This window comes from Brachyhypopomus gauderio, unplaced genomic scaffold (genome assembly GCF_052324685.1).
Source record: "Brachyhypopomus gauderio isolate BG-103 unplaced genomic scaffold, BGAUD_0.2 sc175, whole genome shotgun sequence".
Classification (NCBI taxonomy): Eukaryota; Metazoa; Chordata; class Actinopteri; order Gymnotiformes; family Hypopomidae; genus Brachyhypopomus; species Brachyhypopomus gauderio.
In genome coordinates this window covers 198,883-270,451 of record NW_027506996.1, presented here as the reverse complement: position 1 = coordinate 270,451, position 71,569 = coordinate 198,883, and the positions used below count along the sequence as shown (strand labels likewise).

Genomic DNA, 71,569 nt, shown 5'->3' with positions numbered 1-71,569 from the left:
AAAGTGTTTATCCTATAAAAGTGTTTGTTTACCTCAATGTGCTGGTGATGCACATGAAGTCACAGTGACACAAAGAGAGAGGTTGTGCAGGTGAGCAGTTTGGCCTTGGTGATGATCACTGGATTCTTTTTCACCTCTCTATCTTCCAGGCTAGCACAGGTGTCACTTTTAGCTTCCGACCACATTCTCAGAGATTTTCCACGGTACTGAACATCTTGTATTTAATAATGCTTTGCACTGTAGCCACTGGAACTTGAAAACATTTAGATATGGTCTAATAGCCCTTTTCCTGACTTGTGAACCACAACGCACAGCCACAGGTCCTTAGTTCCTTTGTCTTAACCATGACTGTCCACAGACCAACTGTAGAGAGCTGTTTTTTCACCTGTTGATTAAAATAGCTGTTCCCAATGAATCAGGGTAATTAGGATGCTTTAAAACAGCTTAGACTATTTGAAATGGTATTGAACTTTGGATTTTCCCATAGACTGTGAGGCAAAGATGCCTCACAGAAGTTGCAACTTGAAAATGAGCTGATGTGAGCACTGACCACTGAGACGGTCAGGCCGTGGGAAGAGGTTGCTTCACAGGTCAACATGCAAGGGGAGGCAACAAGCGTGAAGATTGAGGCCACTCATACGTGCAGCAAGTGTCATGGTAAGTCAAAAGGAGAAAATAAGACACTAGAAGGTTTCAGAAAGCACGGTGCAAAAATGATGAAATTGTCAAGCTACAAAGTTGATGTGCAATACTTGCAACAAGATTGGGCTGTGTAGTAGGGTGTGCAGGAAGAGGACCATCATACATTCTTGGGGTTGTAAGTAAAGCAGACGTAGGATCAGACCAATGGGACATCAAGTTGTTGGGCTCCAATCTGGTTGCAATCAAAATAGGCAAATGGGCCCATATGAATACCATCCGCAAGGAGTTTTACCATCTTACCATCAGTTTTCAAGGTCAAAGCAACTTTGGCTCCATGGTTACTCAATCACCCAGCCATAAATTAGGATGAACCTAAACACCATAAGCTTATCACCACCTTCAAAGGCAGGGTTCAACATCCCTACCAGGAACAAGAGGGGGTCATAAATTTCATTGGTGCCCTCAGACTTCTTACAACCCTAAGGCAGAATAATTCTACATCCTAAAAACTCTTCATTTCAAAAGTGCCACAGGTTTTAAATCACCACCAAGTAAACAAACTTCCCAGAAGTGCTTGGAGGACTCTTTGCTTGTCCTCATTGGACAATATTTAGTCAAGTTATTGAATTATGAAATAAAAAGATATTTTTGCTATAGCTTGACAGTGCCATCCAGCATCATGGAATGAGAAGTACTAGCCTTTTAAGTCTCATATGCAGCATATAAACCTCGCCAATAACCAACAGTAGTGTAAAATACAATATGGTATCTGTTCTTCAAATGGGGTAACAAGTTCAAGTAATGTCCACTCAGCTAATGTGACCCTTGCTGTTTGTTCTCCAACTGTACATCTTTTGATTTATTTCATTTGCATTCACGTTATTCTTTTGTTTTCTTACTTAAGCAGTTAAAAAGTTTAAAAGATTAGATGGTGAATCAAATAAAGGTCAATAAATCTAATGTGTCAAGACAAAGGAGAGAACTTCCAGGAGACCTCCAGGATCTATAAATATTATATAAACCAACTGAAAATTATTTTTAATTCAGAAATGTTGGCATGTACAGTAAACATACTCAATACTTGGTCTGAGCTCCTTTTGCACAAATTACTGCAGCAAGGCGGCATGGCATGGAGGCGATGAGCCTGTGGCACTGCTGAGGTGTTATGGAAGCCCAGGTTGCTTTGACAGCAGCCTTCAGCTCTTCTACATTTTTGGGTCTGGTGTCTCTCATCTTCCTCTTGACAATACACCATAGATTCTCTATGGGGTTTAGGTCAGGCGAGTTTGCTGGCCAATCAAGCACAGTGATACTGTGGTTATTAAAGCTGGTATTGGAACTTTTGGCAGGGTGGACAGGTGCCAAGTCCTGCTGGAAAATGAAATCTCCATCTCCAAAAAGCATGTCAGCAGAGGGAAACATGAAGTGCTCTAAAATTTCCTGGTAGATGGCTGCACTAACATTGGTCTTGATATAACACACAGTTGACCAACACCAGCATCTCACTAGATCTCAAGATTATGTGCCTTTCCACTCTTCCTCCAGACTCTGGGACATTGATTTGCAAATGCAATGCAAATATTCATCTGAAAACAACACCTTGGACCACTGTCTGGACCACTTGGGTCCAGAACAGTCCAGTCCAGTAAGACTTGTTAGTAAGATATGGCTTCAACTACCTCCAAACAGAATTTCACCACTAAGACACACTTTGGAGACAAGAACCAAAAGCCACAGGGGCCACAGTTCCAGACTAAGGCCTTCAGAGCTGTAAGCGAGTTGCTTGAAGCAACTGAAGACTCTGGTTTGTCCTCTGACATTCACTGCTATTTATGTACTATTCATGGGTTCTTAAATTTATCAAAGGAATGAAAGGTTCAGAGCTACTGTGTAAAAATATTATTGAGCAAACCTATGAACAAAAATCACTTTCTACTGAAGAGGATATTATACATGTTCATCCAGAAGAGCAAGACAAATTTATCTCAGCTAATCCATGCAACAATGGGTCAAAAGTGGCTGGAGTAGCAAGTCTCTCCTTGGTGCCAAAGACAAACCATATCATGGAATTCTCCATCGGTGAGAATGGCAATATATGTGAGAGTCAAATTTCAGCTGCTCACTTGCAAAGTCAAAGATATTTGTAGAGGACTCTCTTAAGCCTGTGGTTGTGAAAAGGCATGGTGGATTCCGTTTTTTCACTCGGATGACACCTACAATCTGTGTTCACTGGAAGGTAGGGATAATGTTTTACACTAATCATTTGATGTCATGCACTGTTCCATAAATCAGTGAAACATTTGGTTATTTTATAGCTTGTTCTCATTTTTGTCAGTTTGTTTTGTTTAATGTTTCCTCTTCAAGAAATCAAATGCAAGGAGCGCTGCTGGTCTGGTACCTGATGGCCAGAAGTCTTGCTCCTCCTCTGCACATCTTCAAGAATGTAAGTCAGAATGCTCTGAGAGGGGCACATAGTTATACCAGTATTCTAACATTTAATTAGCATGAAGTTTACTGTAGTTCTAATAAATATTATATTTTACAGCTTCACACCTTGAACCAACGGCTTCTACATCGTCAAGAAAAAGACGTCGCAACCTTTTGTTCCAGATGTGCTCAGCAATTTCCAAAGCCCTGCCAAGGCCTTTCAAATGCATGGGTAGAGCATCCTAAGAACTGCTTTATCAAGTCCTTTATGTGTTTATTTATTGACCACTGTTACCAGGTATTGTTAAAATATTTCAGGAGTCCTGTGTTTGTTACGGTAATCAAGTCCTTGAGTAATTTGTGGATAGTAAAATAAATAAAGTACAGCTTGCACAGTGATCCTTTATTCGTGGTGGTGACACAAGACTACTCCTTATTTTAAGTCTGGGCTTAAACTCTGGTAATGGCCAATTTAGGATTCTCACAGATTATGAGGAGAGTCAGATTAATTCATAGGGAAACTTCCAGCAAGGCAGTAACAAAGGCTTGTGTGGGGGTTGCCAGACAACATGCTACAAGTGGAAAAATCAAAAGCTCTGTTGTCTTAAAGGTCAAAAATGACCCACCACCACATTTAACTGAAGAGAGCACATTTAACCACTTAATTATCTTTTTTTAACACTAAATTTGATGACTTTTCCTATAGTGCATCCAAGATTGGATAAAGTGCTGTGACAGAAATCACATTAACGTTAATTGTTTGTAAACTGAACGGTTCAAGATCTGAATTCACAAAAATATGAACACTCATTCAGGACAACACTGCACACACATAATTTAGGCCCAACATCCACATTGAAGGGACTGCTCGGCCTAGATGTGGAACAATAAAAATGGACTGCTACTAGCTGGGCGCCCAATGGAGAATGGGTTCTTCCTAATCTCTCCCTGGAGTTTTTCCTTGCCATGGTCATTTTTTACGGGGTATATACAGAATATCAAGACAACATGAGGGTTAAGAAAAAACAAACAACAAATATAAAACAAATATAAAAACAAATATAAAATGTTGTACACATGAAAAGCTTGTATTAATATACAGAATCCACTGCCATTTTGTTATGAACCACTCATTTTATAGATGGCTGCAGACTTGGCAAAGACTAGAGTAAACTAATTGAAGACAGGAACATGACACAGATGAAACATGACAAACGAGGGGCTGAACAGACATGGAACAGGTAAACAATACAAGGAAGGGGAACACTAAGGGTGAGAAGTGTCCCACCCCGCGGAGTGCTCTGACCCAAATGGGCAGCCAGGAGAGGAAACTGGTTGGGGCAAGGGAACAGGATTGAGGAGTAGAGCAAACGTGGGGGGTCTGGTTGAGACATAGGAATGAGCCTGGGGGAGACAGAGCGGATAACGGAGGAAGACAGATGGAAGTCAAGAAGAGAGGGGTCTGGGAGTAGGGGAAGAGGTTAACACAATGGTAAGAATCCTCAAGATGCCAGAAACAAAATGGATAAATGGATAAAACCTAATAGTACAGATAGATCATGGACTGATTTAGAACAAGCACTATGTAAAGATATACAAATATCCAATTTACCATTTATCAGCCAAACAATTAAACATCACCCATGTTTTTATAATACAACTGTGGCCACAACTCTGACAGCCTGGTGGAATTTTCACAAACTAACAAACTCAGCACTAACACCAACCATCCACTCACCCATCTGAAATAACCCGGACTTTACAATTAATAAAAAAACATTAAATTATCTATCATGGGCTAATAAGGGAATCACACACCTAAAACATCTGTATAACAATACCACACTGATGTCACTACCACAAATAACCCAGAATTACGGAATCGAAAGAACTCAGTTCTTACAATATCACCAGTTAAGATCACTCATCAGTTCAAAAATCAATCCAACTACTCTAGCCCTCTCTACACCAATCTCAGAACTTCTTAACATTAATACAGCAAATAAAACATTATCCAAAATATATAAAATTATATCTCAATTAAATCTTAACATGAGCCTACCGTATAAGCAATGGGAAGAAGATTTATCATCAACTTTTAATACCAACTTTTGGATACAGATATGTAATAATAACTATAGCATTATCACAAATACTAATTTACAACTAATCCAGTATAAAGTTATCCACCGAGTACACTATACCACATACAAAATGTATAAAATGGGATTCACAAACTCACCAAACTGTACACACTGTAATCAGAACACTGTTGATAATTATATCCATGCTATGTGGCACTGCACTCCAGTTAACCTGTTTTGAAATGAAGTCACTACTCATCTATCTCAAGCACTAAATACCCAAATTCATCCAACACCTTCATTATGCCTACTAGGGGACATATCAACCATTAGCACAACACCACAAAACAATAGAACAATCCTAATGTCGCTAGTCATTGCCAAAAAAGTCATCCTCATGAATTGGAAAACAAAAAATAACATAAACATCAATCACTGGAAAAATCTTCTAATATATTATATCCCCCCAGATACACATTTAGAGCCTACCATAAATACAGATACAGACTTAATCTAGACACAACTAACTCAAATATTACATCACAACATAAGCAAATTCAACTGTAGCAAACAAATCACAAGTTCATGATTAAAGTACATTTCTATCTTTTTATAAGCAATATGGTATATTATATATTATTGTATTATATTATGTTATATTATAATATACTATATTGCACTATATTATACCATATACATATTATATATCTGTATAACCCCCTCTTCCTTTTGTTTCTGTCCCCCTTTACACCCCCCCTTTTCTTCTCCCTTTATACCCCCCCTCCCCCCCATTTAAAATGTGCTAAATTTATATATGTTTTTATGATTGAATAAACAATAAATAATAAAGTATCAATAGTCCTCCGAAGAGGGGGGTGGTGGTGGGAAAAAAAAAAAGATGCCAGAAACATGCACAGGGACCAGATGGACAGTTGCATGGCTGGACGGGTGCAGACCCCAGCTCCCTGGTGGCCGGTTGGTGGCTGGGGATCGACTCCGGGGGGACTGCTCATGCCGGCCACTTTCTGGGCTGGGGGGTCGGGGCTGCCGGCCTGGGATGTTTGTGTGTTTGCCCTGGCTGGCGGTGGTGGGGGGTGCTTGGGTGGCGCTGCCTCTGGACTCTGGGGTGCAGGGACGGGGGTGCGGAGGGAGCAGGTGCTGGCCCTAAGGGGGGTGGCTGGTCTCCCCTGCGGGGTTAGGTGGCGAGACCCAGGGCCTGGTGCCTGGGGCCACCCGACCCCGTGCTGGGGTCCTGCCCGTGCTGGGGGACCTGCACTGCTACGGGCGCACCGCTGGGTGGGGTGGGTCGGTCGACCTTGTGTCGGGGCGTCGGGTCTGGGCTTTTGGGCTCTGAGATGCCTGGGTGGTGGGGGTGGGGCGGTGGCTATTGGGGGGATCTGGGGCAGGCCGGGGGGCGCTGGGTTCCGGACTCAGACCAACACATCTTCACCCTGTTGATGCCTGTTGTCGTTGGATAACTGTGCAATTGGTATGGTTGTGGGTGCTTACATGGGTGTGTTGGGTATATAGGACAAACGTGTGTGGGTGTATATGTGTGTGGAGATGTATATATGGGATGAATGTGTGTGGGTGTATGCGTGTGTGAGAGAGAATATGTGTTTTGGCTGCTCTCTGCGGTGGGGGTGGTGGGGGTCTGGGCTTGGATGCGGTGGCAGAGTGTGGTGTCCCCCTGGTCTCCCCGGGTCGACAACTCTCTGCCTCGGGCGGGGGGGCAGTGAAGCTCGGTGCCTAATGAGCCAGCTAGCAAGCTGGCTCTCCTCTTCCAGAGGACCATTTCCTCTGGACCCAAGCATTCCCACCATACACCCACCCACCCACACACACACACACACACACACACACACACAGTCCTTGTACATTTAGGATCCTGGGGCGCAGGCATGTTATCCAGAGGTTGACGAGGTGGGCCATGCATATACACCAACACCTACACACAACACAGCACTGGGGGTGGAGGGGTGGGAAGGCCTTCCTTCACCTGTTTCCTGCCCCCTGCTGGAGCGGGGGTGGGTCACTAGCGCGGAGCTGGGCTGGTGGCGTCCTGGGACTGCTACCGGTCCTTGCTGGTCCAGCCATTCACCCCCGCCGCGGAGGGTGTGTTGGTTTGGATGAGTGTGTGTCTTTGTCCTTGTCTCTTTTTGTACAGGTAGATGAAGGAGTACATGTTGGGGGGGAATATATGGGTGTGTGTGAATATATTGGGGTGAGGGTACATTTGGGGGTGTGTATATGTGCGCAGGAGTGTATATGGGTGTGGTCGAATGTGTGGAGGATTTTATGTTGGGGTGAATGTGCATGTGCGTGTAGGTGTATATGTGTGAGGGTCTACGTGTGCGGGTGATGATAGGGGGTATATAAGGGGTTGTGTGGGTGTATAGGGGCGAATGTATATATGAGTTTGAGTGTATGAGTGAGGACGGCTGGTTCTGGGTCGGGGGCTGGTCGTGCCCCGTCCACTCCCAGCTGCTCCCCTGTGGTTACTGCTCCGCCCCAGAGGGGCTTAGTGCTCCGGCGTTGAGAAACTTCACTGAATGTGAAAGTAGAGGCGCTCCTGAATGAGGTAGAGGTGCGGAAAAAATGTTTGTTTGACACGTTGTGGCATTACGGCAAAGCGCAAAAGGTCTGAGTGGGATAGCGTGTGTGAAGCTTTAAATGTTGTGGGGTCAGAATAATGCACACTGGCAGAATTATATAATGCACCTAAAAATATCAGTGATGCGCTCACTAGCATCAGCGACTCAATAAAATAATTGGTTAAAATTTGCGCTGCGCATTAATTTGTCCTGGCTCTGGGTTCGCTGGGTGCACAGCATACCTGTGCGCAACATTGTGCAGGACCCCACATGCCTTCACAATACGACACACCTTCTCTGGCTGATACACGAGCATCACCCGATGAACAAAAGAACAAAAAGGCATTGTTCTGTGTTTTTACACTGAAAACTGCATTTTTACACTGATAACTACTAAATAAAAACTCAAGACCCTTAAAAATATATACAATCCTGTTATAAAACAAGAAATTCTTGTAATTTAAATTTACAGACTTTGACTGTATATTTAAAGGAGTTTTATTTTAAAAAGTCATTTTCCTGTATTTTACAGGTATATTCTCTTATTATGAAAAAGACAGAAAAATACTGTATCGATTTACAGTAAATATCTGTTAAAATATTAGCTCTAATATTAAGCGTCAGGACTGTTTTAAAAGCCTTAATATAAATACTTCACTGACAGCCTGGTGGGAATTCCTTAAATTAACTCGGTCCCCACTCATCCCATGCAAACTAACACCCATTTGGAACAATCCAGACATCTGTCAGAACAAGAAAGTACTACATTTTTCATCATGGCATGACAGGGGAATAAAAAATTTAGAACATGTTATTAAAGATGGAAACTTTGTCACATTCCAGGAACTTGTATCAGAATATGGAATAAACAACAGTAGATTTCTGGAATATCAACAATTAAAATCCATCATTCAACAGAGATTCAACCGCAATCAACTGAATTTAGAAATATCAGCATGGATAACTGAATTTTTAAATCTATATACTCCTAAATTATTATCAAAACTGTATAAATTATTGTTAAAATTTGATGACTCAATCTCCCTTCCGATAGCCAAATGGGAACGAGATCTATTTATTAATCCAGATCAACATTTCTGGACCGACATATGTACAAATATCTTCAAAATAAGTAAAAGCCCCAACTTACAACTTATACAATACAAAGTCCTTCATAGAACACACTATACAGGACAAAGGATGTTCCAAATGGGCCTAGCACAATCAAACATATGTACCCACTGTACAGGCAATATAATTGATAACTATATGCATGCTATATGGGATTGTAGGCCTGTTAAGGAATTCTGGCAGAAGGTATGTGTAGAATTGTCCACGGGGCTTAAAAGCTGCATCCCAACTTCCCCCAGACTGTGCATCTTAGGAGACGTCAGTGAATTAGATACAGAGGCAGACATATCACACATAGTTCTCACTGCCCTATGCATCGCCAAGAAAACCATTCTTATCAATTGGAAAACGAAAAAGCGCCTGCATATTACTCATTACAAAAATGTATTACTTGATCACATCTGTCTGGAGAGAATGTCTGCTTCCTCTAAAGACCAGTTGGAGGAATTTAATTCTCTTTGGTTCCCACTGATCAGTTCCATTAGCTAGTTGGGGTGGTTGGCGGGGGCTTCAGCTCCCGGAGGGCCGGTTGGTGGCTGGGGGTCGACCCCGGGGAGACTGCTCGTGCCGGCCACTTTCGGGGCGGGGGGGCCGGGGCTGCCGACCTGGGATGACATGTGCTTGCCCTGTCGGGCGGTGGTGGGGGGGGGCTTGGGTGGCGCTCCCTCTGGGCTCTGGGGTGTGGGGCCGGGGCGTGGGGGGAGCAGATGCTGGCCCTTGGCGGGGTGGCTGGCCTCCCCTGTGGGGCCTGGTGGCGGGACCTGGGGCCTGGTGCCTGGGGCCCCCCGACCCCGAGCTGGGGCCCTGCCCGTGCGGGGGGACCTGCGCCGCTGCGGTTGCGCCGCTGGGTGGGGTGGGTCGGTCGGCCTGGGTCGGGGCGTTGGGTCTGGGCCTTGGGGCTCCGAGGTGCCTGGGTGGTGGGAGTGGGGTGGTGGATGATGGGGATGTCTGGGGTGGGCCGGGAGGTAGGGTTCCGGACTCCGACCAGCATGTCCTCAATACTGTTGATGTCTGTCATCGTTTGATCACTGTGCGATTGGTATGGTTGTGGGTGCATACACAGGGGTGTGGTGTATATGGGACAAGCGTGTGTGGGTGTATATGTATGTGTAGATATATATGTATATATGTATGTATGTGTATGTATATATTTATATATATGGATGGATGTATGTATGTATATGTGTATATATGTATATATTTATGGGTTAAATGTGTGTGAATGCATACGTGTATGAAGGAAATGTGTGTCTAGGTGTATGTGGATGTGCGGACCGGCTGCTCTCTGTGGTGGGGGTGGTGTGGATCCGGGCTTGGATGTGGTGGTGGGGCAGAGGTGGGGACTCGAGTCACATGACTTGGACTCGAGTCAGACTCGAGTCATTAATATTAAGACTTTTGACTTGACTTGAAAAAATATTCAGAGACTTAGACTTGACTTGGACTTTTACACCAATAACTTGGGACTTGAATTGGACTTGAACCTGTTTACTTGCAAAGACTTGATTTTTTTTTTTACCCCAAATCTTTTAAAATGCATATTAATATTTATAAAGTGCGCCCCATTAATTTCATTTCCGTCCTTCTGACGCAGACCAGCGTTACACCAGATTCTGTGACCGTCGAGTTTTGTGACCACAGGGGGCGCTATTTCACAGTTTCTGTTCAGAGGCACAAATGCTTTACGAATGCTACGTAAACTACGCTGATGCACTTTCTTTACTCGTTTTGTTGGTGTCCACGAGCCAGAATATGACAGATGTTTATATTTACATTTATCGTCTCTTAATTACTTAAATGTACTTAAACAAGATTTACCATCCCCTCACCATTGCAGCCAACAAAGAAATCATGAATGGGATGTACAGGTGAGCCTTTTTAACTGGGGTCATCAATTCTGACGGCAGCCATCAGAATATGTGACCCCACTGAATCTCCAGGTAACAATAGTAGGCTACACCGTGACCCCACAATAACAGAAAACAATGAAAAAATAACCCTAACATTTTATTTAGTCTATCTTTAAACATTTTATCCAAATGTTTAGAATAATCATTCGTAATGACAGCATCTTGCTTACGATGAAGCTTGCTATTTTCGTGTAAAATGATGTAACGAAACATTCTTGTTTAAGTACATTTATGTAATTAAGAGAAGATAAAATGTAAATGATCTGTCATCTTTTGGCTGGCGGACACCAACAAAACGAGTAAACGCATCAGCGTAGCATTCGTAAAGCGTTGGTGCCTGTAAAAAAAAAAAAAGACTCGAAAGGACTTGAAATTCCAAGTTTCAGACTTGGGACTTGACTTGACGGTTGCCTGTCTTGACTCGAGACTTGACTTGAGTTGATTGTCTTTGCTTGAGACTTGACTCGGGACTTGAGGATAAAGACTTGGACTTACTTGAGACTTGCAAAACACTGACTTGGTCCCACCTCTGTGGTGGGGAGGGTTGCCGCCCTGGTCTCCCCCGGTCGACCGCTCCCTGCCTTGAGCTGGGGGGGCAGTGAAGTTCGGTGCTCAATGAGCCAGCTAGCAAGCTGGCTCTCCTCTTCCAGAGGACCCTTTCCTCTGGACCTAAGCATTCCCACCCACCCACCCCCCCCACACACACACACACACACACACACATCCTTGTTCATTTAGGATTCTGGGGACAGGCATGTACCCAGAGGTTGACGAGGTGGGCCTGCTGCCATGGTTCACCCGTCTCCTCACCACTGTCTGTCCCTCAGTTTTTACTGCACTTTAGACATTGAGGGCCTTTGAGGGGACGGTGTGGACATGCACTCACGTTTGTCCTAGCACCTGTCTCCTCAATTTTAACTGCACCATAGTATCACACACTACTACACATGCATATACACCAACACCTACACACAACATTGGGGGTGGAGGGGTGGGAAGGCCTTCCTTCACCCGCTTCCTGCTCCCTGCCGGGGCGGGGGGGGGGGGGGGTCGCTGGCACGGGACTGGGCTGGTGGCTTCCTAGGACCACTACCGGTCCTTGCTGGTCCAGCCATTTGCCCCTGCCGCAGAGGGTGTGCTAGTCTGGATAAGTGTGTGTCTTTGTCCTTGTTTTCTTCTTGTTTCTGAATAGGTGGATGAATGAGTACGTGTTGGAGGGAGGGGATATATGGCCAGGTTTGGAGGTGTGAGGGTGAATTTGAGTGTATGTATATGTGTATGGGGGTGGGTGTGTGCATGGTAGGGGTGTATAGGGGCGAATGTAATGTGAATTTGAGTGTATGGGTGAGGACAGCTGGTTCTGGGTCGGGGCTGGTCGTGCCCGGTTCACTCCCGGATGCTCCCCTGAGATTACTGCACCACTCCAGAGGGGGGGCGCCTTGGGGCTCCGGAGTCCGGCTTGGCCCCCCGGCGTAGGGGCGGTTGGCCCGCTCCCCTGGGCGGTGGTGGTATGGGGCGGCCGGGTGGTGGGTGGCTTTCCGGGCGCGTGGCGCTGTGGCTTTGCCGCTGGCCCCTGGGGGGGGGGGGGGGGGGGCTTCCTGGGGGGGAGGCGCTCTGTTCCCTCTGGTTCCCCTGGACCTGCGCTCCTTGACTGGTGGGGCGCTGTCCAGGGTCTCTCTCTCCCGCCTGCGGGGGCGGGCATGTGAGGGTTTCTGGGAAGTGCGGCTCTGGTACTCCACCGCTCCGTGGGGGGCCGTGGGCGGGTGGGGTTCCCGGGTCTCTCTCTGCCCGCCTCTGGCCTCTGGGGGAATGTTGTCGCAGCTACCCACCCTTGCTGGTAAGTACATTCCATACATCTATCCTATGTTGCACTTTTAGGTTGCACATAAACACACACTCACACACACCCATGCATCGCACTCATCTGTACTATATGTATTTGGTTTACTTTCTGTTCTTCTTTGCAGTGGTCATTTGAGCTGGTTGCGTGTTTTATTTATTTTTATTATTATTATTTTTTTTTTTTTTTCCTCTTTTCTTTTTCTTCTTCTTTCTTTTCCTACCTCTTTGTCTTTTCCCTTTTTATTATTTCTCTCCCCCTCTTTTCTTGGTCCACCTAACCCCAATAATTATTACTTTGCATATTGTTATCACTATATATTGTTATCACTATACTATATATTATACAGAATTGTTATAATTGCCATTTAAATCTGTACATAAAAACAAAGTTGTCCTCCAAAGATGGGGGGGGGGTAGAGGTGGGCCAAATAAATAAATAAATAAATAAATAAATAAATAAATAAATCTGTTAAAAAAATGTTTTTTTTTCCATCTCATTGACGGGTTCAACTATTAAAGTGTGAGAGTGTGCTTATGTGTGCGCGCGTGTGTGTGTGTGTCTCAGTCATACAACTTCCTAAAGCATTGATGTTATGTGTCCTGCTAAAGGACTTCTCTTTAAACAGAATTATGAAGAGAAGAAATATATTCTCAACAGAAACATGTCAGAACTGTTCCAAAGAGCAACAGTGATTTACTTATTTGTTATTTTTTTCTATCTTGTGTAAATGTTTGAAAAAAATTAAAATGGTATATATAATTGGGATGGGTTCAAGGGTTTATATCAAAATGTTTGTCCTAAAAAAATAATAAAATGCATATATGAAAGTATAAAATGTTTTTGTTTATTCCAAAATGAATCCCACTGATCATAACTTGTCACTGAAGAGTGTAGGAAGGTTACAAAAACTGGACCTCGACTCCAAGTATGCAATGTAATCGGTTTCTTTTCACAGAATAAAAGTTACTAAACTACTCTTGTATCGCTTAGCGGCTACCGAGACGTGTGAGGTGTTGGGCCTGACATCCTCACACCGTCCACTAGGGGCGCTACTGCCGAGATGGACGGTCGTGCCAGCGGGACAGAACGTATGAAATCACCTGCAGCCATAGCAGCCAGAGAACGCTGCGTAAACAGCAACCAAAGCGTCTTGTTTTGATTTTAAAGTTAGCTAGCGCTACCTTTAACGATCGTGGATCGACCAAGTTTAATACATACTATATCAAAACCAACTGTTTTTCTGTATATATCTGTAATTACCTTTCTTTTTTAAATATCTGTGTTTAAATTGTATTTAGTTTACCTGTTAGTTAAGTTAGTTAGTTAAGTGTTTTGGAGGGTTTAAGCAGCCTACAGCCTAACGGGACACAGACCGATCACGGTGTCGTTCCCTGCCTGTCACTCACCTAACCTCTTAGATACTTGACCATTTAGGCTTGATTATAAAGCTAGATTATAAGGTTTAGTGAGATGGCGAGCTGCTGTAGCTGGCTGAAAAGGTGGCGTAAGCCTGCAAGGTAAGTCAGTGTATTTTGATTATAAACTGTCCATAAATCTGCACGACCACGTAATTGCAGTGTAGAGGAGCTTAAATCTGTTTTTCTTAATAGTTTTTCTGTTTTTTTTTTATCTGTTTTTCTAAGTACTATGTATTTAGACAAAGTATTGTATAGCATATACAATGGCGTACGAATAGTTGACAGTCTTGCTGGGGCCCGGGACAAGAAAGTTTCATGAAAGAAGAAAGCCCCCCCCCCCCGTCATTTGAATTTCCTCCGTAGCAGACAATCCTTGTGTTAGGTCATATAGTATATAACACGGTCAAAAAAAAGTCGGGGGGGGGGGGGGGGGGGGGGGGGGGGTTTGTATATCGCGATCGATTGCCAGTGGAGGGCGACATATATATTATATATATATATATATATATATATATATATATATATATATATATATATATATATATATATATATGGATCGGAGGTAAATAAACTAGATTTTTTTTTTCTCGCCGTGTGAAATCGGAAGTGTGGCGTGTGAGCGTGTGAAGACGGTCAAATGCGTGTGTCACACGCTCAATGCGTGAGACTTGAGAGCCCTGGCTATTGAAAAAACACTCCGTCACGGTTCTTACGTTCGCAGGTATCTGCCAAAATTGGACCGCGGACAAATTTAGTTGAGTACGCCTGTTCTACTGTTTCCTGGTGTAAGTTGTTTTACGGTGAGAGTGAATTGGGCCAAATATTAGTTAATCCCAGTTGCAGCTATACACTAAGATGTGGAAGACCCAGAGTCCTTCCCTTGATTGAGTATACAGCTCAAACCACAACCCCAACGTAAAGAGTACTCTAAAGTCGGTGATAAAGCTTGCTGCCTACTGCTAATTTAGTGTCACCGAATGCTAAACACTAACACTGCCCTCCAACAACCTGGCCACTAATCCTTCAGGACTAAAGTGCAAATCCCCAGCTAATCCCAACACACTGTGGCAGTCCTGGGCCAGAACATTTCACGGGGCTGTGCCCACACGCAGCCTGAGTCATTGAGCGTTGTGCTTGTGTGTGCTCACAGGAAGGTGACGTTGTTGATGGTGGGCCTGGACAACGCTGGCAAGACTGCAACCGTGCGGGGCATTCAGGGAGGTGAGGCTACACTGAGTGTGTGTGAGTGTGTGTGTGGTATGCCATTCATCCATCACCTTAAACTCCTAATGGCAAGGTGCAGATGCCATAGTGTTTTATACCCACCCTTTCATACAGCATATCGTGATTAATATACTGGTTTGTCATTTGTAACTGCAATTTCTTGCTTTTATTTACTTATTATTCTCTTCTTTTTCAAAGTCTATCTTTTCTTCTAAATATATAAAAGGTCTTCTAAATATTGTAATGTGTTTTAAGGCGTGGCTCTAAAGTACAGTAGTTTGCTTTTGTTTCCCAACATTTTAGCATTCAACATATCTCACAGTAACGAGCACGTACCACCCCTGCAGGTCTCATTGTCTTGTGTTGGCCCAGTAGACAGAAGCAGCTAAATATTCTTCAATGCAATGCCCTGTTAGATATAGAGCCTTGAGCAGGGTGTGATGTAGACGGACGCTAATGAGATGAGCAGTAAAGCTCTGGGTAAAGGCTGAAACTCTCCAGTCTCGCTCTCGGAGTCGGTACAAGTTCAGCTCGCTCCAAGGTTAAAGCTACTGCGGGTCGCTAAGCGCACCGTAGTCTCACAGTAACGCATGTCTCTCCCTCAGAGAACCCAGTCAATGTGGCCCCCACGGTGGGCTTCTCCAAGGTGGACCTGAAACGAGGCAAGTTCCAGGTGACCATCTTCGACCTCGGCGGCGGGAAGCGCATCCGCGGCATCTGGGAGAACTATTACTCAGAGTCGCACGGCGTGGTGTTCGTGGTGGACTCCAGCGACATCCAGCGGATCCATGAGACCAGAGCCACCATGGCCGAGGTCCTCGGACACCCTCGAATCGCCGGCAAGCCCGTCCTAGTGTGAGTGGCACGTCTCTCGTTACGTCTCACACGCGTCTCGTTTCCTGCACCTCCTCGCAGCCTTCAGAGCACCCCTGCACACCATAGTTCCTACAACGTCACTGTGAGCAGCACAGACCTTAGATCTTCCACATGACATCTCCTGTCATAGATGGTTCTCCAACGTGATATTTTGGTAACAGACATCACGAGACACAACATCGCAGACGGCAGACACCATGAGGATGTAGTGGTTGTCCGGTGTTGTTTGTGTTTTGTCCGTGTTAGGCACATACATGCACACACACACACCCCTCTTCAGTGCTCTGAAGTGCAGACCTTGAGTCATGTGTTTGTGAGAGCTTTCACTTGGCGTACACACACAGCTCACTCTATACCCCCCCCCCCCCCCCCCCCCCCCCCAGACTGGCCAATAAGCAGGACCAGGAAGGAGCATTGCCTGAAGCCGACATCATTGAGAGCCTATCACTGGAGAAGCTGGTCAATGAGCAAAAATGTCGCTGTCAGCTTGTGAGTATTTATTCAGTGAGCATCTTCACAGTGGGGAGAAACTTGGTAGCCTACAAGGTTTTCCTTGGGGGGGGTACAATCCAGCTGTACCTTTGAGAAAACAAGCCAACGAGACGAGGCTGAACTTGTGCTGACCTCACCAGGAGCCGTGCTCGGCGGTGTTGGGCTACGGCCGGACGGTGGACAAGTCCATCAGGAGAGGCCTGAAATGGCTCCTGAGCAACATCGCCGAGGACTACGAGGCGATCTCTGAGCGTGTGCAGAGGGACACGGCCAAGCAGCGGGCCTGGGAGGAGCAAGACAGGAAGGAGCGAGCGGAACGAGTGCGGATAATACGGGAAGAGAGGTCAGGAAACCGTGTGTGTGAGAGAGACAGTACTGTGTTGGTTCTGGTGAAATATATATTTTGAAGGGTTTACTCTTCCTGTAGGGACAGAAAAGAGCGTGAGGAGGCGGAGCAGGAAGAGAGGCGAGTGGAGGAGAAGAAGGAGGAGGAGGAGGGTGCCAACATGCCCAGCCCCATCCAGCCAATAAACAGTGTTGTTCATGAGGCAGGTTTCCCTCCCAGCCAATGAGGTGTTTAATGTGCCTCAATGTTCCTGACTGTCCTCTTAATTAGACCGCTGTTCAAACTTCAGTTAATTTAGTAAATTATTTCAGGAGGACAATAAGGAGATGGGAAAGGGAGAGAACGCCCTGCAGGGCGGCGCTCTGGATTGCAGAAGCAAACCAGAGGAGGAGGATGTTGAGAGCACCAAATCAGGTCAGAATGTTTCATATGATCCAAATAAAATGTATTAAGTTGTTTTAAAGTGATTACTTATCTCCTTTATCTTGGTAGTACCAGTATCCTAGGCCCACGCTCTAGCCCCCTAGGCCCACGCTCTAGTCCCCTAGACCCACGCTCTAGTCCCCTAGGCCCACGCTCTAGTCCCCTAGGCCCACACTCTAGGCCCACACTCTAGTCCCCTAGGCCCACACTCTAGTCCCCTAGGCCCACGCTCTAGTCCCCTTAGGCCCACGCTCTAGTCCCCTTAGGCCCACGCTCTAGTCCCCTAGGCCCACGCTCTAGTCCCCCTTAGGCCCACGCTCTAGTCCCCTAGGCCCACACTCTAGTCCCCTAGGCCCACACTCTAGGCCCACGCTCTAGTCCCCTAGGCGCACGCTCTAGTCCCCTAGGCCCACGCTCTAGCCCCCTAGGCCCACGCTCTAGTCCCCTAGACCCACACTCTAGTCCCCTAGGCCCACGCTCTAGTCCCCTAGGCCCACGCTCTAGTCCCCTAGGCCCACACTCTAGGCCCACACTCTAGTCCCCTAGGCCCACGCTCTAGTCCCCTAGGCCCACGCTCTAGTCCCCTTAGGCCCACGCTCTAGTCCCCTTAGGCCCACCCTCTAGTCCCCTTAGGCCCACCCTCTAGTCCCCTTAGGCCCACGCTCTAGTCCCCTAGGCCCACGCTCTAGTCCCCTAGGCCCACCCTCTAGTCCCCTAGGCCCACGCTCTAGTCCCCTAGGCCCACCCTCTAGTCCCCTAGGCCCACCCTCTAGTCCCCTAGGCCCACCCTCTAGTCCCCTAGGCCCACACTCTAGGCCCACGCTCTAGTCCCCTAGGCCCACGCTCTAGTCCCCTAGGCGCACGCTCTAGTCCCCTAGGCCCACGCTCTAGTCCCCTAAGTCCACGCTCTAGTCCCCTAGGTCCACGCTCTTTTCTGATCTGCAATGCATCCCTCAGCATTTTCCCCTCTTAACACACCTGACTCACCTCAGCAAACACTTGATTAGCTGATGAAATTAATCACTAATGTTAAAACATGTCGCGCACTAAGTTATACAGAGCTGCGGGCTTCTACCAGTAGAACTTGATAGCCTTGCTTTAGATATTAACCTGAATTAACACTTAAAATGATGGCTTTAATAAAAACTACAATTGCTATTTAATTAGGGTCATCAAACAGTCAGCAGAACTGAGACACCCTGGGAAACAGATCGTTGGCAACCTAATCTAGGCTGCTAAAAGGCTTTATCTCCTCCTCAGGGCCAGCAGACCAGGTCAAAAAGAAGAGGAGGAAACTGCGTCTGAGGTGGAGAAACAACAGGGTTGAACCTCTGATGGTTTAGGTCTCCACCTAGAGCCCCACTCCACCACCTCCACCAGGTGAAAGTTCTAGCCAAACTTCAGCAGCACTGAAACACGTGAAAGTCACTGGACTTCACTGTTTTTTTGTTTTACACAATGTATAATTTATTTTTTGTAGCATTTATAATTCCAATTGTGCTTGTAGAAAACAATATGCTACCTTATAACTACGGTGAAACCGACATGGAAGTCTACTCCAAAGAATCCCTAATCTGACCTCGGTTTTTCCATAACCTGCCTTTTGTGTTTTGGTGGAGTTTTTACAAATGCGTCATTTTACTTCTGTTTGTAGTTGGATGGGCAACTCCCAAAGTTTCTAGACTTCCTAAACTTGAGCCGCTTGGAGATACACGGCACTCTGGTAACTTCACTGTTCAACCCCCCCCCCCCCCCCCCCCCCCAAATTGCGTCCTCTTGCATGAGCCACTAACACCTTTTTTTCCCCCCTCCCAGTTTTATGTTGTGACCAGGTCTCCTTGCACTCGCCCCGTCACTAACGACCCCCTCGCCATCTCTCCCATTACCTGCTGTGTGTCCGTCCCCAGAGCACATTTGCGCCTCATTAAGCGTCTGTTTCGTGCCGCACTTTTCGTCCCTGTCTTCGCGCTATCCGCTCTTATTTTGAAATCGCGCACCACAATCTCAAAACAATGCCGGGGATTGCCTTTATGGCAACAACAAACAGGTAGCAGACACCCAAATGCATTCGCCACCCCCCCCCAGCAAGGCGTACGAATAGTTGTGTTTATAAATGTCGTCTGTACATTTCTGTACTATATGAGGTGTGTTTTCGCTTCTCTGAAACCACCTCATCAACTTCTTCAAGGTTCTCTTTACTTCTGTCCCTTAACACACGGCAAGACTATCTTGTATAAGTATGAGGCACACCGGTTTATCTCTGGAGATAAACCAAGCTCTATTTGTTGTCATGGGACCACTAGTGATGAATTTACTGTGGTCTGTGTTGCCTATTATCTTTTCTGTCCTCATTGTGAATTTGGTTGTGTTTGTAGATGTAAGAAAATGGTTCAAGCCTCAGAGATTTTACCGTCCACCGTAGCTCCAATGTCCTCACCATTGCTCTAAAGCGCTTCGCTCACTTCAACGGAGACAAAATTGCAAAGGTTTGGCCACCGTACTTAATTCTGCCGCACTGTTGTACACTTTCCTTAGTCGTTTCACGTGATCTATGCCGTTGCACAACTGTTCTCTGTCCCCCTGTGCAGGACATGAGGTACCCAGAGTATCTGGACATGCGTCCGTTCATGTCACAGTCCCACGGAGAGCCACAGCTCTACGGCCTGTACGCTGTGCTGGTCCACTCCGGGATTAGCTGCCACGCCGGACACTACTACTGCTATGTGAAGGTTTGATGTGCTGCGCGGTTTCAGCATTCTCTACGTTTTTGCACTAGAGTTTCTACTCTAGCTAATGGATGGAATAATGTTTTTATTTCAGTCTGGTAATGAGCAGTGGTATGAGATGAACGATGGATCAGTATCTGTAAATGACATACGATCAGTGCTGAACCAACAAGCATACTTACTGTTCTACATCCGGTAAGTTCAACCTAATGTTTAAACCAGCTCCAGATTTTTGAATAGTGGAATATTTAGAAAGGCATTTTATACACTTTTATTGACTGTAACTCTGTGACCCATGGTCCCGGTCATTGCTCCCCTCGCCCGGTCAGCACGGCCAAGGTGAACGGGCCTCAGTACACCTCCACCTCCTTCATCGGTCCACAGCTTCCTCCTCACATGGCGAAGGTATCACCACACCACTGCACCATGCCAGGAAATCTGACTGGGAACTGGTTGTTATTGTTCACTAGTATAATTGAGAGGGCTGTGTTTTGTTTGTTTACACTGTTAAACTCTTACTTTCTGTTCATGATATTCAGATTTCCCATAACTGACCGCTGTTCACTTTGCAGAATAACTCTCCCGTGAAGGAGGACCACGGTGGCTCAAAGCCTGGCAGCAGCAACAGCAGCAGCGTCTCGAAGACGGGCCCTGGATTGTCTCTCTCTTTCTCCGCATCTCAACCCGTGCGGCCCACGGCCATCCCGGAAGCACCAAACAGGCCTAAGCTGACCTTCCTCATCGGCCAGGGAAAGACAGTGCGGCCGAGCCAGAGCCAGCCCAGCCCCTGCAGTTCTTCGGCTGCCGCATCCCACCTGCGCCCGCTGCCCTCGTCCTCTTCCTCCAGCGCACCACAGTCTACAGTGGGGAGAACAAGTGTATTTGATACACTGCTGATTTTTCAGGTTTTCCCACTTGCAAAGCATGTAGAAGACTGTAATTTTGATCATAGGTACTCTTCAACTGTGAGTGATGGAATCTAAAACAAAAATTCAGAAAAATACATTGTATGATTTTTAAATAATTAATTTCCATTTTATTGTGTGAAATAAGTATTTGATACACCAGAAAAAGAAACTTAATATTTGGTACAGAAACCTTTGTTTGCAATTACAGAGATGAGACGTTTCCTGTAGTTCTTGACAAGGTTTGCACACACTGCAGCAGGGATTTTGGCCCACTCTTCCATACAGATCTCCTCCAGAGCCTTCAGGTTTCGTGGCTGTCGCTGGGCCACACGGACTTTAAGCTCCCTCCAAAGATTTTCTCACGATACCTGGCCCCATCCATCCTTCCCACAATACGGTGCAGTCATCCTGTCCCCTTTGCAGAAAAGCATCCCCAAAGAATGACGTTTCCACCGCCATGCTTCACAGTTGGGATGGTGTTCTTGGGGTTGTACTCATCATTCTTTTTCCTCCAAACTTGACGAGTGGAGTTTAAACCAATAGGTTCTATTTGTCTCATCAGACCACATGACCTTCTCCCAATCCTCCTCTGGATCATTCAGATGGTCATGTGCAAACTTCAGACGGGCTTTGACATGCGTTGGCTTGAGGAAGGGCACATTGCGTGCACTGCAGGATTTTAATCCTTGACGGCGTAGAGTGTTACTGATTGTTTTCTTTGAGACTGTGGTCCCAGCTCTATTCAGGTCATTGACCAGGTCCTGCTGTGTAGTTCTGGGCTCATTCCTCACCTTCCTCAAGATCATTGATGCTCCACGAGGTGAGATCTTGCATGGCGCCCCAGACCGAGGGAGATTTTCCGTTATTTTGCATTTCTTCCATTTTCTAATAATTGCACCAACAGTTGTTGCCTTCTCACCAAGCTGCTTGCCTGTTGTCCTGTAGCCCATCCCAGCCTTGTGCAGGTCTACAATTTTATCCCTGTCCTTACACAGCTCTCTGGTCTTGGGCATTGTGGAGATGTTGGAGTCTGACTGATTGAGTGTGTGGACAGGTGTCTTATACAGGTAACAAGTTCAAACAGGTGCAGTTAATACAGGTAATGAGTGGAGAACAGGAGGGCTTCTTAAAGAAGAAGTAACATGTCTGTGAGAGCCAAAATTCTTACTGGTTGATAGGTTATCAAATACTTATTTCACACAATAAAATGGAAATTAATTATTTAAAAATCATACAATGTATTTTTCTGGATTTTTGTTTTGCAGTCGTTTCTCTCTCTCTCTCTACTATTTTTCAAGGTCTCTTCTCCTGCGCCCTTTCTGGCCTTTCTCAAGTTTTCCCCAAGCTGTTTCTTCTCTATATATTTTTTAGTTTTTGTTCTTTTGTTTTCAGCCAGCTCCCTTCCCTGGCTTACATTTATTTTGTTCGCTTGTGCTCCCTTTTTATCACGACACATCGAGTGGTTTCCTCCGTGTGTTTTTTGTTTTCGTTTTCTGAGTTTTTACTCAGTTTTCTTTTTCCGCGTTTCCCGCTTAGTGGCAGAGGTCTCAGTTTGTCGTGTTTTCTTTTGGGTTTTGCCCCTGGGTTCATCTCCTACAAAAACCCAGCGAGTCCCCTGTTCCCTGGGGGTTCGCGTTACAGAACAACTCAGCCTCAACTATGGACCCGGCAAACCCTCTAGATATTGGCGAGTTGAGATCAGCTCTCGCTATGCAAGGACAGGCTATCGGTAGGCACGAACAGGCGTTACAACAGATCCTAGCTCAGCTGCAAAACATCTCTACCGCTGTCCAGGGAGCTAGTCAATCTAACGCTTCCCCTAGCGCTCTCGCTCTCGCCGCATCACCCGAGTCAGCCAACATTGCTCGTTGCAAGCCTGTACTGCTCGCTCCTGCGCGGTACAACGGTGATCCCGATGATTGCAGGGGGTTTTTGCTCCAATACTCCCTTATATTCGAGCAACAACCTTCACGTTTTCCTTTTGAACGGTCCAAAGTCGCATACGTAATGGCTCTGCTCTCAGGAAAGGCATTACAGTGGGCCACCCCCGTGTGGGAGAAACAGCCTGCGCGACATTTGACTGCTTCTCACAGGTTATGTGGCAGGCGTTTTACCACCCCGCATCCGGCGGCCTAACAGGTTCAAAATTATTGCGTATGCGCCAGGGCAATTTAACGGTTGCTGAGTACTCCCTACAATTCCATACCCTGGCGGCAGAAAGCGATTGGGGATCAGAGGCTTTAGGGGCCATATATACAGAGGGGTTGAGCGAGGTAATCAAAGACGAGTTGTCCCTCAGGGACCCTCCTGCTGACCTCGACAGCATGATCGAACTCACCATCAGAATCGACAATCGCCTACGCAACTGTAGACAACACCGGCGATCACAGGGTAAACATGTCCCATCCACCGACCCCCCCCCCCCCTTTGCGCAAAACAGCGACCGAGACCGAGGAGAAAAGCGAACAGCCCATGGAGTTGGGACACACGCGTCTCTCAAGAGTGGAGAGGCAAGATCGCTTACGCGGGGGTAGGTGCCTTTATTGTGGGGACCCCGAACACAAAATCGCTAACTGCCCCGAACTGCAGGGAAAAGAGCAGACCCATTGGTGAATAGGGTACACCCGATGGGTCATGACAGCTATTCCCCTGCTTCAGGTCTAACTCCCCAGGTGGTCATCTCATGGAGGGGGTCCAGTGAACATAGGCTGCTGGCGTTAGTCGACTCGGGTGCCGCGGGTAATTTCATCGACGCCTCTCTTGTGTCGTCTCTCGCTATTCCCCTGGTCCCCTTGGACAAACCGCTCTCGGTATCTGCAGTCGATGGTTGTGTGCTTACCTCTGGACAAATCACCCACCAAAATGTTCCTCTGTTTGTTGAAATAGGTACTCACCATGAAACCATCACCCCCTACGTTATAGCAGCACCCAGTCTCCGACTTATTTTGGGCTCCCCTTGGCTCCAATGCCATAACCCAGACATAGATTGGCTTAATCTTACCATCAGTCGTTGGGGTGGGGTGTGTGAGAAGTCGTGCTTGACTCCTCTCCGGACACCCCAAGGGGAAGGCCAGGGAGAGATCAAGGGACTTGATAAGGTCCCTGTCGCATATGACCTAAAAGAAGTATTTAGTAAACGTAAAGCCGGCTTCTTACCCATTCCCAGAGCTCACGACATCTCCATCGATCTCCTCCCCGGTACTTCTCCTCCTAGGGGGTGGTTGTTTTCACCAGCTTTGCCCGAACGCAAAGCTATGGAGTAATACATCCAGGAATCCCTTGCTGTTGGGATTATTCGGCCGTCCACGTCTCCAGCCGTGGCTGGATTTTTCTTTGTGGGGAAAAAGGACGGGGGGCTCAGGACCTGCATTGACTACAGGGGTTTGAACAAAATCACAGTTAAGGACCGTCATCTCCTTCCTATCATGTCATCCACTTTTGAAGCATTACAGCAGGCATCGGTTTGCACCAAGTTTAGACCTGAGGAGTGCTTACAACCTGTTACGGGTGAGAGAAGGAGATGAGTGGAAAACCGCTTTCATCACACCCTCACCCCTTCTAGAGAATCACCTGTACGTCAAGCTAGAGAAATCAGTTTTCCATGCTGAAGAGGTGTCATTTCTAGGGTTCGTGGTTTCGAAAAACCAGCTGGCCATGGATCCAGCTAAAACTCGCGCTGTAGCCCATTGGCCCACTCCCACGTCGGTACGCCTTGTTCAACGCTTCCTTGGTTTCGCCAACTTTTACAGACGCTTTATCAAGGGCTACAGTTCCTTAGCTGCCCCTCTCTTTGCTCTCACCAGTAAGAAAACATGGGAGTAGGGGCCATCCTGTCCCAACGGGTGGGCGAGCCGCCGCGATTGCACCCGTGCGCTTACTTCTGCGGGGGTAAAACGATGCGAGAAGTAAGCGCACGGGTGCAATCGCGGTGGCTCGCCCACCCGTTGGGACAGGATGGCCCCTACTCCCATGTCGGACGCGTCGGTTTCTACGATGAAGGGTAACTCAGGGTCGGGCACTCGCAAAACCGGAGCCCCTATGAAGCATTTCTTAAGGTCCTCAAACGCCTTTTGAGCCTCAGGGGTCCATACGAACCTCTCCGTTTTCTTACTGGTGAGAGCGAAAAGAGGGGCAGCTAAGGAACTGTAGCCCTTGATAAAGCGTCTGTAAAAGTTGGCGAAACCAAGGAAGCGTTGAACAAGGCGTGGGAGTGGGCCAATGGGCTACAGCGCGAGTTTTAGCTGTATTCATGGCCAGCTAGTTTTTCGAAACCATGAACCCTAGAAATGAAACCCCTTCAGCATGGAAAACTGATTTCTCTAGCTTGACATACAGGTGATTCTCTAGAAGGAGTGAGGGCGTGATGAAAGCGGTTTTCCACTCATCTCCTTCTCTCACCCGTAACAGGTTGTAAGCACTCCGCAGGTCTAACTTGGTGAAAACCGACGCCTGCTGTAATGCTTCAAAAGTGGATGACATGAGAGGAAGGAGATGACGGTCCTTAACTGTGATTTTGTTCAAACCCCTGTAGTCAATGCAGGGCCTGAGCCCCCCCGTCCTTTTTCCCCACAAAGAAAAATCCAGCCCCGGCTGGAGACGTGGACGGCCGAATAATCCCAACAGCAAGGGATTCCTGGATGTATTACTCCATAGCTTTGCGTTCGGGCAAAGCTAATGAAAACAACCACCCCCTAGGAGGAGAAGTGTTATGCTGGAGATCGATGGAGATGTCGTGAGCTGTGTGAATGGGTAAGAAGCCGGCTTTACGTTTACTAAATACTTCTTTTAGGTCATGAGCGGAGGTACAACGTGGGGGACAAGGAGTTATTAGCCGTCAAGCTGGCACTTGAGGAATTGCGCCACTGGCTCGAGGGGGCCTGCCATCCCTTCCTAGTATGGTCAGATCATAAAAACCTGTCCTACCTCCAGCAGGCCAAACGGCTCAACCCCAGACAGGCTAGGTGGGCCTTGTTTTTTAGCCGCTTTGAGTTTACGCTGTCCTACCGCCCGGGGTCACAAAACACGAAGCCCGACGCCCTGTCCAGGCAGTGGGAGCCGGATCCCGAGACCGACCCCCCCGGGACCGTGCTCTCCCCTGAGGTGGTGGTCGCTCCCATTGAGTGGGACATTGAAAAACTGGTCCTTAAGGAGCTCCCTAAGGAGCCTGGTCCTGGTGGGGAACCACCTGGGTGTCTTTACGTGCCTACCGCGGTGCAGCGCAAGGTCCTTACCTGGGGTCATACGGCACGTTTCACGGCCCACCCTGGGGCATGTAGGACTTTGGAGTTTATCAGACAGAGGTTCTGGTGGCCTCAGATGGATCAGGCGGTCGGGTCCTTCGTGGCCACCTGTGAGACTTGTAATCGGGGCAAGGCACCGCACAGTAAACCTAGAGGATTGCTCCATCCTCCATCTCGTGTTACACGTGTCTCTCCTTCGGCCATTTCTGTGCGGCGGCCCGCAGGCTGCCGCCCCGCGTGTCGTTAGCGGGTTCCCCACCTACACCGTCCGCCGTTTGTTGGACGTGCGCCGTGTCCGGGGTCGCGAGCAGTTCCTCGTCGATTGGAAGGAGTACGGCCCCGAGGAGCGCTCCTGGGTTCCCCGGTCCCGTATCCTGAGTCCAGCCCTGATTTCTGGCTTCTACCGCGACAGGGCCATCGCTCTGGGCCCACGGGGTCTCAGGCCTAGGAGGGGGGGCTCTGTCAGGGCTGGGTCCAGGACCATCCCTCCTGTTGCCATTGGAGGGAACCCACGAGCTAATACTCGTGGTAATGTCAGGGCTGGGTCCAGGACCATCCCTCCTGTCGCCACTGGAGGGAACCCACAAGCTAATACTCATGGGAGACGCAATCAGTGGTGAGGACCTGCAGCTGTGCCTTCCCCTATTTAATGGGCACGGTTGCAGTGCCTCACTGCTGAGTTGTTTGTTGCCTCTCGCTCTTGCAGCCAGCCTTATACCCGGTTATTGAGCAGTCGTTTCTCTCTCGCTCGCTCTACTATTTTTCGAGGTCTCTTCTCCTGCGCCCTTTCTGGCCTTTCTCAAGTTTTCCCCAAGCTGTTTCTTCTCTATATATTTTTTAGTTTTTGTTATTTTGTGTTCAGCCAGCTCCCTTCCCTGGCTTGTATTTGTTTTGTTCATTTGTGCTCCCTTTTTGATCACGACACGTTGAGTGGATTTCCTCCATGTGCTTTTGTTTTCAGCCAGCTCCCTTCCCTGGCTTGTATTTGTTTTGTTCGTTTGTGCTCCCTTTTTATCACGACACATCGAGTGGTTTCAATCCGTGTATCATTTGTTCATTTGATATTCAATTGACAATTATAATCGGAAAATCAAAAAAACTATTCATTATTCCCATACTGATTTTGTGAATGTAGAAAAAAAATAAAAATGTAATGAAAGCATTCCTTTTGTAAATGGTTTCTATTTCAAGTTGTTCCAATTGTACGTGATTTGTACATGATTGAATTCGTCAGCATTTCTAACGTAAGGAAACATATTCTTAGATTTGAAAACTAAAAACACAGAAATGCTGTTCTAGAACACAAATTAATCGGAAGAAGTAATACCCGCACACAACATGATATATTGAGCAGTGGGCATATAGGTGAAATGCATTTAAAGGGGCAGTTTCAGAGGCTTATTGAAAGCCTTATTGATGGTGGGCCAGAGAAATAACAAATGCATCATGAAGAACAGGTCACTCCCTAAGAGAGGAACGTGATTTTAGCCTGATCCAACATCATTTAATACCTCAAATCTAATTCGAAACACGGCATATTGAGTAGGTAAGTATGTATGAGTAGGTAAATATGTATGAGAAACCTGACTTTGGCCTGGCCCAGCATCATTTTATGCCTCAAATCTAACTGGAAACACAGCATATTGAGTAGTTAAGCGCACAGGTGAAATGGATCACACATTCAAGTTCAGAGGCCTGCTGTATGCCTGTAAGGTCTTGGGCCAGGCAAAACTCAATTGGATCATACATAACTAGTTCATATATGTATGAGGAGCCTGACTTTGGCCTGGCCCAGCATCATTTTATGCCTCAAATCTAACTGGAAACACGGCATATTGAGTAAAGCGCACAGGTGAAATGATTCAGAGGGGCAAATTCAGCGGCTTGCTGCATGCCTATAAGGCATTGAGCCAGAAAAGCAACACATGCATCATACATAACACATGGGCCGTTTTCACAACAAAGTGGAAATACGTCACCGCCGGGTAAAACAAGTTCCGGTACTCGCAGAAGATAGTTGTCAATTCACCTCGGCATGGAGCGTGTATTTACTTCATCACTGTCGTCGCTGCCGAGACTGAATTTTAAATACGTTTCCAGTATCGTTGGAGAACATTCAACAACGAACGGTTCCAAGTTAAATAAAGGCTACAAATTGTTTGTAGAATAATTTATTCACTTATACCAGGGTAAGCTAACACCAGCTAGCACTAGCGAGGTAACTATTATTTAACGTATAGCTGGTTCCATTAGTCATCATACGGAGTGGTAAAACAGTCCATATTATTATTATATATATTATAATATTACAAATGATACTGACAGCTTTAGTTAACAATATCTAGCTAGGAGCAAGCCAAGGGACGTCAGCTATTGATTGTTTGGTTTACATCAGTATCAATAAAGTTCATGACACACACCAAGTTATTACGTGTTATTGTTTATTCAGTGTCCAATATAGTCGACAGCAAAGTGATGGTCAGAGCTGGATGCTAGCGGATCACAACTAGTTTCAGTGGAACAGTTGCTGTCCGCATTTGAAAGAGCAAACTCTCGACTAGTAGATGTTCGTGGTGTACTCCGAGCCGAGAGCTTGCTCTTTTCTAGCTAGATGCTATCGGATCACGGCTAGATGCTAGCGAACCGGGGCTAGAAGCTAGCGAACCGGGGCTAGATGCTAGCGAACCGGGGCTAGAAGCTAGTGAACCGGGGCCAGAAGCTAGCGAACCGGGGCTAGATGCTAGCGAACCGGAGCCAAATGCTAGCGAACCGGGGCTAGATGCTAGCGAACCGGAGCCAGATGCTAGCGAACCGGGGCTAGATGCTAGCGGGTCACAGCTAGATGCTAGCGGACGTACGTGTACTCCCAGCCGAGAGCTTGATCTTTCAAACGCGGACAGCAACTGTTCCACTGAAACCGGCTGGGAACAGTAACAGTACCGGGGACAGTAACAGTACTGGGAACAGTAACAGTACCGGGGACAGTAACAGTACTGGGAACAGTACAGGGAACAGCACCAACTTTTAGCCGCGAGCTTCCTGCTATGTAGTCTGCAGCAGTGAAATGTGAACTGGTTCAAGTCCTTGAGCCCTCATATGTTTTGCCAACCAGAAAGGTTTGTGTGGAAATGATCTAAAGTAGTAGTTGATAAATCCAATTTATGTCATCTTTCATTTAAATGTATTTTTGATTTGAATGATTTTCAGACCATCAAAAAAATGGTGGCCAAAAAGTACACGCACAAACGAGCCCCAGCCTGGACCGTCTTCACAACAGCTGTGGTCATCAGGCATGTTATTCAGCATTATTTGTTTGTTGTTTGGACATCATGTACTTAAATGCCAAATTGTTGTTTTTAGATAACCTTTGGCTGAAATAAGCAGACAAACCAAAAGTGCCACTGCTGATGCCATCCAGGAGGTGCAGAAATACCTGGCAGAGGGCAATATTGCCAGGTCTCCAGAATCCTTTGATATACTAGCAAAACCAAAAGACTATTTATCCAAATCTCTTCCGGCTGTCCTTACAATATCTTTGCACTCCAGCCTCATCTGTTCCGTGTGAGCAAGTATTTTCTACAGCTGGAGAAGTTGTTTCAAAAAAGCGTAACAGACTAAAATTCAAAACGTTGGAAAAACTTATTTTTTTGAATAAAAATTTGTGAAAAAAAGTCCACAAGCATCCTTATTTCAAACACATTCACTTTTTCATGTTCACATTATTTATTGACTGTATCTAAGAATATCAAAGATTTTTTTATGTAACAATATATGAAATACTATAATACACAATAAAATACAATGACTTAAAACATTTTGTATAGACTAGGTCATCAAATCAGTCAACTAGGTTGCCTGTAGTGATTTTTAAGGTCCAGTAGGTGGCAGTATTCAGTGACACAGTATCGACACAGTATCAATACAGTTTCCCTATGGGTCGAAATGCTTCATGACGCCTCATTTACCCATCACTAGCTCTTAATAGATAAATCTAGATCTTTTAATGAAAATTTCTCAATAAATGTGTCAAACAAAACTAAGAGGTCTACGGTGTCTGCTTTCTGTTAAGGATGCTACGTGTAGCTCAAAACCATCTGCACATAGACAGGATTAGGAACCTTTCAAATGCAAAGTCACAAATGCATGTATGAACATAAATATTTATTAGATTAAACTTGTCTATAATAGTGCATAATCAGTCAGTGCATCTGTTAAGTTGCTATTCTCAGTATCAACAGTTTAACCCCAGAGAAGTTAATGTTCTCTAGGAGGCTATGCAAAACCAAAATGTATTTGTTTTGAAACTAGTTCTATTAGCTTTGCAAAGTTGTCTGAGAATATTGGTCTGGTTTGTCAAAGGACACCACTCTGAAGGAAAGAGACAGTTACTGAATAAGCCAGGAAACGTTAACTATACAGCTTAAATTACAAGGGAATATTCCATAACATTCCAAAGGTAATATTCTATAGCTTCTGATGCATATTTAGCTCTTTTCTTTAACTAGCTAGCAAACCATCAACATAATTTATAATATTAAAGCCATCTCAGCATCACTCCTGGACACTTTTATATCACACAGTTGTTGTGACCTCTGAAAAGCCAAGTAAAAGTGTTTATCCTATAAAAGTGTTTGTTTACCTTAATGTGCTGGTGATGCACATGAAGTCACAGTGACACAAAGAGAGAGGTTGTGCAGGTGAGCAGTTTGGCCTTGGTGATGATCACTGGATTCTTTTTCACCTCTCTATCTTCCAGGCTAGCACAGGTGTCACTTTTAGCTTCCGACCACATTCTCAGAGATTTTCCACAGTACTGAACATCTTGTATTTAATAATGCTTTGCACTGTAGCCACTGGAACTTGAAAACATTTAAATATGGTCTAATAGCCCTTTTCCTGACTTGTGAACCACAACGCACAGCCACAGGTCCTTAGTTCCTTTGTCTTAACCATGACTGTCCACAGACCAACTGTAGAGAGCTGTTTTTTCACCTGTTGATTAAAATAGCTGTTCCCAATGAATCAGGGTAATTAGGATGCTTTAGAACAGCTTAGACTATTTGAAATGGTATTGAACTTTGGATTTTCCCATAGACTGTGAGGCAAAGATGCCTCACAGAAGTTGCAACTTGAAAATGAGCTGATGTGAGCACTGACCACTGAGACGGTCAGGCCGTGGGAAGAGGTTGCTTCACAGGTCAACAAGAAAGGGGAGGCAACATGCGTGAAGATTGAGGCCACTCATACGTGCAGCAAGTGTCATGGTAAGTCAAAAGGAGAAAATAAGACACTGGAAGGTTTCAGAAAGCACGGTGCAAAAATGATGAAATTGTCAAGCTACAAAGTTGATGTGCAATACTTGCAACAAGATTGGGCTGTGGAGTAGGGTGTGCAGGAAGAGGACCATCATACATTGTTGGGGTTGTAAGTAAAGCAGACGTAGGATCAGACCAATGGGACATCAAGTTGTTGGGCTCCAATCTGGTTGCAATCAAAATAGGCAAATGGGCCCATATGAATACCATCCGCAAGGAGTTTTACCATCTTACCATCAGTTTTCAAGGTCAAAGCAACTTTGGCTCCATGGTTACTCAATCACCCAGCCATAAATTAGGATGAACCTAAACACCATAAGCTTATCAGCACCTTCAAAGGCAGGGTTCAGCATCCCTACCAGGAACAAGAGGGGGTCATAAATTTCATTGGTGCCCTCGGACTTCTTACAACCCTAAGGCAGAATAATCTACATCCTAAAAACTCTTCATTTCAAAAGTGCCACAGGTTTTAAATCACCACCAAGTAAACAAACTTCCCAGAAGTGCTTGGAGGACTCTTTGTTTGTCCTCATTGGACAATATTTAGTCAAGTTATTGAATTATGAAATAAAATGATATTTTTGCTATAGCTTGACAGTGCCATCCAGCATCATGGAATGAGAAGTACTAGCCTTTTAAGTCTCATATGCAGCATATAAACCTCGCCAATAACCAACAGTAGTGTAAAATACAATATGGTATCTGTTCTTCAAATGGGGTAACAAGTTCAAGTAATGTCCACTCAGCTAATGTGACCCTTGCTGTTTGTTCTCCAACTGTACATCTTTTGATTTATTTCATTTGCATTCACGTTATTCTTTTGTTTTCTTACTTAAACAGTTAAAAAGTTTAAAAGATTAGATGGTGGATCAAATAAAGGTCAATAAATCTAATGTGTCAAGACAAAGGAGAGAACTTCCAGGAGACTCTCCACTCCAGGATCTATAAATTAGAATATTATATAAACCAACTGAAACTTATTTTTAATTCAGAAATGTTGGCATGTACAGTAAACATACTCAATACTTGGTCTGAGCTCCTTTTGCACAAATTACTGCAGCAAGGCGGCATGGCATGGAGGCGATGAGCCTGTGGCACTGCTTAGGTGTTATGGAAGCCCAGGTTGCTTTGACAGCAGCCTTCAGCTCTTCTACATTTTTGGGTCTGGTGTCTCTCATCTTCCTCTTGACAATACACCATAGACTCTCTATGGGGTTTAGGTCAGGCGAGTTTGCTGGCCAATCAAGCACAGTGATACTGTGGTTATTAAAGCTGGTATTGGTACTTGGTATTGGTATTGGCAGGGTGGACAGGTGCCAAGTCCTGCTGGAAAATGAAATCTCCATCTCCAAAAAGCATGTCAGCAGAGGGAAACATGAAGTGCTCTAAAATTTCCTGGTAGATGGCTGCACTAACATTGGTCTTGATATAACACAGTTGACCAACACCAGCATCTCACTAGATCTCAAGATTATGTGCCTTTCCACTCTTCCTCCAGACTCTGGGACATTGATTTTCAGATGCAATGCAAATATTCATCTGAAAACAACACCTTGGACCACTGTCTGGACCACTTGGGTCCAGAACAGTCCAGTCCAGTAAGACTTGTTAGTAAGATATGGCTTCAACTACCTCCAAACAGAATTTCACCACTAAGACACACTTTGGAGACAAGAACCAAAAGCCACAGGGGCCACAGTTCCAGACTAAGGCCTTCAGAGCTGTAAGCGAGTTGCTTGAAGCAACTGAAGACTCTGGTTTGTCCTCTGACATTCACTGCTATTTATGTACTATTCATGGGTTCTTAAATTTATCAAAGGAATGAAAGGTTCAGAGCTACTGTGTAAAAATATTACTGAGCAAACCTATGAACAAAAATCACTTTCTACTGAAGAGGATATGTCACGGTGGGGAGGCCGGGTCGCCACCAGAGGGCGCAGGCCACAGCTCGCACTGCCTCACCACACACGCCCCCGAGCACCAGACCACTCCCTCGGTCCCAGTCACCACATTACTAACACCTGTCAATAATTATGTTGTGCACCTTTTATACCCCGCAGGTCGTTCGGTCCAGTGCTGCACATTGCCCCATCAGAGCTCTACGCTGGACCTCTCTGGCTTCTCTTGTAGCTTGTACCTTGTTTCGGCTATTGAAGCTTTTCTGTTTGCATACTGAACAGCATGGATAATAAAGACCATTCTGTACAACCCTCGCCTTCGGCCGCCTCTGTTCCCGCGTCACAGGATATTATACATGTTCATCCAGAAGAGCAAGACAAATTTATCTCAGCTAATCCATGCAACAATGGGTCAAAAGTGGCTGGAGTAGCAAGTCTCTCCTTGGTGCCAAAGACAAACCATATCATGGAATTCTCCATCGGTGAGAATGGCAATATATGTGAGAGTCAAATTTCAGCTGCTCACTTGCAAAGTCAAAGATATTTGTAGAGGACTCTCTTAAGCCTGTGGTTGTGAAAAGGCATGGTGGATTCCGTTTTTTCACTCGGATGACACCTACAATCTGTGTTCACTGGAAGGTAAGGATAATGTTTTACACTAATCATTTGATGTCATGCACTGTTCCATAAATCAGTGAAACATTTGGTTATTTTATAGCTTGTTCTCATTTTTGTCAGTTTGTTTTGTTTAATGTTTCCTCTTCAAGAAATCAAATGCAAGGAGCGCTGCTGGTCTGGTACCTGATGGCCAGAAGTCTTGCTCCTCCTCTGCACATCTTCAAGAATGTAAGTCAGAATGCTCTGAGAGGGGCACATAGTTATACCAGTATTCTAACATTTAATTAGCATGAAGTTTACTGTAGTTCTAATAAATATTATATTTTACAGCTTCACACCTTGAACCAACGGCTTCTACATCTTCAAGAAAAAGACGTCGCAACCTTTTGTTCCAGATGTGCTCAGCAATTTCCAAAGCCCTGCCAAGGCCTTTCAAATGCATGGGTAGAGCATCCTAAGAACTGCTTTATCAAGTCCTTTATGTGTTTATTTATTGACCACTGTTACCAGGTATTGTTAAAATATTTCAGGAGTCCTGTGTTTGTTACGGTAATCAAGTCCTTGAGTAATTTGTGGATAGTAAAATAAATAAAGTACAGCTTGCACAGTGATCCTTTATTCGTGGTGGTGACACAAGATTACTCCTTATTTTAAGTCTGGGCTTAAACTCTGGTAATGGCCAATTTAGGATTCTCACAGATTATGAGGAGAGTCAGATTAATTCATAGGGAAACTTCCAGCAAGGCAGTAACAAAGGCTTGTGTGGGGGTTGCCAGACAACATGATACAAGTGGAAAAATCAAAAGCTCTGTTGTCTTAAAGGTCAAAAATGACCCACCACCACATTTAACTGAAGAGAGCACATTTAACCACTTAATTATCTTTTTTTAACACTAAATTTGATGACTTTTCCTATAGTGTATCCAAGATTAGATAAAGTGCTCACATTTACGTTAATTGTAAACTGAATGGTTCAAGTTCTGAATTCACAAAAATATGAACACTCATTCAGGACAACACTGCACACACATAATTTAGGCCCAACATCCACATTGAAGGGACTGCTCGGCCTAGATGTGGAACAATAAAAATGGACTGCTACTAGCTGGGCGCCCAATGGAGAATGGGTTCTTCCTAATCTCTCCCTGGAGTTTTTCCTTGCTGGTCATTTTTTACAGGGTATATACAGAATATCAAGACAACATGAGGGTTAAGAAAAAACCCTCAACAAGCATAAAATTTTGTACACATGAAAAGCTTGTATTAATATACAGAATCCACTGCCATTTTGTTATGAACCACTCATTTTAAAGATGGCTGCAGACTTGGCAAAGACTAGAGTAAACTAATTGAAGACAGGAACACAACACAGATGAAACATGACAAACGAGGGGCTGAACAGGCATGGAACAGGTAAACAATACAAGGAAGGGGAACACTGAGGGTGAGAAGTGTCCCACCCCGCGGAGTGCTCTGACCCAAATGGGCAGCCAGGAGAGGAAACTGGTTGGGGCAAGGGAACAGGATTGAGGAGTAGAGCAAACGTGGGGGGTCTGGTTGAGACATAGGAATGAGCCTGGGGGAGACAGAGCGGATAACGGAGGAAGACAGATGGAAGTCAAGAAGAGAGGGGTCTGGGAGTAGGGGAAGAGGTTAACACAATGGTAACAGAAACAAAATGGATAAATGGATAAAACCTAATAGTACAGATAGATCATGGACTGATTTAGAACAAGCACTATGTAAAGATATACAAATATACAATTTACCATTTATCAGCCAAACAATTAAACATCACCCATGTTTTTATAATACAACTGTGGCCACAACTCTGACAGCCTGGTGGAATTTTCACAAACTAACAAACTCAGCACTAACACCAACCATCCACTCACCCATCTGGAATAACCCGGACTTTACAATTAATAAAAAAACATTAAATTATCTATCATGGGCTAATAAGGGAATCACACACCTAAAACATCTGTATAACAATACCACACTGATGTCACTACCACAAATAACCCAGAATTACGGAATCGAAAGAACTCAGTTCTTACAATATCACCAGTTAAGATCACTCATCAGTTCAAAAATCAATCCAACTACTCTAGCCCTCTCTACACCAATCTCAGAACTTCTTAACATTAATACAGCAAATAAAACATTATCCAAAATATATAAAATTATATCTCAATTAAATCTTAACATGAGCCTACCGTATAAGCAATGGGAAGAAGATTTATCATCAACTTTTAATACCAACTTTTGGATACAGATATGTAATAATAACTATAGCATTATCACAAATACTAATTTACAACTAATCCAGTATAAAGTTATCCACCGAGTACACTATACCACATACAAAATGTATAAAATGGGATTCACAAACTCACCAAACTGTACACACTGTAATCAGAACACTGTTGATAATTATATCCATGCTATGTGGCACTGCACTCCAGTTAACCTGTTTTGGAATGAAGTCACTACTCATCTATCTCAAGCACTAAATACCCAAATTCATCCAACACCTTCATTATGCCTACTAGGGGACATATCAACCATTAGCACAACACCACAAAACAATAGAACAATCCTAATGTCGCTAGTCATTGCCAAAAAAGTCATCCTCATGAATTGGAAAACAAAAAATAACATAAACATCAATCACTGGAAAAATCTTCTAATATATTATATCCCCCCAGATACACACTTAGAGCCTACCATAAATACAGATACAGACTTAATCTAGACACAACTAACTCAAATATTACATCACAACATAAGCAAATTCAACTGTAGCAAACAAATCACAAGTTCATGATTAAAGTACATTTCTATCTTTTTATAAGCAATATGGTATATTATATATTATTGTATTATATTATGTTATATTATAATATACTATATTGCACTATATTATACCATATACATATTATATATCTGTATAACCCCCTCTTCCTTTTGTTTCTGTCCCCCTTTACACCCCCCCTTTTCTTCTCCCTTTATACCCCCCCTCCCCCCCATTTAAAATGTGCTAAATTTATATATGTTTTTATGATTGAATAAACAATAAACAATAAAGTATCAATAGTCCTCCGAAGAGGGGGGTGGTGGTGGGAAAAAAAAAAAGATGCCAGAAACATGCACAGGGACCAGATGGACAGTTGCATGGCTGGACGGGGGCAGACCCCAGCTCCCTGGTGGCCGGTTGGTGGCTGGGGGTCGACTCCGGGGGGACTGCTCATGCCGGCCACTTTCTGGGCTGGGGGGTCGGGGCTGCCGGCCTGGGATGTTTGTGTGTTTGCCCTGGCTGGCGGTGGTGGGGGGTGCTTGGGTGGCGCTGCCTCTGGACTCTGGGGTGCAGGGACGGGGGTGCGGAGGGAGCAGGTGCTGGCCCTAAGGGGGGTGGCTGGTCTCCCCTGCGGGGTTAGGTGGCGAGACCCAGGGCCTGGTGCCTGGGGCCACCCGACCCCGTGCTGGGGTCCTGCCCGTGCTGGGGGACCTGCACTGCTACGGGCGCACCGCTGGGTGGGGTGGGTCGGTCGACCTTGTGTCGGGGTGTCGGGTCTGGGCTTTTGGGCTCTGAGATGCCTGGGTGGTGGGGGTGGGGCGGTGGCTATTGGGGGGATCTGGGGCAGGCCGGGGGGCGCTGGGTTCCGGACTCAGACCAGCACATCTTCACCCTGTTGATGCCTGTTGTCGTTGGATAACTGTGCAATTGGTATGGTTGTGGGTGCTTACATGGGTGTGTTGGGTATATAGGACAAACGTGTGTGGGTGTATATGTGTGTGGAGATGTATATATGGGATGAATGTGTGTGGGTGTATGCGTGTGTGAGAGAGAATATGTGTTTTGGCTGCTCTCTGCGGTGGGGGTGGTGGGGGTCTGGGCTTGGATGCGGTGGCAGAGTGTGGTGTCCCCCTGGTCTCCCCGGGTCGACAACTCTCTGCCTCGGGCGGGGGGGCAGTGAAGCTAGGGAGTTTTTCCTTGCCACTGTCGCCTTTGGCTTGCTCACTGGGGGCTAGGACTCGGCACTTGTAAAGCTGCTTTGTGACAACAACTGTTGTAAAAAGCGCTATATAAATAAAATTTGATTGATTGATTGATTGATTGAAGCTCGGTGCCTAATGAGCCAGCTAGCAAGCTGGCTCTCCTCTTCCAGAGGACCATTTCCTCTGGACCCAAGCATTCCCACCATACACCCACCCACCCACCCACACACACACACACACACACACACACAGTCCTTGTACATTTAGGATCCTGGGGCGCAGGCATGTTATCCAGAGGTTGACGAGGTGGGCCATGCATATACACCAACACCTACACACAACACAGCACTGGGGGTGGAGGGGTGGGAAGGCCTTCCTTCACCTGTTTCCTGCCCCCTGCTGGAGCGGGGGTGGGTCACTAGCGCGGAGCTGGGCTGGTTGGGGGGGAATATATGGGTGTGTGTGAATATATTGGGCTGAGGGTACATTTGGGGGTGTGTATATGTGCGCAGGAGTGTATATGGGTGTGGTCGAATGTGTGGAGGATTTTATGTTGGGGTGAATGTGCATGTGCGTGTAGGTGTATATGTGTGAGGGTCTACGTGTGCGGGTGATGATAGGGGGTATATAAGGGGTTGTGTGGGTGTATAGGGGCGAATGTATATATGAGTTTGAGTGTATGAGTGAGGACGGCTGGTTCTGGGTCGGGGGCTGGTCGTGCCCGGTCCACTCCCGGCTGCTCCCCTGTGGTTACTGCTCCACCCCAGAGGGGCTTAGTGCTCCGGCGTTGAGAAACTTCACTGAATGTGAAAGTAGAGACGCTCCTGAATGAGGTAGAGGTGCGGAAAAAATGTTTGTTTGACACGTTGTGGCATTACGGCAAAGTGCAAAAGGTCTGAGTGGGATAGCGTGTGTGAAGCTTTAAATGTTGTGGGGTCAGAATAATGCACACTGGCAGAATAATATAATGCACCTAAAAATATCAGTGATGCGCTCACTAGCATCAGTGACTCAATAAAATAATTGGTTAAAATTTGCGCTGCGCATTAATTTGTCCTGGCTCTGGGTTCGCTGGGTGCTCCACCACCTCTAACAATGGCACAGCATACCTGTGCGCAACATTGTGCAGGACCCCACATGCCCTCACAATACGACACACCTTCTCTGGCTGATACACGAGCATCCCCCGATGAACAAAAGAACAAAAAGGCATTGTTCTGTGTTTTTACACTGAAAACTGCATTTTTACACTGATAACTACTAAATTAAAACTCAAGACCCTTAAAAAAATATACAATCCTGTTATAAAACAAGAAATTCTTGTAATTTAAATTTACAGACTTTGACTGTATATTTAAAGGAGTTTTATTTAAAAAAGTCATTTTCCTGTATTTTACAGGTATATTCTCTTATTATGAAAAAGACAGAAAAATACTGTATTTATTTACAGTAAATATCTGTAAGTTGTCGAGCGGGGGGGGGGGGGGGGGGGGCGAACGTAAGTTGGGGGGGGGGGGGGTGTGGCGAACGTAAGTTGTTGGTTCTCCGCCAGTTGAGTATGATGAGGCTCAACTGATGAGGCTCAGGGATTCCGTGTCATACAGCGCCGTACTCAGGGTCCTAGTGCCTGTAGAATTAATGGCCCGATTAACGTAATTTAAAAATCAGGACATTTCCACGGTTTTAAAAAATATCCCGGGACGCCCGGGACAGGACGTGAAATACGGACATGTCCCGGGAAATACGGACGTTTGGTCACCCTACACAACCCCATCTTAAAGAGTACTCCAAAGTCGGTGATAAAGCTTGCTGCCTACTGCTAATTTATGTCACCGAATGCTAAACACTAACACTGCCCTCCAACAACCTGGCCACTAATCCTTCAGGACTAAAGTGCAAATCCCCAGCTAATCCCAACACACTGTGGCAGTCCTGGGCCAGAACATTTCACGGGGCTGTGCCCACACGCAGCCTGAGTCATTGAGCGTTGTGCTTGTGTGTGCTCACAGGAAGGTGACGTTGTTGATGGTGGGCCTGGACAACGCTGGCAAGACTGCAACCGTGCGGGGCATTCAGGGAGGTGAGGCTACACTGAGTGTGTGTGAGTGTGTGTGTGGTATGCCATTCATCCATCACCTTAAACTCCTAATGCCAAGGTGCAGATGCCATAGTGTTTTATACCCACCCTTTCATACAGCATATCGTGATTAATATACTGGTTTGTCATTTGTAACTGCAATTTCTTGCTTTTATTTACTTATTATTCTCTTCTTTTTCAAAGTCTATCTTTTCTTCTAAATATATAAAAGGTCTTCTAAATATTGTAATGTGTTTTAAGGCGTGGCTCTAAAGTACAGTAGTTTGCTTTTGTTTCCCAACATTTTAGCATTCAACATATCTCACAGTAACGAGCACGTACCACCCCTGCAGGTCTCATTGTCTTGTGTTGGCCCAGTAGACAGAAGCAGCTAAATATTCTTCAATGCAATGCCCTGTTAGATATAGAGCCTTGAGCAGGGTGTGATGTAGACGGACGCTAATGAGATGAGCAGTAAAGCTCTGGGTAAAGGCTGAAACTCTCCAGTCTCGCTCTCGGAGTCGGTACAAGTTCAGCTCGCTCCAAGGTTAAAGCTACTGCGGGTCGCTAAGCGCACCGTAGTCTCACAGTAACGCATGTCTCTCCCTCAGAGAACCCAGTCAATGGGGCCCCCACGGTGGGCTTCTCCAAGGTGGACCTGAAACGAGGCAAGTTCCAGGTGACCATCTTCGACCTCGGCGGCGGGAAGCGCATCCGCGGCATCTGGGAGAACTATTACTCAGAGTCGCACGGCGTGGTGTTCGTGGTGGACTCCAGCGACATCCAGCGGATCCATGAGACCAGAGCCACCATGGCCGAGGTCCTCGGACACCCTCGAATCGCCGGCAAGCCCGTCCTAGTGTGAGTGGCACGTCTCTCGTTACGTCTCACACGCGTCTCGTTTCCTGCACCTCCTCGCAGCATTCAGAGCACCCCTGCACTTCAACACCATAGTTCCTACAACGTCACTGTGAGCAGCACAGACCTTAGATCTTCCACATGACATCTCCTGTCATAGATGGTTCTCCAACGTGATATTTTGGTAACAGACATCACGAGACACAACATCGCAGACGGCAGACACCATGAAGATGTATTGGTTGTCCGGTGTTGTTTGTGTTTTGTCCGTGTTAGGCACATACACGCACACACACACACACCCCTCTTCAGTGCTCTGAAGTGCAGACCTTGAGTCATGTGTTTGTGAGAGCTTTCACTTGGCGTACACACACAGCTCACTCTATACCCCCCCCCCCCCCCCCCCCCCCCCCAGACTGGCCAATAAGCAGGACCAGGAAGGAGCATTGCCTGAAGCCGACATCATTGAGAGCCTATCACTGGAGAAGCTGGTCAATGAGCAAAAATGTCGCTGTCAGCTTGTGAGTATTTATTCAGTGAGCATCTTCACAGTGGGGAGAAACTTGGTAGCCTACAAGGTTTTCCTTGGGGGGGGGGGGTACAATCCAGCTGTACCTTTGAGAAAACAAGCCAACGAGACGAGGCTGAACTTGTGCTGACCTCACCAGGAGCCGTGCTCGGCGGTGTTGGGCTACGGCCGGACGGTGGACAAGTCCATCAGGAGAGGCCTGAAATGGCTCCTGAGCAACATCGCCGAGGACTACGAGGCGATCTCTGAGCGTGTGCAGAGGGACACGGCCAAGCAGCGGGCCTGGGAGGAGCAAGACAGGAAGGAGCGAGCGGAACGAGTGCGGATAATACGGGAAGAGAGGTCAGGAAACCGTGTGTGTGAGAGAGACAGTACTGTTTTGGTTCTGGTGAAATATATATTTTGAAGGGTTTACTCTTCCTGTAGGGACAGAAAAGAGCGTGAGGAGGCGGAGCAGGAAGAGAGGCGAGTGGAGGAGAAGAAGGAGGAGGAGGAGGGTGCCAACATGCCCAGCCCCATCCAGCCAATAAACAGTGTTGTTCATGAGGCAGGTTTCCCTCCCAGCCAATGAGGTGTTTAATGTGCCTCAATGTTCCTGACTGTCCTCTTAATTAGACCGCTGTTCAAACTTCAGTTAATTTAGTAAATTATTTCAGGAGGACAATAAGGAGATGGGAAAGGGAGAGGACGCCCTGCAGGGCGGCGCTCTGGATTGCAGAAGCAAACCAGAGGAGGAGGATGTTGAGAGCACCAAATCAGGTCAGAATGTTTCATATGATCCAAATAAAATGTATTAAGTTGTTTTAAAGTGATTACTTATCTCCTTTATCTTGGTAGTACCAGTATCCTAGGCCCACGCTCTAGCCCCCTAGGCCCACGCTCTAGTCCCCTTAGGCCCACCCTCTAGTCCCCTAGGCCCACGCTCTAGTCCCCTTAGGCCCACGCTCTAGTCCCCTTAGGCCCACGCTCTAGTCCCCTTAGGCCCACCCTCTAGTCGCCTTAGGCCCACCCTCTAGTCCCCTTAGGCCCACGCTCTAGTCCCCTAGGCCCACGCTCTAGTCCCCTAGGCCCACGCTCTAGTCCCCTAGGCCCACGCTCTAGTCCCCTTAGGCCCACGCTCTAGTCCCCTAGGCCCACGCTCTAGTCCCCTAGGCCCACACTCTAGGCCCACGCTCTAGTCCCCTTAGGCCCACGCTCTAGTCCCCTTAGGCCCACCCTCTAGTCCCCTTAGGCCCACCCTCTAGTCCCCTTAGGCCCACCCTCTAGTCCCCTTAGGCCCACGCTCTAGTCCCCTAGGCCCACGCTCTAGTCCCCTAGGCCCACCCTCTAGTCCCCTAGGCCCACACTCTAGGCCCACGCTCTAGTCCCCTAGGCCCACGCTCTAGTCCCCTAGGCCCAAGCTCTAGTCCCCTAGGCGCACGCTCTAGTCCCCTAGGCCCACGCTCTAGTCCCCTAGGCCCACGCTCTAGTCCCCTAAGTCCACGCTCTAGTCCCCTAGGTCCACGCTCTTTTCTGATCTGCAATGCATCCCTCAGCATTTTCCCCTCTTAACACACCTGACTCACCTCAGCAAACACTTGATTAGCTGATGAAATTAATCACTAATGTTAAAACATGTCGCGCACTAAGTTATACAGAGCTGCGGGCTTCTACCAGTAGAACTTGATAGCCTTGCTTTAGATATTAACCTGAATTAACACTTAAAATGATGGCTTTAATAAAAACTACAATTGCTATTTAATTAGGGTCATCAAACAGTCAGCAGAACTGAGACACCCTGGGAAACAGATCGTTGGCAACCTAATCTAGGCTGCTAAAAGGCTTTATCTCCTCCTCAGGGCCAGCAGACCAGGTCAAAAAGAAGAGGAGGAAACTGCGTCTGAGGTGGAGAAACAACAGGGTTGAACCTCTGATGGTTTAGGTCTCCACCTAGAGCCCCACTCCACCACCTCCACCAGGTGAAAGTTCTAGCCAAACTTCAGCAGCACTGAAACACGTGAAAGTCACTGGACTTCACTGTTTTTTTGTTTTACACAATGTATAATTTATTTTTTGTAGCATTTATAATTCCAATTGTGCTTGTAGAAAACAATATGCTACCTTATAACTACGGTGAAACCGACATGGAAGTCTACTCCAAAGAATCCCTAATCTGACCTCGGTTTTTCCCATAACCTGCCTTTTGTGTTTTGGTGGAGTTTTTACAAATGCGTCATTTTACTTCTGTTTGTAGTTGGATGGGCAACTCCCAAAGTTTCTAGACTTCCTAAACTTGAGCCGCTTGGAGATACACGGCACTCTGGTAACTTCACTGTTCAACCCCCCCCCCCCCCCCCCCCCCCCCCCCCCCCCCCCCCCCAAATTGCGTCCTCTTGCATGAGCCACTAACACCTTTTTTTCCCCCCTCCCAGTTTTATGTTGTGACCAGGTCTCCTTGCACTCGCCCCGTCACTAACGACCCCCTCGCCATCTCTCCCATTACCTGCTGTGTGTCCGTCCCCAGAGCACATTTGCGCCTCATTAAGCGTCTGTTTCATGCCGCACTTTTCGTCCCTGTCTTCGCGCTATCCGCTCTTATTTTGAAATCGCGCACCACAATCTCAAAACAATGCAGGGGATTGCCTTTATGGCAACAACAAACAGGTAGCAGACACCCAAATGCATTCGCCACCCCCCCCAGCAAGGCGTACGAATAGTTGTGTTTATAAATGTCGTCTGTACATTTCTGTACTATATGAGGTGTGTTTTCGCTTCTCTGAAACCACCTCATCAACTTCTTCAAGGTGCTCTTTACTTCTGTCCCTTAACACACGGCAAGACTATCTTGGATAAGTATGAGGCACACCGGTTTATCTCTGGAGATAAACCAAGCTCTATTTGTTGTCATGGGACCACTAGTGATGAATTTACTGTGGTCTGTGTTACCTATTATCTTTTCTGTCCTCATTGTGAATTTGGTTGTGTTTGTAGATGTAAGAAAATGGTTCAAGCCTCAGAGATTTTACCGTCCACCGTAGCTCCAATGTCCTCACCATTGCTCTAAAGCGCTTCGCTCACTTCAACGGAGACAAAATTGCAAAGGTTTGGCCACCGTACTTAATTCTGCCGCACTGTTGTACACTTTCCTTAGTCGTTTCACGTGATCTATGCCGTTGCACAACTGTTCTCTGTCCCCCTGTGCAGGACATGAGGTACCCAGAGTATCTGGACATGCGTCCGTTCATGTCACAGTCCCACAGAGAGCCACAGCTCTACGGCCTGTACGCTGTGCTGGTCCACTCCGGGATTAGCTGCCACGCCGGACACTACTACTGCTATGTGAAGGTTTGATGTGCTGCGCGGTTTCAGCATTCTCTACGTTTTTGCACTGAGTTTCTACTCTAGCTAATGGATGGAATAATGTTTTTATTTCAGTCTGGTAATGAGCAGTGGTATGAGATGAACAATGGATCAGTATCTGTAAATGACATACGATCAGTGCTGAACCAACAAGCATACTTACTGTTCTACATCCGGTAAGTTCAACCTAATGTTTAAACCAGCTCCAGATTTTTGAATAGTGGAATATTTAGAAAGGCATTTTATACACTTTTATTGACTGTAACTCTGTGACCTGTGGTCCCGGTCATTGCTCCCCTCGCCCGGTCAGCACGGCCAAGGTGAACGGGCCTCAGTTCACCTCCACCTCCTTCATCGGTCCACAGCTTCCTCCTCACATGGCGAAGGTATCACCGCACCACTGCACCATGCCAGGAAATCTGACTGGGAACTGGTTGTTATTGTTCACTAGTATAATTGAGAGGGCTGTGTTTTGTTTGTTTACACTGTTAAACTCTTACTTTCTGTTCCTGATATTCAGATTTCCTATAACTGACCGCTGTTCACTTTGCAGAATAACTCTCCCGTGAAGGAGGACCCCCTCCCCGCCTCCGCACAGGCCCCATTCAGCCCCCGAGACGCCAGCTAAGCCAACCGACACCACGCCTCGCACCCAGATGGCCTCGGCTGAGGAGCCCATCTATTGCCACGACACCCATGTGACGAAAGGCACCACGGCGCCCCCAGAGGCCAACCACAACCTCTGCTCACAGGGGGGCGACGGGCACGTGGCTTTAGAAAGGCCTGTGGCAACCGCGGACACCTTTGTGCCCAACGGCGATGACTGCAGGGAAGATGTGATGGCGTCTCTGTCTGGTGCGCCAGGATCTAGAGAAGGCAGACGAGCGCGTGAGGAGCGGAAGTGTGTGCGACGCCTCAGCTCCGACCCAGACAGGTCTTCACCCAGCGCCAAGCGACCTACTACTGAGGACTATTACCAACTTAACGTCACTCAGGTGCATAAGGGTCAACTTTCTTTCCAAGTTTCAATTATACATTACAAACTAGTAATGAGCAGTGGTATGAGATGAATGATGCATCAGTATATGTAAGTGACATACGATCAGTGCTGAACCAACAGGCATACTTACTGTTCTACATGCGGTAATTTCAACCTAACGTTTAAACCAGCTCCAGATTTTTGAATAGTGGAATATTTAAAAAGGCATTTTATACACTTTTATCCCCCCCCCCCCCCCCCCCCATCCATCATTTTTAGGTCAACAGATCTTAAAAACGGAGACTGTAACTCTGTGACCTGTGGTCCCGGTCATTGCTCCCCTCACCCGGTCAGCACGGCCAAGGTGAACGGGCCTCAGTACACCTCCACCTCCTTCATCGGTCCACAGCTTCCTCCTCACATGGCGAAGGTATCACCACACCACTGCACCATGCCAGGAAATCTGACTGGGAACTGGTTGTTATTGTTCACTAGTATAATTGAGAGGGCTGTGTTTTGTTTGTTTACACTGTTAAACTCTTACTTTCTGTTCCTGATATTCAGATTTCCCATAACTGACCGCTGTTCACTTTGCAGAATAACTCTCCCGTGAAGGAGGACCACGGTGGCTCAAAGCCTGGCAGCAGCAACAGCAGCAGCGTCTCGAAGACGGGCCCTGGATCGTCTCTCTCTTTCTCCGCATCTCAACCCGTGCGGCCCACGGCCATCCCGGAAGCACCAAACAGGCCTAAGCTGACCTTCCTCATCGGCCAGGGAAAGACAGTGCGGCCGAGCCAGAGTCGGCCCAGCCCCTGCAGTTCTTCGGCTGCCGCATCCCACCTGCGCCCGCTGCCCTCGTCCTCTTCCTCCAGCGCACCACAGTCTACAGTGGGGAGGACAAGTATTTGATACACTGCTGATTTTTCAGGTTTTCCCACTTGCAAAGCATGTAGAAGACTGTCATTTTGATCATAGGTACTCTTCAACTGTGAGTGATGGAATCTAAAACAAAAATTCAGAAAAATACATTGTATGATTTTTAAATAATTAATTTCCATTTTATTGTGTGAAATAAGTATTTGATACACCAGAAAAAGAAACTTAATATTTGGTACAGAAACCTTTGTTTGCAATTACAGAGATGAGACGTTTCCTGTAGTTCTTGACAAGGTTTGCACACACTGCAGCAGGGATTTTGGCCCACTCTTCCATACAGATCTCCTCCAGAGCCTTCAGGTTTCGTGGCTGTCGCTGGGCCACACGGACTTTAAGCTCCCTCCAAAGATTTTCTATTGGATTCAGGTCTGGAGACTGGCTAGGCCAGTTTTGGGTCGTTATCATGCTGGAAGACTCAGCCACGACCCATCTTCAGTGCTCTTACTGAGGGAAGGAGGTTGTTGGCCAAAATCTCACGATACCTGGCCCCATCCATCCTTCCCACAATACAGTGCAGTCATCCTGTCCCCTTTGCAGAAAAGCATCCCCAAAGAATGACGTTTCCACCGCCATGCTTCACAGTTGGGATGGTGTTCTTGGGGTTGTACTCATCATTCTTTTTCCTCCAAACTTGACGAGTGGAGTTTAAACCAATAGGTTCTATTTGTCTCATCAGACCACATGACCTTCTCCCAATCCTCCTCTGGATCATTCAGATGGTCATGTGCAAACTTCAGACGGGCTTTGACATGCGTTGGCTTGAGGAAGGGCACATTGCGTGCACTGCAGGATTTTAATCCTTGACGGCGTAGAGTGTTACTGATTGTTTTCTTTGAGACTGTGGTCCCAGCTCTATTCAGGTCATTGACCAGGTCCTGCTGTGTAGTTCTGGGCTCATTCCTCACCTTCCTCAAGATCATTGATGCTCCACGAGGTGAGATCTTGCATGACGCCCCAAACCGAGGGAGATTTTCCGTTATTTTGCATTTCTTCCATTTTCTAATAATTGCACCAACAGTTGTTGCCTTCTCACCAAGCTGCTTGCCTGTTGTCCTGTAGCCCATCCCAGCCTTGTGCAGGTCTACAATTTTATCCCTGTCCTTACACAGCTCTCTGGTCTTGGGCATTGTGGAGATGTTGGAGTCTGACTGATTGAGTGTGTGGACAGGTGTCTTATACAGGTAACAAGTTCAAACAGGTACAGTTAATACAGGTAATGAGTGGAGAACAGGAGGGCTTCTTAAAGAAGAAGTAACATGTCTGTGAGAGCCAAAATTCTTACTGGTTGATAGGTTATCAAATACTTATTTCACACAATAAAATGGAAATTAATTATTTAAAAATCATACAATGTATTTTTCTGGATTTTTGTTTTGCAGTCGTTTCTCTCTCTCTCTCTACTATTTTTCAAGGTCTCTTCTCCTGCGCCCTTTCTGGCCTTTCTCAAGTTTTCCCCAAGCTGTTTCTTCTCTATATATTTTTTAGTTTTTGTTTTTTTGTTTTCAGCCAGCTCCCTTCCCTGGCTTACATTTATTTTGTTCGTTTGTGCTCCCTTTTTGATCACGACACGTTGAGTTGATTTCCTCCATGTGCTTTTTGTTTTCAGCCAGCTCCCTTCCCTGGCTTGTATTTGTTTTGTTCGTTTGTGCTCCCTTTTTATCACGACACATCGAGTGGTTTCCTCCGTGTGTTTTTTGTTTTCGTTTTCTGAGTTTTTACTCAGTTTTCTTTTTCCGCGTTTCCCGCTTAGTGGCAGAGGTCTCAGTTTGTCGTGTTTTCTTTTGGGTTTTGCCCCTGGGTTCATCTCCTACAAAAACCCAGCGAGTCCCCTGTTCCCTGGGGGTTCGCGTTACAGAACAACTCAGCCTCAACTATGGACCCGGCAAACCCTCTAGATATCGGCGAGTTGAGATCAGCTCTCGCTATGCAAGGACAGGCTATCGGTAGGCACGAACAGGCGTTACAACAGATCCTAGCTCAGCTGCAAAACATCTCTACCGCTGTCCAGGGAGCTAGTCAATCTAACGCTTCCCCTAGCGCTCTCGCTCTCGCCGCATCACCCGAGTCAGCCAACATTGCTCGTTGCGAGCCTGTACTGCCTGCTCCTGCGCGGTACAACGGTGATCCCGATGATTGCAGGGGGTTTTTGCTCCAATACTCCCTTATATTCGAGCAACAACCTTCACGTTTTCCTTCTGAACGGTCCAAAGTCGCATACGTAATGGCTCTGCTCTCAGGAAAGGCATTACAGTGGGCCACCCCCGTGTGGGAGAAACAGCCTGCACGACATTTGACCGCTTCTCACAGGTTATGTGGCAGGCGTTTTACCACCCCGCATCCGGCGGCCTAACAGGTTCAAAATTATTGCGTATGCGCCAGGGCAATTTAACGGTTGCTGAGTACTCCCTACAATTCCATACCCTGGCGGCAGAAAGCGATTGGGGATCAGAGGCTTTAGGGGCCATATATACAGAGGGGTTGAGCGAGGTAATCAAAGACGAGTTGTCCCTCAGGGACCCTCCTGCTGACCTCGACAGCATGATCGAACTCACCATCAGAATCGACAATCGCCTACGCAACTGTAGACAACACCGGCGATCACAGGGTAAACATGTCCCATCCACCGACCCCCCCCCCCCCCCCTTTGCGCAAAACAGCGACCGAGACCGAGGAGAAAAGCGAACAGCCCATGGAGTTGGGACACGCGTCTCTCAAGAGTGGAGAGGCAAGATCGCTTACGCGGGGGTAGGTGCCTTTATTGTGGGGACCCCGAACACAAAATCGCTAACTGCCCCGAACTGCAGGGAAAAGAGCAGACCCATCGGTGAATAGGGTACACCCGATGGGTCATGACAGCTATTCCCCTGCTTCAGGTCTAACTCCCCAGGTGGTCATCTCATGGAGGGGGTCCAGTGAACATAGGCTGCTGGCGTTAGTCGACTCGGGTGCCGCGGGTAATTTCATCGACGCCTCTCTTGTGTCGTCTCTCGCTATTCCCCTGGTCCCCTTGGACAAACCGCTCTCGGTATCTGCAGTCGATGGTTGTGTGCTTACCTCTGGACAAATCACCCACCAAAATGTTCCTCTGTTTGTTGAAATAGGTACTCACCATGAAACCATCACCCCCTACGTTATAGCAGCACCCAGTCTCTGACTTATTTTGGGCTCCCCTTGGCTCCAATGCCATAACCCAGACATAGATTGGCTTAATCTTACCATCAGTCGTTGGGGTGGGGTGTGTGAGAAGTCGTGCTTGACTCCTCTCCGGACACCCCAAGGGGAAGGCCAGGGAGAGATCAAGGGCCTTGATAAGGTCCCTGTCGCATATGACCTAAAAGAAGTATTTAGTAAACGTAAAGCCGGCTTCTTACCCATTCCCAGAGCTCACGACATCTCCATCGATCTCCTCCCCGGTACTTCTCCTCCTAGGGGGTGGTTGTTTTCATTAGCTTTGCCCGAACGCAAAGCTATGGAGTAATACATCCAGGAATCCCTTGCTGTTGGGATTATTCGGCCGTCCACGTCTCCAGCCGTGGCTGGATTATTCTTTGTGGGGAAAAAGGACGGGGGGCTCAGGACCTGCATTGACTACAGGGGTTTGAACAAAATCACAGTTAAGGACCGTCATCTCCTTCCTATCATGTCATCCACTTTTGAAGCATTACAGCAGGCATCGGTTTGCACCAAGTTTAGACCTGAGGAGTGCTTACAACCTGTTACGGGTGAGAGAAGGAGATGAGTGGAAAACCGCTTTCATCACACCCTCACCCCTTCTAGAGAATCACCTGTACGTCAAGCTAGAGAAATCAGTTTTCCATGCTGAAGAGGTGTCATTTCTAGGGTTCGTGGTTTCGAAAAACCAGCTGGCCATGGATCCAGCTAAAACTCGCGCTGTAGCCCATTGGCCCACTCCCACGTCGGTACGCCTTGTTCAACGCTTCCTTGGTTTCGCCAACTTTTACAGACGCTTTATCAAGGGCTACAGTTCCTTAGCTGCCCCTCTCTTTGCTCTCACTAGTAAGAAAACATGGGAGTAGGGGCCATCCTGTCCCAACGGGTGGGCGAGCCACTGCGATTGCACCCGTGCGCTTACTTCTGCGGGGGTAGTAAGTAAGCGCACGGGTGCAATCGCGGTGGCTCGCCCACCCGTTGGGACAGGATGGCCCCTACTCCCATGTCGGACGCGTCGGTTTCTACGATGAAGGGTAACTCAGGGTCGGGCACTCACAAAACCGGAGCCCCTATGAAGCATTTCTTAAGGTCCTCAAACGCCTTTTGAGCCTCAGGGGTCCATACGAACCTCTCCGTTTTCTTACTGGTGAGAGCGAAGAGAGGGGCAGCTAAGGAACTGTAGCCCTTGATAAAGCGTCTGTAAAAGTTGGCGAAACCAAGGAAGCGTTGAACAAGGCGTACCGACGTGGGAGTGGGCCAATGGGCTACAGCGCGAGTTTTAGCTGTATTCATGGCCAGCTAGTTTTTCGAAACCACGAACCCTAGAAATGAAACCTCTTCAGCATGGAAAACTGATTTCTCTCGCTTGACATACAGGTGATTCTCTAGAAGGAGTGAGGGCGTGATGAAAGCGGTTTTCCACTCATCTCCTTCTCTCACCCGTAACAGATTGTAAGCACTCCGCAGGTCTAACTTGGTGAAAACCGACGCCTGCTGTAATGCTTCAAAAGTGGATGACATGAGAGGAAGGAGATGACGGTCCTTAACTGTGATTTTGTTCAAACCCCTGTAGTCAATGCAGGGCCTGAGCCCCCCCGTCCTTTTTCCCCACAAAGAAAAATCCAGCCCCGGCTGGAGACGTGGACGGCCGAATAATCCCAACAGCAAGGGATTCCTGGATGTATTACTCCATAGCTTTGCGTTCGGGCAAAGCTAATGAAAACAACCACCCCCTAGGAGGAGAAGTGTTATGCTGGAGATCGATGGAGATGTCGTGAGCTGTGTGAATGGGTAAGAAGCCGGCTTTACGTTTACTAAATACTTCTTTTAGGTCATGAGCGGAGGTACAACGTGGGGGACAAGGAGTTATTAGCCGTCAAGCTGGCACTTGAGGAATTGCGCCACTGGCTCGAGGGGGCCTGCCATCCCTTCCTAGTATGGTCAGATCATAAAAACCTGTCCTACCTCCAGCAGGCCAAACGGCTCAACCCCAGACAGGCTAGGTGGGCCTTGTTTTTTAGCCGCTTTGAGTTTACGCTGTCCTACCGCCCGGGGTCACAAAACACGAAGCCCGACGCCCTGTCCAGGCAGTGGGAGCCGGATCCCGAGACCGACCCCCCCGGGACCGTGCTCTCCCCTGAGGTGGTGGTCGCTCCCATTGAGTGGGACATTGAAAAACTGGTCCTTAAGGAGCTCCCTAAGGAGCCTGGTCCTGGTGGGGAACCACCTGGGTGTCTTTACGTGCCTACCGCGGTGCAGCGCAAGGTCCTTACCTGGGGTCATACGGCACGTTTCACGGCCCACCCTGGGGCATGTAGGACTTTGGAGTTTATCAGACAGAGGTTCTGGTGGCCTCAGATGGATCAGGCGGTCGGGTCCTTCGTGGCCACCTGTGAGACTTGTAATCGGGGCAAGGCACCGCACAGTAAACCTAGAGGATTGCTCCATCATCCATCTCGTGTTCCACGTGTCTCTCCTTCGGCCATTTCTGTGCGGCGGCCCGCAGGCTGCCGCCCCGCGTGTCGTTAGCGGGTTCCCCACCTACACCGTCCGCCGTTTGTTGGACGTGCGCCGTGTCCGGGGTCGCGAGCAGTTCCTCGTCGATTGGAAGGAGTACGGCCCAGAGGAGCGCTCCTGGGTTCCCCGGTCCCGTATCCTGAGTCCAGCCCTGATTTCTGGCTTCTACCGCGACAGGGCCATCGCTCTGGGCCCACGGGGTCTCGGGCCTAGGAGGGGGGGCTCTGTCACGGCTGGGTCCAGGACCATCCCTCCTGTTGCCACTGGAGGGAACCCACGAGCTAATACTCGTGGTAATGTCAGGGCTGGGTCCAGGACCATCCCTCCTGTCGCCACTGGAGGGAACCCACAAGCTAATACTCATGGGAGACGCAATCAGCGGTGAGGACCTGCAGCTGTGCCTTCCCCTATTTAATGGGCACGGTTGCAGTGCCTCACTGCTGAGTTGTTTGTTGCCTCTCGCTCTTGCAGCCAGCCTTATACCCGGTTATTGAGCAGTCGTTTCTCTCTCTCTCGCTCTACTATTTTTCGAGGTCTCTTCTCCTGCGCCCTTTCTGGCCTTTCTCAAGTTTTCCCCAAGCTGTTTCTTCTCTATATATTTTTTAGTTTTTGTTCTTTTGTTTTCCGCCAGCTCCCTTCCCTGGCTTACATTTATTTTGTTCGTTTGTGCTCCCTTTTTGATCACGACACGTTGAGTGGATTTCCTCCATGTGCTTTTGTTTTCAGCCAGCTCCCTTCCCTGGCTTGTATTTGTTTTTGTTTTGTTCATTTGTGCTCCCTTTTTATCACGACACGTCGAGTGGTTTCAATCCGTGTATCATTTGTTCATTTGATATTCAATTGACAATTATAATCGGAAAATCAAAAAAACTATTCATTATTCCCATACTGATTTTGTGAATGTAGAAAAAAAATAAAAATGTAATGAAAGCATTCCTTTTGTAAATGGTTTCTATTTCAAGTTGTTCCAATTGTACGTACGATTGTACGATTTGTACATGATGATTGAATTCGTCAGCATTTCTAACGTAAGGAAACATATTCTTAGATTTGAAAACTAAAAACACAGAAATGCTGTTCTAGAACACTAATTAATCATAAGAAGAAATACCCGCACACAACATGATATATTGAGCAGTGGGCATATAGGTGAAATGCATTTAAAGGGGCAGTTTCAGAGGCTTATTGAAAGCCTTATTGATGGTGGGCCAGAGAAATAACAAATGCATCATGAAGAACAGGTCACTCCCTAAGAGAGGAACGTGATTTTAGCCTGATCCAACATCATTTAATACCTCAAATCTAATTTGAAACACGGCATATTGAGTAGGTAAGTATGTATGAGTATGTAAATATGTATGAGAAACCTGACTTTGGCCTGGCCCAGCATCATTTTATGCCTCAAATCTAACTGGAAACACAGCATATTGAGTAGTTAAGCGCACAGGTGAAATGGATCACACATTCAAGTTCAGAGGCCTGCTGTATGCCTGTAAGGTCTTGGGCAGAGGTGGGACCAAGTCAGTGTTTTGCAAGTCTCAAGTAAGTCCAAGTCTTTATACCTCAAGTCCCGAGTCAAGTCTCAAGCAAAGACACTCAAGTCAAGTCAAGTCTCGAGTCAAGACAGGCAACAGTCAAGTCAAGTCCCAAGTCTGAAACTTGGAATTTCAAGTCCTTTCGAGTCTTTTTTTTTTTAACCAATGTTGCAGGTATATTTTAAATGTAAATAATAGACATGCGTTTTAAATCTGTATTCTCCTCAAATCTTGATAAAACGTGCAACTGAAAACACGAAGTATAAAAAAAATTAAAATTACACCTCTTTATTGCACAGTTCAATTTGTTAAACTTAGCTGCAAAAATATTCAATTTTCCAGAAATAAATATTATGTGAAAAAGTCATAAGTAGAACTCCACGTTCAAATAAAAAGTGCTGATATTTTCACAGTACAATACAACGAACCATAACAGCATTTTCCCTCTCTTCTCTTATCTGGTTTCTTGGAGAACATGTGTGAGTGACACAAGACAAACAAATATAAGAACTGAACAATTAACAGGAATCTGCAACTTTAGACATTTCAGTAAACTATTCTGCATTGCATTTCTGGCCAAAAGTCTGTATGTCATTTGTGCACGATGAATGATGTCCCCATAGCTGAAAACTCGCTCCACTTTTGTCAATATATTTTTTTCTCGACGTAGATGTCTTCAAATACACAATCCATGCTGAGATAGAACTGGATATTATGATGGTGACAGAGAGAGGCTCTCTTCCCCGAGTTCAGATACAGAACCCAGGGTTGCCAACTCTCACGCATTGAGCGTGAGACACACGCATTTGACCGTCTTCACACGCTCTCACGCCACACATCCGATTTCTCACGCCGGAAAAAAATCTAGTTTATTTACCTCTGATCCACATCTATGATTCAATGAGTTACTAGTTCGCTCTGGCACCAACCACTGGCGATCGATCGATCGCGATATAATACTTAATTTGTGTCCATTTTACACCCCGCCCGGTAAAAATGTATGTTCGCCAACCCCCCATTTGATTGGTTGTGCTGCAGCTCATGCACACACACACACGTACAGAGTGTGGAAAAGCAGAGGACTGGTCGAGGGGGGAGGTCTGCATCAGAAGGACGGAAATGAAATTAATGGGGCGCACTTTATAAATATTAATATGCGTTTTAAAATTTAGATTTGGGGTAAAAAAAATGAAGTCTTTGCAAGTAAACAGGTTCAAGTCCAATTCAAGTCCCAAGTTATTGGTGTAAAAGTCCAAGTCAAGTCTAAGTCTCTGAATATTTTTTCAAGTCAAGTCAAAAGTCTTAATATTAATGACTCGAGTCTGACTCGAGTCCAAGTCATTTGACTCGAGTCCCCACCTCTGGTCTTGGGCCAGGCAAAACTCAATTGGATCATACATAACTAGTTCATATATGTATGAGGAGCCTGACTTTGGCCTGGCCCAGCATCATTTTATGCCTCAAATCTAACTGGAAACACGGCATATTGAGTAAAGCGCACAGGTGAAATGATTCAGAGGGGCAAATTCAGCGGCTTGCTGCATGCCTATAAGGCATTGAGCCAGAAAAGCAACACATGCATCATACATAACACATGGGCCCTTTTCACAACAAAGTGGAAATACGTCACCGCCGGGTAAAACAAGTTCCGGTACTCGCAGAAGATAGTTGTTGTCAATTCACCTCGGCATGGAGCGTGTATTTACTTCATCACTGTCGTCGCTGCCGAGACTGAATTTTAAATACGTTTCCAGTATCGTTGGAGAACATTCAACAACGAACGGTTCCAAGTTAAATAAAGGCTACAAATTGTTTGTAGAATAATTTATTCACTTATACCAGGGTAAGCTAACACCAGCTAGCACTAGCGAGGTAACTATTATTTAACGTATAGCTGGTTCCATTAGTCATCCTACGGAGTGGTAAAACAGTCCATATTATTATTATATATATTATAATATTACAAATGATACTGACAGCTTTAGTTAACAATATCTAGCAAGCCAAGGGACATCAGTATCAATAAAGTTCATGACACACACCAAGTTATTACGTGTTATTGTTTATTCAGTGTCCAATATAGTCGACAGCAAAGTGATGGTCAGAGCTGGATGCTAGCGGATCACAGCTAGTTTCAGTGGAACAGTTGCTGTCCGCATTTGAAAGAGCAAACTCTCGACTAGTAGATGTTCGTGGTGTACTCCGAGCCGAGAGCTTGCTCTTTTCTAGCTAGATGCTATCGGATCACGGCTAGATGCTAGCGAACCGGGGCTAGAAGCTAGCGAACCGGGGCTAGATGCTAGCGAACCGGGGCTAGAAGCTAGTGAACCGGGGCCAGAAGCTAGCGAACCGGGGCTAGATGTTAGCGAACCGGAGCCAGATGCTAGCGAACCGGGGCTAGATGCTAGCGGGTCACAGCTAGATGCTAGCGGACGTACGTGTACTCCCAGCCGAGAGCTTGATCTTTCAAACGCGTACAGCAACTGTTCCACTGAAACCGGCTGGGAACAGTAACAGTACCGGGAACAGTAACAGTACTGGGAACAGTAACAGTACCGGGGACAGTAACAGTACAGGGAACAGCACCAACTTTTAGCCGCGAGCTTCCTGCTATGTAGTCTGCAGCAGTGAAATGTGAACTGGTTCAAGTCCTTGAGCCCTCATATGTTTTGCCAACCAGAAAGGTTTGTGTGGAAATGATCTAAAGTAGTAGTTGATAAATCCAATTTATGTCATCTTTCATTTAAATGTATTTTTGATTTGAATGATTTTCAGACCATCAAAAAAATGGTGGCCAAAAAGTACACGCACAAACGAGCCCCAGCCTGGACCGTCTTCACAACAGCTGTTGTCATCAGGCATGTTATTCAGCATTATTTGTTTGTTGTTTGGACATCATGTACTTAAATGCCAAATTGTTGTTTTTAGATAACCTTTGGCTGAAATAAGCAGACAAACCAAAAGTGCCACTGCTGATGCCATCCAGGAGGTGCAGAAATACCTGGCAGAGGGCAATATTGCCAGGTCTCCAGAATCCTTTGATATACTAGCAAAACCAAAAGACTATTTATCCAAATCTCTTCCGGCTGTCCTTACAATATCTTTGCACTCCAGCCTCATCTGTTCCGTGTGAGCAAGTATTTTCTACAGCTGGAGAAGTTGTTTAAAAAAAGCGTAACAGACTAAAATTCAAAACGTTGGAAAAACTTATTTTTTTGAATAAAAATTTGTGAAAAAAAGTCCACAAGCATCCTTATTTCAAACACATTCACTTTTTCATGTTCACATTATTTATTGACTGTATCTAAGAATATCAAAGATTTTTTATGTAACAATATATGAAATACTATAATACACAATAAAATACAATGACTTAAAACATTTTGTATAGACTAGGTCATCAAATCAGTCCGTCAACTAGGTTGCCTGTAGTGATTTTTAAGGTCCAGTAGGTGGCAGTATTCAGTGACACAGTATCGAAATGCTTCATGACGCCTCATTTACCCATCACTAGCTCTTAATAGATAAATCTAGATCTTTTAATGAAAATTTCTCAATAAATGTGTCAAACAAAACTAAGAGGTCTACGGTGTCTGCTTTCTGTTAAGGATGCTACGTGTAGCTCAAAACCATCTGCACATAGACAGGATTAGGAACCTTTCAAATGCAAAGTCACAAATGCATGTATGAACATAAATATTTATTAGATTAAACTTGTCTATAATAGTGCATAATCAGTCAGTGCATCTGTTAAGTTGCTATTCTCAGTATCAACAGTTTAACCCCAGAGAAGTTAATGTTCTCTAGGAGGCTATGCAAAACCAAAATGTATTTGTTTTGAAACTAGTCCTATTAGCTTTGCAAAGTTGTCTGAGAATATTGGTCTGGTTTGTCAAAGGACACCACTCTGAAGGAAAAAGACAGTTACTGAATAAGCCAGCAAACGTTAACTATACAGCTTAAATTACAAGGGAATATTCCATAACATTCCAAAGGTAATATTCTATAGCTTCTGATGCATATTTAGCTCTTTTCTTTAACTAGCTAGCAAACCATCAACATAATTTATAATATTAAAGCCATCTCAGCATCACTCCTGGACACTTTTATATCACACAGTTGTTGTGACCTCTGAAAAGCCAAGTAAAAGTGTTTATCCTATAAAAGTGTTTGTTTACCTTAATGTGCTGGTGATGCACATGAAGTCACAGTGACACAAAGAGAGAGGTTGTGCAGGTGAGCAGTTTGGCCTTGGTGATGATCACTGGATTCTTTTTCACCTCTCTATCTTCCAAGCTAGCACAGGTGTCACTTTTAGCTTCCGACCACATTCTCAGAGATTTTCCACAGTACTGAACATCTTGTATTTAATAATGCTTTGCACTGTAGCCACTGGAACTTGAAAACATTTAAATATGGTCTAATAGCCCTTTTCCTGACTTGTGAACCACAACGCACAGCCACAGGTCCTTAGTTCCTTTGTCTTAACCATGACTGTCCACAGACCAACTGTAGAGAGCTGTTTTTTCACCTGTTGATTAAAATAGCTGTTCCCAATGAATCAGGGTAATTAGGATGCTTTAGAACAGCTTAGACTATTTGAAATGGTATTGAACTTTGGATTTTCCCATAGACTGTGAGGCAAAGATGCCTCACAGAAGTTGCAACTTGAAAATGAGCTGATGTGAGCACTGACCACTGAGACGGTCAGGCCGTGGGAAGAGGTTGCTTCACAGGTCAACAAGAAAGGCAACAAGCGTGAAGATTGAGGCCACTCATACGTGCAGCAAGTGTCATGGTAAGTCAAAAGGAGAAAATAAGACACTGGAAGGTTTCAGAAAGCACGGTGCAAAAATGATGAAATTGTCAAGCTACAAAGTTGATGTGCAATACTTGCAACAAGATTGGGCTGTGTAGTAGGGTGTGCAGGAAGAGGACCATCATACATTCTTGGGGTTGTAAGTAAAGCAGACGTAGGATCAGACCAATGGGACATGAAGTTGTTGGTGGGCTCCAATCTGGTTGCAATCAAAATAGGCAAATGTGCCCATATGAATACCATCCGCAAGGAGTTTTACCATCGTACCATCAGTTTTCAAGGTCAAAGCACCTTTGGCTCCATGGTTACTCAATCGCCCAGCCATAAATTAGGATGAACCTAAACACCATAAGCTTATCAGCACCTTCAAAGGCAGGGTTCAGCATCCCTACCAGGAACAAGAGGGGGTCATAAATTTCATTGGTGCCCTCAGACTTCTTACAACCCTAAGGCAGAATAACTCTACATCCTAAAAACTCTTCATTTCAAAAGTGCCACAGGTTTTAAATCACCACCAAGTAAACAAACTTCCCAGAAGTGCTTGGAGGACTCTTCGCTTGTCCTCATTGGACAATATTTAGTCAAGTTATTGAATTATGAAATAAAAAGATATTTTTGCTATAGCTTGACAGTGCCATCCAGCATCATGGAATGAGAAGTACTAGCCTTTTAAGTCTCATATGCAGCATATAAACCTCGCCAATAACCAACAGTAGTGTAAAATACAATATGGTATCTGTTCTTCAAATGGGGTAACAAGTTCAAGTAATGTCCACTCAGCTAATGTGACCCTTGCTGTTTGTTCTCCAACTGTACATCTTTTGATTTATTTCATTTGCATTCACGTTATTCTTTTGTTTTCTTACTTAAGCAGTTAAAAAGTTTAAAAGATTAGATGGTGAATCAAATAAAGGTCAATAAATCTAATGTGTCAAGACAAAGGAGAGAACTTCCAGGAGACCTCCAGGATCTATAAATATTATATAAACCAACTGAAAATTATTTTTAATTCAGAAATGTTGGCATGTACAGTAAACATACTCAATACTTGGTCTGAGCTCCTTTTGCACAAATTACTGCAGCAAGGCGGCATGGCATGGAGGCGATGAGCCTGTGGCACTGCTGAGGTGTTATGGAAGCCCAGGTTGCTTTGACAGCAGCCTTCAGCTCTTCTACATTTTTGGGTCTGGTGTCTCTCATCTTCCTCTTGACAATACACCATAGATTCTCTATGGGGTTTAGGTCAGGCGAGTTTGCTGGCCAATCAAGCACAGTGATACTGTGGTTATTAAAGCTGGTATTGGAACTTTTGGCAGGGTGGACAGGTGCCAAGTCCTGCTGGAAAATGAAATCTCCATCTCCAAAAAGCATGTCAGCAGAGGGAAACATGAAGTGCTCTAAAATTTCCTGGTAGATGGCTGCACTAACATTGGTCTTGATATAACACAGTTGACCAACACCAGCATCTCACTAGATCTCAAGATTATGGGCCTTTCCACTCTTCCTCCAGACTCTGGGACATTGATTTGCAAATGCAATGCAAATATTCATCTGAAAACAACACCTTGGACCACTGTCTGGACCACTTGGGTCCAGAACAGTCCAGTCCAGTAAGACTTGTTAGTAAGATATGGCTTCAACTACCTCCAAACAGAATTTCACCACTAAGACACACTTTGGAGACAAGAACCAAAAGCCACAGGGGCCACAGTTCCAGACTAAGGCCTTCAGAGCTGTAAGCGAGTTGCTTGAAGCAACTGAAGACTCTGGTTTGTCCTCTGACATTCACTGCTATTTATGTACTATTCATGGGTTCTTAAATTTATCAAAGGAATGAAAGGTTCAGAGCTACTGTGTAAAAATATTATTCAGCAAACCTATGAACAAAAATCACTTTCTACTGAAGAGGATATTATACATGTTCATCCAGAAGAGCAAGACAAATTTATCTCAGCTAATCCATGCAACAATGGGTCAAAAGTGGCTGGAGTAGCAAGTCTCTCCTTGGTGCCAAAGACAAACCATATCATGGAATTCTCCATCGGTGAGAATGGCAATATATGTGAGAGTCAAATTTCAGCTGCTCACTTGCAAAGTCAAAGATATTTGTAGAGGACTCTCTTAAGCCTGTGGTTGTGAAAAGGCATGGTGGATTCCGTTTTATCACTCGGATCACACCTACAATCTGTGTTCACTGGAAGGTAGGGATAATGTTTTACACTAATCATTTGATGTCATGCACTGTTCCATAAATCAGTGAAACATTTGGTTATTTTATAGCTTGTTCTCATTTTTGTCAGTTTGTTTTGTTTAATGTTTCCTCTTCAAGAAATCAAATGCAAGGAGCGCTACTGGTCTGGTACCTGATGGCCAGAAGTCTTGCTCCTCCTCTGCACATCTTCAAGAATGTAAGTCAGAATGCTCTGAGAGGGGCACATAGTTATACCAGTATTCTAACATTTAATTAGCATGAAGTTTACTGTAGTTCTAATAAATATTATATTTTACAGCTTCACACCTTGAACCAACGGCTTCTACATCCTCAAGAAAAAGACGTCGCAACCTTTTGTTCCAGATGTGCTCAGCAATTTCCAAAGCCCTGCCAAGGCCTTTCAAATGCATGGGTAGAGCATCCTAAGAACTGCTTTATCAAGTCCTTTATGTGTTTATTTATTGACCACTGTTACCAGGTATTGTTAAAATATTTCAGGAGTCCTGTGTTTGTTACGGTAATCAAGTCCTTGAGTAATTTGTGGATAGTAAAATAAATAAAGTACAGCTTGCACAGTGATCCTTTATTCGTGGTGGTGACACAAGACTACTCCTTATTTTAAGTCTGGGCTTAAACTCTGGTAATGGCCAATTTAGGATTCTCACAGATTATGAGGAGAGTCAGATTAATTCATAGGGAAACTTCCAGCAAGGCAGTAACAAAGGCTTGTGTGGGGGTTGCCAGACAACATGCTACAAGTGGAAAAATCAAAAGCTCTGTTGTCTTAAAGGTCAAAAATGACCCACCACCACATTTAACTGAAGAGAGCGCATTTAACCACTTAATTATCTTTTTTTAACACTAAATTTGATGACTTTTCCTATAGTGCATCCAAGATTGGATAAAGTGCTGTGACAGAAATCACATTAACGTTAATTGTTTGTAAACTGAACGGTTCAAGATCCGAATTCACAAAAATATGAACACTCATTCAGGACAACACTGCACACACATAATTTAGGCCCAACATCCACATTGAAGGGACTGCTCGGCCTAGATGTGGAACAATAAAAATGGACTGCTACTAGCTGGGCGCCCAATGGAGAATGGGTTCTTCCTAATCTCTCCCTGGAGTTTTTCCTAGCCATGGTCATTTTTTACAGGGTATATACAGAATATCAAGACAACATGAGGGTTAAGAAAAAACCCTCAACAAACATAAAATTTTGTACACATGAAAAGCTTGTATTAATATACAGAATCCACTGCCATTTTGTTATGAACCACTCATTTTAAAGATGGCTGCAGACTTGGCAAAGACTAGAGTAAACTAATTGAAGACAGGAACACAACACAGATGAAACATGACAAACGAGGGGCTGAACAGACATGGAACAGGTAAACAATACAAGGAAGGGGAACACTGAGGGTGAGAAGTGTCCCACCCCGCGGAGTGCTCTGACCCAAATGGGCAGCCAGGAGAGGAAACTGGTTGGGGCAAGGGAGCAGGATTGAGGAGTAGAGCAAACGTGGGGGGTCTGGTTGAGACATAGGAATGAGCCTGGGGGAGACAGAGCGGATAACGGAGGAAGACAGATGGAAGTCAAGAAGAGAGGGGTCTGGGAGTAGGGGAAGAGGTTAACACAATGGTAAGAATCCTCAAGATGACAGAAACATGCACAGGGACCAGATGGACAGTTGCATGGCTGGACGGGTGCAGACCCCAGCTCCCGGGTGGCCGGTTGGTGGCTGGGGGTCGACTCCGGGGGGACTGCTCATGCCGGCCACTTTCTGGGCTGGGGGGTCGGGGCTGCCGGCCTGGGATGTTTGTGTGTTTGCCCTGGCTGGCGGTGGTGGGGGGTGCTTGGGTGGCGCTGCCTCTGGACTCTGGGGTGCAGGGACTGTGAGGGGACAAACACTGACCAGTGGCCCGGGACTTTGCCCACGTTTGTCCTAGCACCTGTCCCCTCAATTTTAACTACACCATAGTATCACACACTACCATACATGCATATACACCAACACCTACACACAACACAGCACTGGGGGTGGAGGGGTGGGAAGGCCTTCCTTCACCTGTTTCCTGCCCCCTGCTGGAGCGGGGGTGGGTCACTAGCGCGGAGCTGGGCTGGTGGCGTCCTGGGACTGCTACCGATCCTTGCTGGTCCAGCCATTCACCCCCGCCGCGGAGGGTGTGTTGGTTTGGATGAGTGTGTGTCTTTGTCCTTGTCTCTTTTTGTACAGGTAGATGAAGGAGTACATGTTGGGGGGGAATATATGGGTGTGTGTGAATATATTGGGCTGAGGGTACATTTGGGGGTGTGTATATGTGCGCAGGAGTGTATATGGGTGTGGTCGAATGTGTGGAGGATTTTATGTTGGGGTGAATGTGCATGTGCGTGTAGGTGTATATGTGTGAGGGTCTACGTGTGCGGGTGATGATAGGGGGTATATAAGGGGTTGTGTGGGTGTATAGGGGCGAATGTATATATGAGTTTGAGTGTATGAGTGAGGACGGCTGGTTCTGGGTCGGGGGCTGGTCGTGCCCCGTCCACTCCCAGCTGCTCCCCTGTGGTTACTGCTCCGCCCCAGAGGGGCTTAGTGCTCCGGCGTTGAGAAACTTCACTGAATGTGAAAGTAGAGGCGCTCCTGAATGAGGTAGAGGTGCGGAAAAAATGTTTGTTTGACACGTTGTGGCATTACGGCAAAGCGCAAAAGGTCTGAGTGGGATAGCGTGTGTGAAGCTTTAAATGTTGTGGGGTCAGAATAATGCACACTGGCAGAATTATATAATGCACCTAAAAATATCAGTGATGCGCTCACTAGCATCAGCGACTCAATAAAATAATTGGTTAAAATTTGCGCTGCGCATTAATTTGTCCTGGCTCTGGGTTCGCTGGGTGCACAGCATACCTGTGCGCAACATTGTGCAGGACCCCACATGCCTTCACAATACGACACACCTTCTCTGGCTGATACACGAGCATCACCCGATGAACAAAAGAACAAAAAGGCATTGTTCTGTGTTTTTACACTGAAAACTGCATTTTTACACTGATAACTACTAAATAAAAACTCAAGACCCTTAAAAATATATATATATATATATATATATATATATATATATATATACAATCCTGTTATAAAACAAGAAATTCTTGTAATTTAAATTTACAGACTTTGACTGTATATTTAAAGGAGTTTTATTTTAAAAAGTCATTTTCCTGTATTTTACAGGTATATTCTCTTATTATGAAAAAGACAGAAAAATACTGTATCGATTTACAGTAAATATCTGTTAAAATATTAGCTCTAATATTAAGCGTCAGGACTGTTTTAAAAGCCTTAATATAAATACTTCACTGACAGCCTGGTGGGAATTCCTTAAATTAACTCGGTCCCCACTCATCCCATGCAAACTAACACCCATTTGGAACAATCCAGACATCTGTCAGAACAAGAAAGTACTACATTTTTCATCATGGCATGACAGGGGAATAAAAAATTTAGAACATGTTATTAAAGATGGAAACTTTGTCACATTCCAGGAACTTGTATCAGAATATGGAATAAACAACAGTAGATTTCTGGAATATCAACAATTAAAATCCATCATTCAACAGAGATTCAACCGCAATCAACTGAATTTAGAAATATCAGCATGGATAACTGAATTTTTAAATCTATATACTCCTAAATTATTATCAAAACTGTATAAATTATTGTTAAAATTTGATGACTCAATCTCCCTTCCGATAGCCAAATGGGAACGAGATCTATTTATTAATCCAGATCAACATTTCTGGACCGACATATGTACAAATATCTTCAAAATAAGTAAAAGCCCCAACTTACAACTTATACAATACAAAGTCCTTCACAGAACACACTATACAGGACAAAGGATGTTCCAAATGGGCCTAGCACAATCAAACATATGTACCCACTGTACAGGCAATATAATTGATAACTATATGCATGCTATATGGGATTGTAGGCCTGTTAAGGAATTCTGGCAGAAGGTATGTGTAGAATTGTCCACGGGGCTTAAAAGCTGCATCCCAACTTCCCCCAGACTGTGCATCTTAGGAGACGTCAGTGAATTAGATACAGAGGCAGACATATCACACATAGTTCTCACTGCCCTATGCATCGCCAAGAAAACCATTCTTATCAATTGGAAAACGAAAAAGGACCTGCATATTACTCATTACAAAAATGTATTACTTGATCACATCTGTCTGGAGAGAATGTCTGCTTCCTCTAAAGACCAGTTGGAGGAATTTAATTCTCTTTGGTTCCCACTGATCAGTTCCATTAGCTAGTCGGGGTGGTTGGCGGGGGCTTCAGCTCCCGGAGGGCCGGTTGGTGGCTGGGGGTCGACCCCGGGGAGACTGCTCGTGCCGGCCACTTTCGGGGCGGGGGGGCCGGGGCTGCCGACCTGGGATGACATGTGCTTGCCCTGTCGGGCGGTGGTGGGGGGGGCTTGGGTGGCGCTCCCTCTGGGCTCTGGGGTGTGGGGCCGGGGCGTGGGGGGAGCAGATGCTGGCCCTTGGCGGGGTGGCTGGCCTCCCCTGTGGGGCCTGGTGGCGGGACCTGGGGCCTGGTGCCTGGGGCCCCCCGACCCCGAGCTGGGGCCCTGCCCGTGCGGGGGGACCTGCGCCGCTGCGGTTGCGCCGCTGGGTGGGGTGGGTCGGTCGGCCTGGGTCGGGGCGTTGGGTCTGGGCCTTGGGGCTCCGAGGTGCCTGGGTGGTGGGAGTGGGGTGGTGGATGATGGGGATGTCTGGGGTGGGCCGGGAGGTAGGGTTCCGGACTCCGACCAGCATGTCCTCAATACTGTTGATGTCTGTCATCGTTTGATCACTGTGCGATTGGTATGGTTGTGGGTGCATACACAGGGGTGTGGTGTATATGGGACAAGCGTGTGTGGGTGTATATGTATGTGTAGATATATATGTATATATGTATGTATGTGTATGTATATATTTATATATATGGATGGATGTATGTATGTATATGTGTATATATGTATATATTTATGGGTTAAATGTGTGTGAATGCATACGTGTATGAAGGAAATGTGTGTCTAGGTGTATGTGGATGTGCGGACCGGCTGCTCTCTGTGGTGGGGGTGGTGTGGATCCGGGCTTGGATGTGGTGGTGGGGCAGAGGTGGGGACTCGAGTCACATGACTTGGACTCGAGTCAGACTCGAGTCATTAATATTAAGACTTTTGACTTGACTTGAAAAAATATTCAGAGACTTAGACTTGACTTGGACTTTTACACCAATAACTTGGGACTTGAATTGGACTTGAACCTGTTTACTTGCAAAGACTTGATTTTTTTTTTTACCCCAAATCTTTTAAAATGCATATTAATATTTATAAAGTGCGCCCCATTAATTTCATTTCCGTCCTTCTGACGCAGACCAGCGTTACACCAGATTCTGTGACCGTCGAGTTTTGTGACCACAGGGGGCGCTATTTCACAGTTTCTGTTCAGAGGCACAAATGCTTTACGAATGCTACGTAAACTACGCTGATGCACTTTCTTTACTCGTTTTGTTGGTGTCCACGAGCCAGAATATGACAGATGTTTATATTTACATTTATCGTCTCTTAATTACTTAAATGTACTTAAACAAGATTTACCATCCCCTCACCATTGCAGCCAACAAAGAAATCATGAATGGGATGTACAGGTGAGCCTTTTTAACTGGGGTCACCAATTCTGACGGCAGCCATCAGAATATGTGACCCCACTGAATCTCCAGGTAACAATAGTAGCCTACACCGTGACCCCACAATAACAGAAAACAATGAAAAAATAACCCTAACATTTTATTTAGTCTATCTTTAAACATTTTATCCAAATGTTTAGAATAATCATTCGTAATGACAGCATCTTGCTTACGATGAAGCTTGCTATTTTCGTGTAAAATGAAGTAACGAAACATTCTTGTTTAAGTACATTTATGTAATTAAGAGAAGATAAAATGTAAATGATCTGTCATCTTTTGGCTGGCGGACACCAACAAAACGAGTAAACGCATCAGCGTAGCATTCGTAAAGCGTTGGTGCCTGTAAAAAAAAAAAAGACTCGAAAGGACTTGAAATTCCAAGTTTCAGACTTGGGACTTGACTTGACGGTTGCCTGTCTTGACTCGAGACTTGACTTGAGTTGATTGTCTTTGCTTGAGACTTGACTCGGGACTTGAGGATAAAGACTTGGACTTACTTGAGACTTGCAAAACACTGACTTGGTCCCACCTCTGTGGTGGGGAGGGTTGCCGCCCTGGTCTCCCCCGGTCGACCGCTCCCTGCCTTGAGCTGGGGGGGCAGTGAAGTTCGGTGCTCAATGAGCCAGCTAGCAAGCTGGCTCTCCTCTTCCAGAGGACCCTTTCCTCTGGACCTAAGCATTCCCACCCACCCACCCCCCCCACACACACACACACACACACACACACATCCTTGTTCATTTAGGATTCTGGGGACAGGCATGTACCCAGAGGTTGACGAGGTGGGCCTGCTGCCATGGTTCACCCGTCTCCTCACCACTGTCTGTCCCTCAGTTTTTACTGCACTTTAGACATTGAGGGCCTTTGAGGGGACGGTGTGGACATGCACTCACGTTTGTCCTAGCACCTGTCTCCTCAATTTTAACTGCACCATAGTATCACACACTACTACACATGCATATACACCAACACCTACACACAACATTGGGGGTGGAGGGGTGGGAAGGCCTTCCTTCACCCGCTTCCTGCTCCCTGCCGGGGCGGGGGGGGGGGGGGGGGTCGCTGGCACGGGACTGGGCTGGTGGCTTCCTAGGACCACTACCGGTCCTTGCTGGTCCAGCCATTTGCCCCCGCCGCAGAGGGTGTGCTAGTCTGGATAAGTGTGTGTCTTTGTCCTTGTTTTCTTCTTGTTTCTGAATAGGTGGATGAATGAGTACGTGTTGGAGGGAGGGGACATATGGCCAGGTTTGGAGGTGTGAGGGTGAATTTGAGTGTATGTATATGTGTATGGGGGTGGGTGTGTGCATGGTAGGGGTGTATAGGGGCGAATGTAATGTGAATTTGAGTGTATGGGTGAGGACAGCTGGTTCTGGGTCGGGGCTGGTCGTGCCCGGTTCACTCCCGGATGCTCCCCTGAGATAACTGCACCACTCCAGAGGGGGGGCGCCTTGGGGCTCCGGAGTCCGGCTTGGCCCCCCGGCGTAGGGGCGGTTGGCCCGCTCCCCTGGGCGGTGGTGGTATGGGGCGGCCGGGTGGTGGGTGGCTTTCCGGGCGCGTGGCGCCGTGGCTTTGCCGCTGGCCCCTGGGGGGGGGGGGGGGGGGGGGGCTTCCTGGGGGGGAGGCGCTCTGTTCCCTCTGGTTCCCCTGGACCTGCGCTCCTTGACTGGTGGGGCGCTGTCCAGGGTCTCTCTCTCCCGCCTGCGGGGGCGGGCATGTGAGGGTTTCTGGGAAGTGCGGCTCTGGTACTCCACCGCTCCGTGGGGGGCCGTGGGCGGGTGGGGTTCCCGGGTCTCTCTCTGCCCGCCTCTGGCCTCTGGGGGAATGTTGTCGCAGCTACCCACCCTTGCTGGTAAGTACATTCCATACATCTATCCTATGTTGCACTTTTAGGTTGCACATAAACACACACTCACACACACCCATGCATCGCACTCATCTGTACTATATGTATTTGGTTTACTTTCTGTTCTTCTTTGCAGTGGTCATTTGAGCTGGTTGCGTGTTTTATTTATTTTTATTATTATTATTATTATTTTTTTTTTCCTCTTTTCTTTTTCTTCTTCTTTCTTTTCCTACCTCTTTGTCTTTTCCCTTTTTATTATTTCTCTCCCCCTCTTTTCTTGGTCCACCTAACCCCAATAATTATTACTTTGCATATTGTTATCACTATATATTGTTATCACTATACTATATATTATACAGAATTGTTATAATTGCCATTTAAATCTGTACATAAAAACAAAGTTGTCCTCCAAAGATGGGGGGGGGGTAGAGGTGGGCCAAATAAATAAATAAATAAATAAATAAATCTGTTAAAAAAATGTTTTTTTTTACAGTGCAACAAAGCCAAGCTGTTTCTTAGCACTTCCATCTCATTGACGGGTTCAACTATTAAAGTGTGAGAGTGTGCTTATGTGTGCGCGCGTGTGTGTGTGTGTCTCAGTCATACAACTTCCTAAAGCATTGATGTTATGTGTCCTGCTAAAGGACTTCTCTTTAAACAGAATTATGAAGAGAAGAAATATATTCTCAACAGAAACATGTCAGAACTGTTCCAAAGAGCAACAGTGATTTACTTATTTGTTATTTTTTTCTATCTTGTGTAAATGTTTGAAAAAAATTAAAATGGTATATATAATTGGGATGGGTTCAAGGGTTTATATCAAAATGTTTGTCCTAAAAAAATAATAAAATGCATATATGAAAGTATAAAATGTTTTTGTTTATTCCAAAATGAATCCCACTGATCATAACTTGTCACTGAAGAGTGTAGGAAGGTTACAAAAACTGGACCTCGACTCCAAGTATGCAATGTAATCGGTTTCTTTTCACAGAATAAAAGTTACTAAACTACTCTTGTATCGCTTAGCGGCTACCGAGACGTGTGAGGTGTTGGGCCTGACATCCTCACACCGTCCACTAGGGGCGCTACTGCCGAGATGGACGGTCGTGCCAGCGGGACAGAACGTATGAAATCACCTGCAGCCATAGCAGCCAGAGAACGCTGCGTAAACAGCAACCAAAGCGTCTTGTTTTGATTTTAAAGTTAGCTAGCGCTACCTTTAACGATCGTGGATCGACCAAGTTTAATACATACTATATCAAAACCAACTGTTTTTCTGTATATATCTGTAATTACCTTTCTTTTTTAAATATCTGTGTTTAAATTGTATTTAGTTTACCTGTTAGTTAAGTTAGTTAGTTAAGTGTTTTGGAGGGTTTAAGCAGCCTACAGCCTAACGGGACACAGACCGATCACGGTGTCGTTCCCTGCCTGTCACTCACCTAACCTCTTAGATACTTGACCATTTAGGCTTGATTATAAAGCTAGATTATAAGGTTTAGTGAGATGGCGAGCTGCTGTAGCTGGCTGAAAAGGTGGCGTAAGCCTGCAAGGTAAGTCAGTGTATTTTGATTATAAACTGTCCATAAATCTGCACGACCACGTAATTGCAGTGTAGAGGAGCTTAAATCTGTTTTTCTTAATAGTTTTTCTGTTTTTTTTTATCTGTTTTTCTAAGTACTATGTATTTAGACAAAGTATTGTATAGCATATACAATGGCGTACGAATAGTTGACAGTCTTGCTGGGGCCCGGGACAAGAAAGTTTCATGAAAGAAGAAAGCCCCCCCCCCCGTCATTTGAATTTCCTCCGTAGCAGACAATCCTTGTGTTAGGTCATATAGTATATAACACGGTCAAAAAAAAGTCGGGGGGGGGGGGGGGGGGGGGGGGGGTTTGTATATCGCGATCGATTGCCAGTGGAGGGCGACATATATATATTATGGATATATATATATATATATATATATGGATCGGAGGTAAATAAACTAGATTTTTTTTTTCTCGCCGTGTGAAATCGGAAGTGTGGCGTGTGAGCGTGTGAAGACGGTCAAATGCGTGTGTCACACGCTCAATGCGTGAGACTTGAGAGCCCTGGCTATTGAAAAAACACTCCGTCACGGTTCTTACGTTCGCAGGTATCTGCCAAAATTGGACCGCGGACAAATTTAGTTGAGTACGCCTGTTCTACTGTTTCCTGGTGTAAGTTGTTTTACGGTGAGAGTGAATTGGGCCAAATATTAGTTAATCCCAGTTGCAGCTATACACTAAGATGTGGAAGACCCAGAGTCCTTCCCTTGATTGAGTATACAGCTCAAACCACAACCCCAACGTAAAGAGTACTCTAAAGTCGGTGATAAAGCTTGCTGCCTACTGCTAATTTAGTGTCACCGAATGCTAAACACTAACACTGCCCTCCAACAACCTGGCCACTAATCCTTCAGGACTAAAGTGCAAATCCCCAGCTAATCCCAACACACTGTGGCAGTCCTGGGCCAGAACATTTCACGGGGCTGTGCCCACACGCAGCCTGAGTCATTGAGCGTTGTGCTTGTGTGTGCTCACAGGAAGGTGACGTTGTTGATGGTGGGCCTGGACAACGCTGGCAAGACTGCAACCGTGCGGGGCATTCAGGGAGGTGAGGCTACACTGAGTGTGTGTGAGTGTGTGTGTGGTATGCCATTCATCCATCACCTTAAACTCCTAATGGCAAGGTGCAGATGCCATAGTGTTTTATACCCACCCTTTCATACAGCATATCGTGATTAATATACTGGTTTGTCATTTGTAACTGCAATTTCTTGCTTTTATTTACTTATTATTCTCTTCTTTTTCAAAGTCTATCTTTTCTTCTAAATATATAAAAGGTCTTCTAAATATTGTAATGTGTTTTAAGGCG

The 71,569-nt window shown here is 46.0% G+C and overlaps 3 protein-coding genes and 2 long non-coding RNA genes across 5 annotated transcripts in view; all 5 read left to right on the top strand.

The window, feature by feature from the left end:
* LOC143501896 (uncharacterized) overlaps positions 1–3,415 on the top strand; it is a 3,962-nt gene extending 547 nt beyond the window's left edge. The window contains exons 1-3 of the long non-coding RNA XR_013126987.1: positions 1–657; positions 3,007–3,085; positions 3,188–3,415. The exon at positions 1–657 is cut by the window's left edge and continues 547 nt beyond it. This is a non-coding gene — a long non-coding RNA (uncharacterized LOC143501896). The remainder of the gene's footprint in view (positions 658–3,006; positions 3,086–3,187) is intronic.
* A 10,070-nt stretch (positions 3,416–13,485) lies between these two features.
* On the top strand, positions 13,486–24,178 carry LOC143501893 (ADP-ribosylation factor-like protein 13B). Its single transcript, XM_076995053.1, is given in 16 exon segments — positions 13,486–13,556; positions 13,676–13,760; positions 14,084–14,148; positions 15,200–15,270; positions 15,879–16,128; positions 16,533–16,638; positions 16,782–16,984; positions 17,069–17,189; positions 17,299–17,401; positions 18,671–18,790; positions 19,065–19,133; positions 19,786–19,896; positions 19,999–20,139; positions 20,231–20,331; positions 20,466–20,541; positions 20,709–24,178. Coding segments are annotated over 12 exon segments (1,311 nt in total). The 3' UTR covers positions 19,833–19,896; positions 19,999–20,139; positions 20,231–20,331; positions 20,466–20,541; positions 20,709–24,178.
* A 6,677-nt stretch (positions 24,179–30,855) lies between these two features.
* On the top strand, positions 30,856–34,673 carry LOC143501898 (uncharacterized). The gene is made up of 3 exons (XR_013126989.1): positions 30,856–31,548; positions 34,265–34,343; positions 34,446–34,673. It is a non-coding gene; the product is annotated as an uncharacterized LOC143501898 (long non-coding RNA).
* Positions 34,674–35,494: 821 nt separating this feature from the next.
* Positions 35,495–46,692, top strand: LOC143501892 (ADP-ribosylation factor-like protein 13B). The gene is made up of 14 exons (XM_076995051.1): positions 35,495–35,528; positions 37,556–37,652; positions 40,127–40,197; positions 40,806–41,055; positions 41,468–41,573; positions 41,721–41,923; positions 42,008–42,128; positions 42,238–42,340; positions 43,420–43,539; positions 43,815–43,883; positions 44,552–44,662; positions 44,765–44,905; positions 44,996–45,096; positions 46,497–46,692. The coding sequence occupies exons 1-9, from the start codon at positions 35,495–35,497 to the stop codon at positions 43,500–43,502; spliced, it is 1,068 nt and encodes a 355-aa protein (XP_076851166.1). The 3' UTR covers positions 43,503–43,539; positions 43,815–43,883; positions 44,552–44,662; positions 44,765–44,905; positions 44,996–45,096; positions 46,497–46,692.
* Positions 46,693–69,561: 22,869 nt separating this feature from the next.
* Positions 69,562–71,569, top strand: part of LOC143501891 (ADP-ribosylation factor-like protein 13B) — an 11,604-nt gene continuing 9,596 nt past the window's right edge. The window contains exons 1-4 of the mRNA XM_076995050.1: positions 69,562–69,632; positions 69,752–69,836; positions 70,160–70,224; positions 71,238–71,308. Of these exons, the coding sequence (XP_076851165.1) occupies positions 69,562–69,632; positions 69,752–69,836; positions 70,160–70,224; positions 71,238–71,308 (292 nt within the window). The remainder of the gene's footprint in view (positions 69,633–69,751; positions 69,837–70,159; positions 70,225–71,237; positions 71,309–71,569) is intronic.

What these genes read in the sequence shown, in the direction of transcription:
- LOC143501892 (XM_076995051.1), top strand. Translation starts at nt 35,495, where the DNA reads ATGACAAACGAGGGGCTGAACAGGCATGGAACAG. An exon ending in TAAACAGTGTTGTTCATGAG is followed by an intron (nt 42,129 to 42,237) that starts GCAGGTTTCCCT and finishes AAATTATTTCAG; the next exon opens with GAGGACAATAAGGAGATGGG. An exon ending in TGTTGAGAGCACCAAATCAG is followed by an intron (nt 42,341 to 43,419) that starts GTCAGAATGTTT and finishes TCTCCTCCTCAG; the next exon opens with GGCCAGCAGACCAGGTCAAA.